This window comes from Arachis hypogaea, chromosome 2 (assembly GCF_003086295.3).
Source record: "Arachis hypogaea cultivar Tifrunner chromosome 2, arahy.Tifrunner.gnm2.J5K5, whole genome shotgun sequence".
NCBI classification, from domain to species: Eukaryota; Viridiplantae; Streptophyta; class Magnoliopsida; order Fabales; family Fabaceae; genus Arachis; species Arachis hypogaea.
Genome location: NC_092037.1, coordinates 10371881 through 10443969, shown reverse-complemented (window position 1 = coordinate 10443969; position 72089 = coordinate 10371881). Strand labels below are relative to the sequence as shown.

At 35.7% G+C, this 72089-nt stretch overlaps 2 long non-coding RNA genes and 1 other non-coding gene across 3 annotated transcripts in view; 2 read left to right on the top strand and 1 right to left on the bottom strand.

Annotated features, from left to right (window-relative positions):
* LOC140177816 (uncharacterized) overlaps nucleotides 1–223 on the bottom strand; it is a 1361-nt gene extending 1138 nt beyond the window's left edge. The window contains exon 1 of the long non-coding RNA XR_011869292.1: nucleotides 1–223. This exon is cut by the window's left edge and continues 235 nt beyond it. This is a non-coding gene — a long non-coding RNA (uncharacterized lncRNA).
* A 15272-nt stretch (nucleotides 224–15495) lies between these two features.
* LOC140177815 (uncharacterized) lies at nucleotides 15496–16430 on the top strand. The gene is made up of 2 exons (XR_011869291.1): nucleotides 15496–15685; nucleotides 15855–16430. It is a non-coding gene; the product is annotated as an uncharacterized lncRNA (long non-coding RNA).
* A 26146-nt stretch (nucleotides 16431–42576) lies between these two features.
* Nucleotides 42577–42684, top strand: LOC112766280 (small nucleolar RNA R71). The gene has a single exon (XR_003184245.1). It is a non-coding gene; the product is annotated as a small nucleolar RNA R71 (small nucleolar RNA).
* The last annotated feature ends 29405 nt before the right edge of the window (nucleotides 42685–72089 follow it).

The following is a 72089-nucleotide window of genomic DNA, read 5'->3' as shown; positions in this document are numbered from 1 at the left end:
GAGGTTTCCAGTGGTTATCTAGTTATGAGATGAAAGCATATAATTACTGTCTTTGAAAATTAGTTATATTACCTGCCATTGTCATCATATCTCACCAATGAATAAACTAATTCTTTTTTTTTTTAATTTTAACTAACAATTTACATATGCATAATCTTTACACTCACATGACTTACCTTGTACCGTTACCCTAATTAATCAACAAGTTTTAACTTTAATTACTCACATAAACCTATCACTAAAACAAAATTGATGTTGTGTTCTTAAAGTCATGTGATTCAGGTAATATACAATATAAGAATTCTGCAGAAACTGATGCTGTGTTCTTAAATAAATAAGATGTTTGCATATATGTGAAAACTTGTGTTTCTCTTAGTCTAAGGAATTTGTGAATCAATATCATTTTTTTTAATCACTATGACATTAGCATACAAATAGTTAGATAGATAATAGATATGTGAAGAAGCACAGTGTACCACCTTACCACACAGAACTTTACGATTAAGTCATAAAACAGAGGTGGTATAATATTACGACCTCTAAAATAAAATATATAAAGAATTATATTGAAAAGGATACAGTACGAGGAGCCTTGGAAAAACGGATAAAGCAAAATCCCAAAAATAAAAAGCGCAATGCTCAGGAAAATTAGATTACTTGCATGCTAAGAAATCTAAGGTTCGTAAGCATAGCTAAATAGAAAGTAGAAATAGAGGAACAAGAATACAAAATAACAAGCTCCTAACTCAGTCTGCAAAGCTAAGGCTGGCCGGACGATAATTACGTGCATATATACATAGCCCGAAGCCCAAAAATACATACATATAATCCTGTTTCTCCATAAACCTCTAAGAGGTACAAAAAGTAGTAATATACACAAGAGCAGAGTCTAATACATATACATATCAAAATATCATAAATAAGCTCCAAAATGAAACCACTTCGCGGTAGAACTCCAGACGCCTACCGAGATGCCCCTCGACCTGCATCTGAAAACAACAACATAGTATGGGATGAGAACTGGGGGTTCTCAGCATGGTAAAAGTGTCACGCATATAATATATAAGGTTGTGAGAATGCCAGAGGTAATCTTAGAGCTCCGATATTCAGATTATAAAACTTCAAGAGTTAAAACTAAAACCATAAACAGGGTGGCTCTATAAGGCTTTCTAAACTTTAAATGAAACTCTACTCAAAACCCTCAAGTCTCCGCCTTCCTCCAATCCTCCAAACTCCGGTAGAACCACAGAAACAAACCAAGCAGACAAAGCAGGCATAAATAGAATATAGATACAGCAAATAGAACATATAGCATATTATAATCACTTAGACATTCCCAATTAATGCACAAGCAAGTAATTCAAACAATATGCACATGCTGCATGCATGTCCTATGGCTGTTGATATCAACTGTCAGTTACTTAGCCAGCCTGGGTCTTGGTAGCTAACCGTGGACAGAACTCCACAACACGGGAAAGGTATTACTCGTCCACCCATGCCGGTGTTTCACTGAAACTGGGGTAGGCATTACTCGTCCACCCAAACAGGTGCCACATCCTTAACCTGAATAGGGATTACTCGTCTATGCACAGGCTAGGACTCGAATAGGAATTACTCATCTATTCTTGGATAGGAATTGCTCGTCTACCCTCGACGTTACACATCGGATAGGAATTACTCGTCTATACTTACAAATGTAGCTCGGATAGGAATTACTCGTGCATCCTAACAATCACAACTCATCACTATCGCTTTAATCACTGTCACACTTTAAGGTCATCATCATTTTCAACCCATCTTTCACTCAATTGAAATTCATTATTATCTTTTTTATACTTATATAAGTTTAGTTAATACTTCTCAAGCTTAAAATCCCCTGCTTTACAATCATTAGTTCACTATTCCAAATTTTGCTTCACTCCCAAGTTACTACCTTTTCCTAATTACATCTCATCATTAAGTATCCAACTAAGGTTTAGGGGCTGAAAGAATAAAAATAGAGGTTTAGAGGTTCGAAACTAGGCTGTTAAATCATAAAATTAAGTTTGCTGAAACAGGGGTCACACGTACACATGGGAGTTCATTTGGCCTATTTTGCGTACGCATAGTCTTGTCCGTGTACGCATGTACGTAAGGCAGAATCAACCCTTCGCGAATGAAGGCTATGCGTACGCATACAATGCAGTTTGGCCAGAAATGGCTAAGTCTGCAGATTTCAGCTTCACCTTCTGAACTTCCGACGCACATAACTTTTTTGTTTTAAAATATTTTTCATCCGTTCCTCGAACGACATAATTTCACAGACCCATTTTTTATATAAAACATTTTTGAATTCATTTGGGGATCCGGAAGCCAAGTTATGCCTTGCCGAAGTTTGGCCAAAAACCAACCTTACACAAAACCTCAATTTTCTTTAAAACCCAACTCAAACTCAACATGCTATACACCAAACTCATCTACACAATAAATAATATATATATATATATATATATCCTTTCCATCATCACAACAACCTTCACACCCTACCATTCCTCAATCTTAACAATTATTTTCAACAATTTCCCGAATACAACACCAAGATTATCATTCACCAATTCAATATACACATACACATGCATTCATATCATTATCTCAATTATCATCAACCCATCAGTAAACATTCCATCATAAAAAATAGCCAACAACATCAACGGTACTAATCATTAAATATACGCATACGTTCCAACCTATCATATTGTCATCTAACCTAAGTTTTCACAGAATATTATATATTAAATATGAGAAACCTAAACCATACCTTGGCCGATTTTCTTGTATCACCCAAGACAACCCACTAGGCAAGATTGCAAGCCCTTACACAAAAAATCCAGCAACCAATACCAATTTTCAAGCCTCCAACTTTCACAATATGCTTCAATTCTTAAACATATATCACCTAATACATAACATCACATATCCATATACAAAATTCAATACCTAACACATGTAATCAAGGAATTGACTAGGGTTAATAATTATTACTTTATATGTGCCTCAATTTAGCAAAAGCCCACTAATCCCTCAAGTCAATTTGATCCTAAAACATCAAATTAACCAAAATCTCAACACCCCAAAAACTATAAAATTTTCGAATTTGAGAAGAGAGAATTAAAACTGAGAATGTAGTTTCCTTACCTTGTGATATACTGGCCTTTGTAGAGCTCGTCACTGCAGACGCATGGCCGCAAACGGTGCGGCAATCGGAGCTCGGAGCGAGAAGTTGTGTGGAATCAAAGATTGAGTGGGGTTTTGAAATGGAAATGTTCTTCCTCCCCTTGCTGAAATGTTTCAGTGTTTCAGAGTTCCTTGCATGTATGGGGACGGAGAATGGGATGTGCTTACCTAATTAAGTGGGGTAGAATTGGGCTTGGGCCCAATACGGGCCCGGTTCGACTGGTTCGGTCCAATCTTGGGCTAAATTCTATGAAATTAGTGTCAAAATTCTTGTTTTAATTAGTTCTATATTATTTTACTATAAAATTCATATTTCTAATTTATTTTAATAAAATTTAATTTATTGGCTAATTAATCGTTAATTTTACGGGATTTACACACAAACTTCAATGTAGAAGATAGAGGCATAAAGAACATTGGCCTGAGTAGTTTAATCAAGAAAAGAAAAGGATCTGAATTCTGATCTCACTCACAGTTTCATTATATATATATATATATATATATATATATATATATATATATATATATATATATATATTAATAACTATTGGTATGCGACGTCCCTGTCACTAACACACACAAAAATAATAAATTGATACCAAATCAAGAAGAAAAGGATTAATGTGGACCAATTTAAATTCTGAATCCAAAAGGAAAACATAACAAAATTGAAAGAGGGGTTTTGTACATACCAGTAATCTAAACGAAAAAGCTGATCGAAGCACGATGCAGCTGGTACTGACGATCAGAAAGGAACGACAGCAAGGATTTGCATGCGGAGGTGTGTTTCGTGCCTTTGCCATTTTTTGTTTGCGCGAGGAAGATAACAAACTATGAATCTGATTCTTGACTGTATATACCCAAATCAAGAAGAACAAGATCGATCTGAGCCAAATTGAAAAGTAAAACAAAAAAAAAACTCAACCAAATTGAAAGAGGGCTTAGCAAATCTAAGTTTCTGACCACTGTTAGAGGGAGGAGGAGTGGCTCAGTGATGGACACAGCAATGAGAAGGAGAAGACTACTAGAATTGATAGAGGGGAGCACCATGGCGGGGAGGATTTTTAGAGGAGTGGTTCACATCCTGGCACAATTGACTTTGCGTGAAAAAAGGATTCTATGAACATGCTATGTTAATTTTGCCAACAAATACTCAAACGGAAGGCATAAACATCAACAAAAATTCCAAGGGGTCATCTAGATAGACAACATTCAAAATACATTATCAATCAAAAAATAAACTTAATCAGTGTGGGGAGTCATTTAATTTCTTATAAAATGCTTCTTCATCGGACAAATAAACAAATTTTATTACATAACATACAAAGGCACCTTTCCAACAACATCTAATTTAAAGTATGGAATTCTTTTCCTGAAGAAGTTAAAGAACATATATATATAATTGTCCCTTCTTACAATGGTTACCACAATTTCCATGATTCTAGTATATATTGCTAAGAGATTAAGAACAATAAGTTCAAAGCATTGAATGAGGAAACAATTACTTTTAGAATGTTCATTTAGTCTATTTCATTTATCTGATGAAACACCAACTTCAAGGCACTGCTCATTGTGTCTATCATTGCATTAGCCTTCTCAAGATGACAATCTTTATTCCCACGGCCTTTGATGTTTGACTATTGCATTTCATGTTCATCTAACAAAAATTTGCGTCTCATAAGAAGCCTCTCAAGAACATACAAAATAACCCATCTAATATAGTTGTATTTTGACTTTAAAAAACCACACATTAGTAAAACATGTTGGTTAACATGGAAATAAACTTACTGTGAACTAATTCTTCCCAAGAGTTCTCCATGTTGGTTCTTATAAGATCTTTTGTAACCTAAATGCATACTTTGATGTGAGAAACCTTTTTTTAGGGAAGGAAAAAAGTGAGCAATTAAATTAACCAGGCACATCATGCTTAAAGATACAACATATATCAATAATTGATCTGGAATGGTAAAGAACACCTACTTAAATACCAAATATAAAAGACGAGCAGGATTCCAAATGCCATTGAATAATCCATGCCATAAGTGATCAAACTATAGAGCTTAGACAAGAATATAGCACAATACATAAATGTCACTATCAAGAATAATGTTGTGTCTTAACGCTTAAAACCAAAGTTTTACATTTGTCTTAACCTTTTAATAATAGAAAAATTATCCATGAAACTAACTAAAGAATAACATCAAGAAAAAAATTAGGCTCTTGATATTTCATGTCCTTCCATCACAAAATAATTCTATGCTCACAAAAATGCTAAATAATCATACTAGTTAACTAATTCAATAAATGTTAGGAGCTAAATTGACTTTAAAACTTATACTAAGAAATATCTCAAATCAAGGACTTTCTGCCTCCATAATATTTTCATCCTACAAAGACTAAGCACTACGTATGCATGTTATTCCATCACAACCAAGCTCATATATGCAATTCCTCTTTTATGGATTTTATGTTAAAAAATAAAAAAAAAGCTAACATGTCTAGTGAGACAAACATATATGCACAATATAGATGTAATAAGAAAAATAAATCCCCAAAGGATGGGAAAAAAGCATACCATTATTGAATCCATAAAATGCACTTGTAGTGGCACCAATAGCAGTAATATGTGCAACATTAAAATCCAAGAACAAATATTATAACTTCAAAAAATGACACCTCTTGCAGGGGATTGCATCCTATACTACACTCAATTGCATCCTTCACTACACTCAATTTCAATGACACCTCTTGAAAGGGGAGCTATGTAGTGAAGATTATTGGGTATAAAAAAAGAGAAAAATCAAACCAAAAAGAAAACACCAGAAGTAATGAGCAAATCAGAAGGAAGGAGGCACCAACAACGAGTAGAAGCTAGAACAAAGGCGAGGAGTCTGAATCTGCAGTGTTCCAAGGACAGATCTAAACCTGCGATGGATGGTGCGTCGATGAAGGTTGCAGGCGACGGAGGCATGAATCTATATAGCTAGAGAAGATTCAAACCACGCAGGCACGCAAAATGTAGGAGGAGATGGCAAACAAATATGGCATACAAGACAAAAAAGAGAGCCCAATGTCATCATCTTCTTTTGAACAAATAGAAATATCACCAATGGTACCTCGAGGAAGAAGGTTAGGGTTAGCAGGGTTTGGGAATATTTTTTCAAAGAGAGGAAAGAGGAAAAAGAGTGCCTCTGATAGGTTGGTAGCATCAAAGTAGTAACAAACTGAATCAAATAGCTGCTCTTTTAGGATTCACTGCTAACACCGCCAAAAAATTAGCAGATAATGGCGGTCAGTAAAACAGCCACTGATTATCCACCACTATCTTCCGTTTGTGGTAGTATATGTATTTTATACAAATAATTAATTTATTAATCGATTTTATATTTGCGTCACATAGTTAATTATAACATGTCGATCAAGTTCTTAATTAACACAATAATCAATTTAAAATTAAAAAATATTATTTCTACCAAAAAGTTTTCACTCCATAAAATTAAAACATCATATTACAAAACTGTAAATAATTGGAATCAAATAGACATACATTAAGATGATTATGACGATGACGATGAATACTTTAATTGATGGCCGCGTAATATGAATACTTAAGGCGAAATACCATATTAATATCTTTACTAAAATATACATATAATTTAGCAAAAACAAAAAATATTTTTTTATTTAATTTTACAAAAAGACTTAAATATCATTTTTTTATGTTGGACAAAAATTATTCCTTTAAATTAATCAAATTTTAAAATTCAACTAACTTTAATCTTATATTTTTAAATTTTAAATAATTTAAAAATAAAACAAAACTCATCTGATTATTCATCTACACTAAAAGATATTTTTTCAATCTTGTTGATGTTCCCCATAACCCTAATCTCTCATAGTCATTTATACCGAAAATTCTCTCTCATTGCAACTAGCCCACTAGATCTAGAGTCTCGTCTCAATCACACTTATCGGCGTCTCGTTGTTTGTCTCATCTCGTCGTCGGCATCTCAATGTCTCGCAGCCTTCTTTGGGATCGTCATCGCCGACAACAAAAGCAACTCGTCGGGTCGTCGTCGCTCGCCGTCTTCTAGTTTCTGGTCCTCGCTATCGCCGTGGATCGTGGTCTGTTGGTAACTCCCTGTATCGTCGATTTTCCTATTCTGTTTTTTTTTTCAAATTTTTATTTTCCTTGTATTTTGAGATGATGTTGAATTTCTAATCAATTGATTTACTTTTTTACTGATCCAAATGTTGTTGTAAATCATGAATGAAGTAGGATTTGCTAAATTTGTTGCTGTAAACTGAATTTGATGCTGAAAATATGAGATAACTTTTGGGTTGATAAAAATCATTACTGAGTTGAATTTGTTACTGATTGTCATCACTGAATTTTGAAATTGTTGCTATCTTACTGAAATAATCACCTAGCTAAATTTTTTGTTGATGAAAATTATCAATGAGTTGAATTTATTTCTGTAAGAATAGATTTTATGTTTAGTATTGGTTGATTTGATTCTTACATAAGAAGTATTAGTCAAGTTTCAAATTTGTTTGACAAAGATATAAATACCGACTTTGAGATCACGCTTTGGACTAGATTTACTTATTATTGTTACGTTTTGCTGTAAGTTTTTGTATCTGTTTTATCTTTTTATCATACATTAGTTAATCTTTAAAATTATATTTTTAAAATTTATATTATTAATTATAATTTAAACGATTCAATTTGTGACTTACTAGTTGAACTAGTAAACTAGTGAATCAGTAGTTTGACCGATTCGATCACCAGTTCAGTTCTGATAATTATGATCCTAACTAAGCAACCACCGACCAACCTCGACTGACTACCAACTGATCTACTCCAGTCGACCTTCGACCAATCTCCCCCGAACGGCTCCGCTCACCAACCCACTACCCTTACCCCAGTCGAAAAAGCCTTTGGAAAGCACAATCACAGTTTAAACTTGTTATGCATAATTTTAGCAAATCTTGGTTGGTTCAATATCTAAATTCTGGGAGTGAAACCTACTCCTCTTTACGAGTACCAGTTTTCAAACGTGCAGTGCATCAAAGATCTCATTTTCGGACGAATAAAGAAGGAAAATATTTGGAACGTAAAATAAGATTAAATTGCTTTTTTTGAAAATACAGAAAGTGTAGTAAATGACTTTAAATTTAAAAGAAAGCCATAAAATGCCTCCAACACAGTCGAAGGACTTGACTTCAAAAGACAATGCAGAAATTTAAAAGAAGAGAAAAGATTAGTAAAGGAAAAGTAAATTACGCGAAAGGATAGTTACAAGGAATTTAAAAAAATGTAAAGAAAATGAAAGAAATCCTACAAAAAAGAAAGCTCATGACAGACTAAGAAAGCTAAGTCGCTTGGGATAGAAGTGTACGAGAGTGCTTTTTGAAACTAAATTCCAACCGTTGCTCCTTCTAAGCCTTGTGTAAAACCCGGTTAATTTAAGGCTAATTAACCCATAAATTAAAAATATATTCTAGAAAGTGAGAAATGAAGTTTTTATGGTTTAATGTGGTAGAGAAATTTGAAACAAGAATTTTGACACCAATTTTAAAGAAATCGGCTCAAGATTGGGCCGAACGGGCCAAACCGGGCCAACCGGACCCAAGTTGGGCTCATGGCCCAGCCAAGCTTCATTTAATTAAATGAAGCTCAGCTCTCTCCCTCCCTCAAGAACACATTCACGCTGAGATTGAGAGGGGAAAGGGGGAGGAAAACACAAACCCTTGCTCCAACTTCAATTGATCATATCTTTTGATTCGGAGCTCCGATTGACGCACCGTTTGCGGCCACGCGACTGCAGCGTCGAGATCTACAAAACCCATCCAAGAAATCTTGAGGTAAGTCACAGAATCTTCTTCGTATTCTCAGCCCTCATTTTCGAAAATTTGTGGGTAAAGTGTTGAGATTTTTGAGTTTGGATGTTGTAGGCTCAAATTAACTTGAAGGGAAGGCTTTCTCTAGCTCCCTTGGTCTTTGGGTAAGGTGATATTCTCAACTCTAAGCTAGAGACTTGAGATTTTGTGATTTAGTGATTGAGTTATTGTGTTTTTATGTGATATTATGGCTTAGGCATTGTATATATGTATTTTGGAGCTTGATTGGTGGTTTTGGAAAGCTTTGGTGTGGAATCCCAAGCTTGGAAATCTATTGGTGAAGCTTTGAAAACCTTGGAAGTTGATTTGAGAGTGTTCTGGGTGGAACGGGAATCAGCCAAGGTATCGTTTCGATTTCCTGTATCCAAAATGTAATGTGGTGTGAAAACATAGGCTAGAGACCATAAGATAGGAGTTGAATCATTAATGTTGAGGATGAATTGAAATGAATTGTGTTGTTGTATATGAATTTAGTGAATTATGAAATATTGATGTAATTGTTTGGATGATTTGAATTGAGTGAAAAATATGAGTAATGGTGATAATGGTTGGTAAAGTATGTGATGTTGTATGGATATATGGATTGATGTGTTTATGTGATGAAAAGGTTGAAGCTCTTGTTGATGAGCATGTTTTTGGAGTATGATATTGATCTGTGAAAATATATGGTGATTGATGAAATTGATTGTTGTTTTGGAAATTGAGAGAGGAAAGGATGAATATTGAATTGAGTTATGGAATGTTGATTATGATATGAGATTTGGCTAAATATGGTGGAATTGGTAGGTCGATGATTAAAAAGGGGTTTGGAAATGATTGATGTTGGAATAGTTGAGTTTGTATGGATTGGCAAATGTATGTTTTGAAAATGGGGAGTTTACAAGTTTTGAAAATGAAAATGGAAATTTGGATGAACTTCAACGGATCATATCTTGAACAATTATTTTTGGAATTTGATGATTTTTATATTAATTTAAATATAATTTCATAATCTTTAAAATGGTTTAAATTTGGTTGAAATCTGAACTTTGTAGAAGAAGATATGATCGTTGGATGTTCGGGCCAAAAATCTGAATTCTGCAACTTCTGCAGAATTTGTGATTTCTCGTTTGTGTGCACACGCACAGCCCTGTGCGCACGCACACTCGGTGAGAATTTGGTCCTGTGTGCATGCACAGCCTTGTGCGTATGCACACGTGGAGTCAAGGCTGCTGGTGGCAGCGTTAGCACGCCCTGTGCGCACGCGCAACCAGCGAAGGATTGCGAGCTGTGCGCACGCACACGTTGGGAATGTCACACTAGTGGCAGCACTAGCACAAGTTGTGTGCACGCCCCCACCCTGAAGAGTTTTCTTTCTGTGCAAACGCACAGACCTGTGCGTACGCACATGTTTAAAAATATTTCTGGTCGTGCGCACGCACACCCCCTATGCGTACGCATGCGACCCAATTCTTTTTAAAAACTTTGTTTTCAAGATTTTTCACATTCCCAACAAGATCATAACCTTCTGAGACGTTATTTCACACTTATAAACCCCCAATTTCATCTCCTAAATCTTAATTTGATGTACAATGCCTAGTGAATGAAAGCAGGCTAGTGAAGAGGGTAACTTGTGGAGGAAGAAAGGGGATGTTGTGCTGAGTTATGATGAGTACAATGAATGATGATGGTATGAGTTGTCGATGAAGATGGTGAAGTATTGTACATGTCGTGAGCCGAATGGCTGTGTATGTTATGAGCCGAATGACTGATTGTGAATCATGAACTTAAGCCGGATGGCTGAGATGAATGTTGAGTCATGGCTGAGGATAAATGCATGTATAATTCATGGATGGATGTAGTAAATGAATATTGAATGAAAAGATTGGATGTGAGTATGTTTGTTTGCTTTCTCTCTGGTTGTAAGGGTGACAGGGCACCGATACCCTCTAATGGTAAATGGGTGACAGGGCACAGATACCCTCTAATGGCGACAGGGCGCATATACCCTCTAAGGGTAAAGTGGCGATAGGGCGCGTATACCCTCTAATGGTAAAATGGCGACAGGGCACAGATACCCTCTAATGGCGACAGGGCGCATATACCCTCTAATGATATTAAAGCGCAACAGAGAGGCTATGCCCGGGTTAGCTACCGGACACATCGAGTTGGCTAGATAACCGACAGATGAGACTCATCAGCCACTAGGACAGGCATGCATCATATACATTATATGTGGTTTGTTTGGATTGCCTAATTGATTGCATCATTACTTGCTAATTGCCTAATTGCCTTATATGCTTCCTACTTGTGCATTCCTTGCTTGATATACTTGTGTTTGCTTTTCCATTACTGTTGGCGGTTAGGGGTTTGCAGGATTTGGAAAGGGGATATATAGTTAGACCGAAGATCCTTAAGTTAGTCGCCTACTTACATTTGTTATGGTTTAGTTATGTCTATACGTTTTGATCATAATTTGGAAGTTCTAGGATTTCCTTCGGCTTTCCCAGGACATTACATGTTAGATATTTGGACATTGTTACCATGCTGAGAACCTCCGGTTCTCACCCATGCAGATTTTGTGGTTTTCAGATGCAGGACGTGATGCTCCTCGCGGAGGCATGCTGGAGACTTCCTTTTGGTGGAGATCCTTGGTCTGCTAGAATTTTATTTTGGTTTATATACTTGTCTTTTGGGCTGTCTTTTGGGAAATTCCTTTATTTATGTATGTATACTATTATGCTCTAACCGGTTATCTTCGCAAACCGAGTTCTGAGCCTTGATATATGTATTGTTGACACTCTTCTGTATATCTCTTCGTGTTAGCTTACTCCTTATATGTTCGTTTGCGTTATCGATCGGAGTGTTGTGCTTCTCGACTTATCGGTTTTGATTTACCCACTTTTCTTCAAAGGCTCCTAGTTATAAACATTTTTGCAATACTATACGTACTAAATTTTATTTTTAGAGGTCGTAATATCTCGCCACCTTTGTCTTATGACTTAAGCATAAGACTTTGTGTGGTAGGGTGTTACACCTTGCCTATTTATAGACCAGTTTGACCAATCTTGTGCTGCTAAATGTCATGTAACACCCTAATATTCAAATCCTTATGCTCGAGTCATAAGTCAATGATATTACGGTGGTACGACTCTCAGGTGGATTTTTAATATATAAATATAGGTAATTTCGAAAGGAGTATTAATCGAGAAGCCTGAAAAGAGTAGAAATAAAATTGCGAAGACGTATCACTCACGTTTCGACAACAAAAAGATAAAACATGAAGCCGAAAGCGATATACGGACAAGGCATAAAGGAGATTAAGAGATAGATAACAGATAACCATTTTTACCCATTTCAAACAAATGGCTAAATTACAAACACATCAACATGTCATACATCCTTCCTCATCCCAATTTCCAACAATACTATTTCCAATCAACCATTATTATACATAATCAATGTCATACTCACTATCACGTGGTTTCGCCCACAAATCAACCTTAATCATTCCTCAAGCATATATCACAACATACATATCTCTTATGCATTATCATACCATCAAGACATCAATAATCATAATCACATATATGACCACATAATATTTCTCATCCAAAACCAAACATACCTCATCTACATAATTTCACCCAAAATTACCGAATTCCACACTTCAACTCCTCAAACCTTATTATTCAATAACCAACCCAATCATTCACATATTCATTATCTGAAATTCATCCAATCACTTGTGTCATCATACAATGCACACATCAACTTACCTTCCTTACTTCTTTCTGGCCTCCGGCCCAAAATTTACGGCCTCCGGCCCAATTTCACAATTTAAATGCATAAACCACAAATCAATACTCATTACCCAATACATCAAATTTTCAATACACCAAGCATACAAGGCCACACAATTTTCAACCCAATCATTAATTCACATTACATACCAACTATGCATATTAGCACCAACTATTTACACAATCCACACTTAATCCTAGGGGCATCTAGCCTAGGAATTCTCATCACACCACACGGTACTTAAATGAAACTTAAACCGTACCTCTTGTAGCCAAATCAATTGAGCCTCTTCTTTAGAAGTCTCCACCAACCTTAGCCCCAAGCCTCACCAAAGCTCCTCAAGCAACACCAATCTCCCAATTGTGCACCAAGATCATCAGATACACTAACATAACCAATATCACATACATACATCAACCTAGGGCTCATAAAAATGACAAATCACAAGGGTTTGAGCACTTCTTATCTCAGCCCATATGAAGTAGGGATAGAACCCACTTGGAATCCATGTTGGAGTATCCCTAAACACCCAAAATCACAAGATTTCAACACTAACTACCCAAAAACGTGTAACAGTGGGAATTTCGAAAACTGGGCAGAGATAAATGGAATACTCACCATAAAATTTAGATAGAATTATAGAGGATGAGAAGAGTGACGCGTGGCCACAAACGGCTCGTCAATCGGAGCTCCGTAGCTCAAGTTATGGTGGTTTGAAGATCAAAGAGAGTTAGGTTTTCTCTCTTCTCTTCTCTCTTCTCAATTCAGCGCCCAACACCCCTTCTTTAGGGCAAAATGAGCTGAAATGCTCATAACTAATGTTTATATATGTTAGGTCTTGGGCTCACTTAGGCCCGGTTCACATTTTTGTCCGTTGGCCCAATTTTGAACCAAAATCTTTAAGATTAGCGCTTTAAATCGCACTTCAAATATTTCTACCTCCCCTAGCTATAATTCCTCATTTCTTAATCTTATTTACTCATAATCAATTTTCTCAGCTGCAGTACCAGATAGGTCTCAACCGGTACTGCCGGTCAAAATTCCACTACGCGCTTTTACGCAGAAAACTGTCTTCCGACTCGGAAAAATTCACTGAATCCAAATATTATATTTAAATCATCAAATTTCAATTGCCAAATCTTCCAACTATATTCGCTCATTCTTAACTTATTATTCAATTAATTTCGGTTAGACCAGGTATTACATGTCATCTCTAAACAATCGCATAGCTTGTCTTCGATCTTGATATATCGATCTGTAGATTTTAGCCTTCGACAATTTCGAGTGAATTGAAACCCTAGATGTCGATTTCTTTCTTCTCGATTCAACCTCTTTATCAATCTAACTGGTCGAAATATTCGACCAACAAAACTAAAATAATCGTAAAAAAGAACTACAAGGGCAACGTAACAATGTAGTAAAATGTGCACTTATCTTAAAGTGTAATGCTTAGTGAAGGAAGCAATGAGTTTAATTTGGTAATGAATGAATTACGAAGGAGCTTTGACCCGAAATATGCCATGGAGGGTAATAAAAACATGTAATAAGGGTGCCTCCATAATTGCGACACTTGACTCTAGCACAACCTAATAAAGTAGTTGCACCCCATATAATCTGAGCGTAATAAATACAATTAAGGGTACCATCAATGCAAGTGTTAAATTTATAGTCATAGTTTGTTTTCAGCGTCAGCCATGCGTTCACAGCATCAACACCTGATCTGGATCCTAGATGATATGCATTGCTTTGGCCATATTTATTACCAGCAAAGGTCGTATCAAAAATCCCCTTCTTGCAGTCAAAAATGTGTTTCTTCACAAACTTGCGAGCAAGCGATGCAAGCTGCGGGTCCCACTTCAATGGCTTAGCCCCAACTTTTACACGTTCATCGTTGTGAGCTTTAAGATAATCTTTTGGAAAGTTTTGAGCTATTAAGAATAATGGAACTACACTTATAAAACTTATTATTACTATCCAAATCTTCAATAAAATTTCCATTATCTAACTTTTTTAAAAAAGTTTTTTGACAATTGAAAAAATTAAATATCAAAAGTATTCAGTGTTAAGTATTATGTATAAATATAAAACATGATTACAATTAGATGTACTTGAATATATATAGATACAGGTATATTGATTTATGAGAGGAATGATAAGCCAACGAAAAGTAAAAATAATAATAAAAAAAATTATTTAATTTATAGTTTAAAATTAATTTCTTTATTTATTTTTTATTTTTCTTTTATTCATGTTACTTCATTGAAATGAATGGCTAAAATTTTTCTACGGAATTCAAAAATTGACTCCATAAAATATATGTAAAAAATATATATAGTAATATAATATCAATCACAAGACCAACGGAATAATGATCGAGCCAAGAGCCTGTTCAAGTAATGCTAATAACAACCTTTGGTTGCGCTCATCGATTGGGTCACTGGCTTTATTTGAATATAATTAAATTCATGGTTCAATTATTTATTCGTTGCTCTAATAATTAACACTATGTTCATTTCACTTGGTACTGACTTCTTTATTGTATATATATTTAACTTCAATAATAATTTGCATATAAAATAAATACACATTATTCAACTATTCAAGATTTCAAGTACATCAAATGTCAATTGCGGTATTTAATTTATTAATAAAAGTTGTTAATTTTATTCAAAAGGCGTGGGATCTCCACTGTTACTTCTTCTCCTCTCTTCTTGTCGTGGCTGCCAAGATACCTTCGCATAGCACATCAAACAAGTCATGAATTTATCACCGCTTATGCTTTTGTGTAATGATGCCTTTTAATGTTTTATTTTGAGATTAAAAATTCTAAAACAAAAATGCCGAGCGTATATTATTTAACTAATTTTTAATGTATATTTTATATTTTAATATATATTTTATGTTAGTAACTAATTTAATAATTAATTTTGGTGTTCAATGGTAGATATTTATAGGATTTGGCGCGAGACCGCTTCTAAACTTCACAAGAACTGCCGCTCTGGATTGGGGTCGTTCTTCGTTAATGGCCTCCGTTCTTTTGCGTTGGCAGCTTCCTCTACCATTGCCACCAGCCCTGCCGATTCCTAAAAAATTGTCTACTTGAGGAAGGAGGTGCAAAAGCTGACACAAGAACTTCACCAGCAAGTAGAGCAGTTTGAGCAGAGATACAACGACCTTCTTCCACATGTGGGAGGAGCTGTTGTAATCAGCTTGAACCTGACGGGGAAACTGGAGCAGTTAAATCGGTTGCGAAAGCAAATGAAGGCGTACAACCAACAAATGGTGCTGGAGGCGGCAGCACTGCTGGTTCTAGCGACAACGCTATTGGTGGGGCATCGACGGCAGTACCTACTTTGCCGCCTCAACATACAGGGGGACCCCAACAACGATGACGACAATTACCGGGATCTGTTGGGGTTAGGGTTTTATTTTTTATTTGTTTATTTCATTGTATTCTACTTTTGTGATATTTTATTGTATTCAGACTATTTATTTTTAATAAAATAATTTGTTAATTCCTGCTAACAAAACTCCCTGAAAAAATTAGACAGAACCTTCCCTAAAATTAGACATATGTCCATCTTTACGGTTCTCAAAAATCCAACCAGATAACAACACAACAGATTTTACCTTAAATGTTGGAGACATCCAACATAAAATCATAATATATATTCCATTTGTTTCCAAAATCCAATTTCTTCCCAAATTATTTTTATTGACATGAAAATAACTCTATTTCCAAACTCCAATCTCTTAATATGATCAGATGGTAAGCAAGTATGTGAATGACACTATCCTACCAACATATGATTTCGCACATAAAAAGCTAAAATGAAAAACTAAATTCATGCCAAAATAACAAGCCATATTTACCTTGCATAATTTTCCACAATGAAGTCATAGACTTTTATATACACGATAATATTTGCTTTAATCTAAGTTATTCCTCTATGATCATTTTGCAAGAGATTAATTGTAGCTTTCGCGATGAGTTCTCATCCATAAGAATTACCTTAACAATCAAATGTGCTTTTCCTTTTTAAATGAACAATCTGATTTGTTAGATATCTCTTATGCAAAAATAAGAATAAAAATAGACATAAAAGTCATAGGTAGCTTGAAATGTTGATTTTTAAGAGTGGAAATAAGAAAATGACACAACCTCTTTTAGTAAGAAAATTAATTCAGTCTAATTGATATCACTGTAATCAGTAATCAGTAGCATAACTAAATCAATAATTAGCAAACTTTTCGTTTAACAAATTTTACTGAGTCACAAGACATTAAAATAGTACATTTGAATCTCTACTATGCACAGGTTAATAGCCAAGTTGAAGCAATTAATAAAATTTTGATAAGTTTGATAAAGAAGCATATAGAGAAGCAGCCTTAAAACTGGCACAGTATACTAAGTCAGGTATTATGGGCTTACAAGTGTTTTCTAAGAGAATCAATTAAATTGACACCTTATGAGTTAGTGTATGGCCATAAAGTTGTATTGCCACTTGAAATAAATTTGCGAAACATAAAAGTGGCAAGGTAGAATGATTCGCTAGTCGGACAATATTATCGAGTATGATTGATGAATTAGATGATTTAGACCACGTTCGACTCATGGCGCTAGACAGAATGATAAAGCAAAAAGAGATTATATCTAAGTCATACAATCGAAAAGTAAAAGGTAAAAATTTATAATTGGTGACTTAGTATTGAAATTAGTACTTCCGACTGAGCAAGTCAAAGGTAAATGGTCTCCTTTATGGGAATAGCCCTTTTAAATAGAAAAAGTTTCCGATGGCAATTCGTATAAAATAAGAGATACAAATAGCAGTCGAATCATGCATGTAAATGATAAGTATCTCAAATAATATCATTGTCACTAAAACGAAGTCAATCGAGAATGCTAAACAAAATAAGTGCAAAAGAGAGCAAGAATAAGCTCTTAAGCATGAGTTTCAGATCCACTTGAGGAGGACTCTTGCACTGTTTCTTGGACATTGATGACTTGAGTGTTTGCTTTGACTAAAGCACTTCGACTTGAAAGTTTAGAAGCATAAGCCTTTTCAATCTTTTGTATTCGAAGAGAGAGAACAACATTGGTTGATGCAATTATGTTTCTCCCAGATTTCAGTTCAGCCAATTCTTTCCCTAAGACTGTAATCTTCAATACCATTTGGCGTTCGTTTGTCCGACCCTCCGACAAAACCTCAGTGACTTGAAACTTAGCCGTGTTATGTTTTTTTAGTTGAGTATCACAGTCGGCCAAAGCCTCAAGGGACTTGTTCAGTTCTTGGTCAGCATCGTGAATATTGGAAAGATGGGAGGAGATGTCCTTAATAAATGAGATAAGAGCTAAATGTATGTCAGAGAAAATATGTTGATTAAGAAAAGCAAGCACATTGGTAAGTTGAGCCTTTAGGACATCATTGTCATTGATATCCTCAACAGAATGAAATCAAGGACAATGTTGATCCTATTGACAACTTGGGAATCTTAACCCATGGGCACAGGGGAAGTAGCTTCTTCTATAACTTCTTCTTTGGTCGACGCTGCCTGAGTCGGCTTCTCAGCTTTAGGGATAATAGTGCTCAAATCTAGACAAAAAGACAGCCCCAGAGTTCCTTCAAAAGAATGAACCTGTGGAACTTCAGACAGGATATGTTCCAAGTCAAAGTCAATGTCATCGAAATCTCAATCTCCAGCTTCTGGAGAAGGAACATTAAATGGTGGTTCCGCGTCTTAATCGAAAAAATTTCTATGTCGATAGTCTGGGAATAGCCTCTTTGTCGACAAATTTCTATGTCGAAGGTCCAGGAACAATGGTGAAAGTTGCAGCAGTCGACCCAAGTTCATATGTAGGCCCAGATTCTTGGTGAGTTTTAGCACCATTGGGAAGAGGCATTTAATGAATCTAAAAAAGGCAAAGATAAAGGTCATGTGGCAGTAGAAAGGAACTTGGCATTGAAAATCTAAAACAAAAGAAGTACCAGAGGAGAAGATTTTGAAATATGAAATATTGTTGTTGATGATGGATTCTGCTTCAGAGTCGGAACAGGGGTAGTAAGACTAACAGTCTGAGTACTCTGAATTGGTTGAAAGAATTCTATTTCAGCATGAACTGTCTGATCCACTTCTCGATTAGAAGGATCATCAATATCACCAACTTGAGAGGAATTCCCTTTCTAGGATAGCTTCGACTGCAATATATTAGAAAAATAAAAATTGCAAGTACAAGGAGAAAGAAGTTGCGACAGACAGTATTGGGTATATACCTTTGAGGAGGTTGCAGGTTGGACTTTTTGAATCTTTGGTGATCCAGCTTCCGTTAGAATATCAATAGGACCATGCTTTTTTGAGGTAAGGGTTGCACCACTTGGCCTTCCTTTACTTCGACCTTTTCTTTGTTTGGTCTTTGTCTTAGGGGCTGTGTCCTCATTAGTATCATACTTTTCCTTAACTGGTTGTGGGTCAGCACCAACTTTAGGGATGGGTGTCTGTCGAGTAACAAAAGAAATTGAAAGGTAAGGCGAGTCGAGTCGAGTATCAAAATGATGCCTAAAGAAGTACGGAGCACTTGAAAAGAAATTGAAGATTTATTTTATATATTCACCTTTGGTTTTCTTTGATGCTATCGGCGTAGTTGGGAAAATCAGATTCGGGAGGGCTTGATCGACAGATGTACAATGAGCAGAAAAATACTTTGACCCCCATTTATGAAAGCCAAGAGTCGACGAGAAACAACAATTGATATTTAGATACTGGTATTGAGTTGACATCCTTTGGCAGTTCGTCTCTAACATGTCGAATTCTTTTGTCTCCGACATCTCATAGTGAATCATTTAAGTCTTAGGGTCGAGAAATAGGGGAAAAGATAAGGCTTGGGCTAAGCCAAACTGTCGAGCTACATACTAGGGTGAATAAATGACTAATTTCTTTTTAAGAGCCTAGGTTGATTCATGAGGTAAGCCGATAGGGAGGACTTGAGGAGTTAAGATCCTAACCCACATATTATCGACTATTGCTTGATTCTCTGGCTGAAACCTAGTAAAAGAGTTAAGGCGTGAAACAGAATTGGGTCAAAATGAGAATGGGTTTGGGAAATAAGAAATATTATAATCTTATTTAATATCAAACAGAATCCAAACAAAGTGTCGGAAGGCACCAATGGGAGACATGGTCTTTGGTTTCGTCCAAGAAAGTTAGGAAATATGGATACCATCGATTAGAGTGTTGGGAATTGTAGAATCAAAAGCTGAGTCAAGGTTCAAAAACAGCTTTGAGCCATAAATTTACAACTTAGAGGGGACCAAAAGGATTGATCGAAGGATCCCCTTGACAAATTTCTCCAACAATAAAAGAAAGTGTTTATAAAGCTAACTCATAATCAAAGTAGGAAGGTCGATGCTCTTTTTGTGATGAAGCATAATGGCGGGGGAAAGTAGTTATTATTTTGATTTTGGATTGATTTCGAGCAGAAGACAAAAGACTTAAGCCAAAGCAAGAGGAAAGCTATATGTTCACTGTCAGAAACAGGATCTCCATTGGAACTCATGTTGTTTTGAATAAAGCTCGATATGGAGTTTGAGTCAAAGTTAATGTTAAAATCATCTTCAGGATAATCAGTCGACCATGACACAAATTTACCATCAATTGGTAAACCGATCATCGAAATGTCCATCAGAGTCAGACCCATCATTCCATAAGAAAAATGAACGTTGTTAGTGGCACAGCACCAAAAGTACAGACTAGCCCTTAGTAAAGGAGCATTGTAAGAAAGGTCGAAGGTAGCTAATTCTAAGGCATGCACAATATTCAGAGCTTCCCAAATAGGTTTATATATAGGTGCAAGTTGAGACATCTAGGTCAAAAAAGGGGAACCAAATCTCTAGGAGGAGCAGTTCTTAAGACTCGACCAGCAAAGTATGATACATTGGCATTCCTATGGAAAATCAATGTTAAATGCTCTGGGCGTGATGGAACGAAAGAAGAAATAGACTCAATCTGTTCTTAGGTTGCCAAAGGTCCTAAGAAAGAATGCAATACTCCATTAACTGAGAAAGGCGGGAATACTTGGCGGCACCATAGATAAGAGGTCTCTGCATTTGGGTTTGGAACTTTCAAAGCTCCGTCTTCATTGTAGAATTGCGCTACTTTGTCCACTAATGGAGGAGGAGGACCAACTTGAATGTTATCACATTGAGAAGTAGCAGCCATGGTTGTCAAAGAAGAGGAAACGGCAGTGGTAGCCGGCGTAGAGCTCGAATGAGGAATGGATTAGAATCCATGGAAAATGCGTTGGTCAGAGAAAAAGACATTAGGGTTTTCAAAGGATAAAATTTTTGAAAATTGGGGATGATTTGATTTGAGAATTATTATGGAGTGAGGAAATATTCTATTCAAGGAATGGCTCAATAAAGCCCAGGGAACGTCACGTAATCCCAGAAAAGTACGTGTCATTTTAAATAATGTGTAACTATCCTTTCAAATTTTGAGAATTTGAAAAGGTTGCACGTGCCCGACATGAGGAATATTAAAACTTGTATTTTTTAACAAAATAGTAAGTTTTAAAGGGACAATTTTTTGGTACAAAAAATGAATTTTTCTCGACAAAAGGGTGTTTCGACTGCCAATTATTTCGATTATAGAAGCAGAAATAGGCAAGTTGAAGTCGAAGAAAGATGGTACAGAAAATCGGTGAAGTTGAAAGGTAGTTATTACCTTTAGTTGAACATCAAGACTTGCTACTCGACCTTCAAGCTGAGTGGAGAACATGGGCATGGAATTTGAGGACCAAGCTAAAGAAAACGTGGTCCTTGAAAACTGATGAGCGGATAATTTATACGCTTTTTGGCATTGTTTTTAGGTAGTTTTTAGTATGTTTTAGTTACTTTTTATTATATTTTTATTAGTTTTTATGCAAAAATCACATTTCTGGAATTTACCATGAGTTTTTGTGTTTTTCTATAATTTCAGGTATTTTCTGTCTGAAATTGAGGGACCTGAGCAAAAATCTGATTCAGAGGCTGAGAAAGGACTGCAGATGCTGTTGGATTCTGACCTCATTGCACTCAAACGCATTTTTCTGGAGCTACAAAAGTCCAAATGGCGTGTTCTCAATTGGGCTGAAAAGCTAACATCTTGGGCTTTCCAGTAATATGTAATAGTTTATACTTTTCTCGAGATTTGATGGCCCAAACGGGCGTTCAAACGCCAGCCAGAGACCATTTTCTGGCATAAAACGCCGGAACTGGCACCAGAACTGGAGTTAAACACCCAAACTGGCATCCAAGCTGGCGTTTAACTCTAGAAAAGGCCTATGCACGTGTAAAGCTCAATGCTCAGCCCAAGCACACACCAAGTGGGCCCCGGAAGTGGATTTCTGCACTATCTACACTTAGTTACTTATTTTCTGTAATCCCTAGTAACTAGTTTAGTATAAATAGCACTCTTTACTATTGTATTTAATCTTTTTTTTAATCTTTTGGACTTTTATGCCATTTGGGAGCCTGGCCATTTAGCTATTCCTAGACCTTTTTCTCTTATGTGTTTTCCAACAGTGGAGTTTCTACACCTCATAGATTAAGGTGTGGAGCTCTGCTGTTCTTCATGAATTAATGCAAGTACTATTATTTTTCTTTCAATTCACACTTACTTCTTCTCCAAGATATACTCTCGTACTTAATTTAGTTAAGTCAAAATGAAGGGGTGACCCTTGACAATCACCCACTATCTTCGTTACTCGCTTAGCTAAGATCCGCGTGCCTGACAACCACAAGCGGTCTACATGATGTTCAACATAGTTATTGTACGACAGCCGGAGTATAGTCTCTTGGGTCTCTAATCCACGAATTTGATTTGTTTCTCCTGACAACAGAGCATTCGAATCCGTGAGATTAGAACCTTCGTGGTAGAGGCTAGAACCAATTGGCAGCATTCCTGAGATCCGGAAAGTCTAAACCTTGTATGTGGTATTCCGAGTAGGATCTGGGACGGGATGACTGTGACGAGCTTCAAACTCACGAATGTTGGGTGCAGTGACAGTGTGCAAAAGGATAGAGAGATCCTATTCCGACACAAGTGAGAACCGACAGATGATTAGCTGTGCCTGGTATATTTCATCCGAGATGAGAAATCCGACAGTTGATTAGCCGTACAGAAATCGTAGCCTGGACCATTTTCACTGAGAGGACGGATGGTAGCCATTGACAACGGTGATCCACCAACATACAGCTTGCCATGGAAGGGAGCACGCATGATTGGGTGAAGACAATAGGAAAGCAGAGGTTCAGAAGCAACAAAGCATCTCCAAACGCTTATCTGAAACTCCCACCAATGAATTACATAAGTATCTTTATTTTAATTTACATTTTATTTATCTTTCAATTATTAAAACTCATAACCAATTGAATCCGCCTGACTAAGATTTACAGGATGACCATAGCTTGCTTCAAGCCGGCAATCTCCGTGGGATCGACCCTTACTCGCGTAAGGTTTTATTACTTGGACGACCCAGTGCACTTGCTGGTTAGTTGTACCGGAGTTGTGAAAAGTGTGATCACAATTTCGTGCACCAAGTTTTTGGCACCGTTGCCGGGGATTGTTCGAGTTTGGACAACTGACGGTTCATCTTGTTGCTTAGATTGGGTAATTTTATTTTATGTTTAAGCTTTCTTTTATTTTTATTTTCGAAAAAAAATATATTTCATTCTTCAGAATTTTTAAGAATGAATTCCACCTTAGAGTTTCATGATGATATGTTGAAGTCTGGCTGGCTATTAAGCCATGTCTAATCTTTTGGACTGAGGTTTTCACTTATCATTGCAGGAGCTTTTGGATTCTTATTTATTGAATTGTTGTATGTAATGCTATGCTAAAGCTTGGCTGGCCATTTGGCCATGTCTAATCTTTTGCCGAAGCTTTAGACTAACATTACAAGAACCTTGGAATTCTTATTAAAAATTTTTGAATTTCTTATTTCTCTTTTTCCAAAATTAATTTTCAAAAAATACACAAAAAAATTAATAAAATCATAAAACCAAAAAAAAATTTGTGTTTCTTGTTTAGGTCTAGTGTCAAATTTTAAATTTGGTGTCAACTGCATGTTTTTAAGTTTTCTTACATTTTCAAAAATTCATGCATTGTGTTCTTCTTTGATCTTCAAGTTGTTATTGATGATTTTCTTTGTTTAATCTTATTCTTTTCTTGTTTTGTGTTGTGTGTTATTTTTCATATGCATTTTCGAATTCATAGTGTCTAAACATTAAAAAGTTCTTAAGTTTGATGTCTTGCATGTCTTTCTTTTCTTAAAAATTTTCAAAAATATGTTCTTGATGTTCATCATGATCTTCAAAGTGTTCTTGGTGTTCATCTTGACATTCAAAGTGTTCTTGCATACATTATTTGTTTTGATCTTAAATTTTTATGCTTTGTTTCATTTTGTTGTTTTTCTCTCTCCTCATTAAAAATTCAAAAGTAAAAAAAATATCTTTTCCTTATCCTTCTCAAAATTTTCGAAATTTTGAGTTGACTTGGTCAAAAAATTTTAAAATTTAGTTGTTTCTTGTTAGTCAAATCAAAATTTCAATTTAAAAACTTTATCTTTTCAAATCTTTTTCAAAATCAATTGTTTTTCATTTTTTTATTTTCGAATTTCATTCTTAAAATTTTTCAAAATCTTTTTCATTTTTCTTCTAATGTTTTCGAAAATTTTAAAACTAATTTTTCAAAATCTTTTTCTTATTTTTATTTCATATTTTCGAAAACTTTACTAACAATTAATGTTTGATTCAAAAATTTCAAGTTTGTTACTTTCTTGTTAAGAAAGGTTCAATCTTTAAATTCTAGAATCATATCTTTTAGTTTCTTGTTAGTCAAGTCATCAACTTTAATTTTAAAAATCAAATCTTTTTAATTTCTTTTTCAATTCTTTTTCAAAATAAATTTCAATCATATCTTTTTAAAATTTTAATTTCAAAATCTTTTTCTAACTTCTTATCTTTTCAAAATTTATTTTCAAATCTTTTTCAACTAACTACTTGACTTGTTTGTTTTAATTTTAAAAATTTACTATTTCTTATCTTTTTCAAAACCACCTAACTACTTTTTCCCTTCTCATTTTTGAAAACAACTCACCACTTTTTCAAAATTCTCTTTAATTAACTAATTATTTTAAATTCTAATTTTATTTCTTTTTCAAATTTTTGAAACTAACTTAATTAATTAAATAAAAAAATTATTTTTCTTTTCTCTCTTCTTAAAATTCGAATACTCTCTCTCTCTCTCTCTCTCTCTCTCATCTCTTTCTATTTATTTTATTTAATCACTAATACTTCTCTTCTACTCATAATTCGAACCCATCTCTCTTCTATCTGTTCGAATTACTCATCTCCTCTCTCTTCTCATTCTTCTATTTCTTCTATTCTTATACTCACATAAAGGAGTCTCTATACTGTGACATAGAGGATTTCACTACTCCCTTTGTTCTCTTCTTTTTCATATGAGCAGGAACAAGGATAAGGACATTCTTGTTGAAGCTGATCCTGAATCTGAAAGGACTCTGAAGAGGAAGCTAAGAGAAGGTAAAGCACAACACTCTGGAGAGGACCTTACAAAAAATCACGAAAAAGAAGCAGACATGGCAGCCGAACCCAACAACAATGCTAGAGATGCGAGGAAGATGCTTGGTGACTATACTACACCAACTTCCAACTTCTATGGAAGAAGCATCTCAATTCCTACCATTAGAGCAAACAACTTTGAGCTTAAGCCTCAATTAGTTTCTCTAATGCAGCAGAATTGCAAGTTTCATGGACTTCCATCGGAAGATCCTCATCAGTTCTTAGCTGAATTCTTGCAGATCTGTGATACTATTAAGACCAATGGGGTTGATCCTGAGGTCTACAGACTTATGCTTTTCCCATTTGTTGTAAGAGACAGAGCTAGGACATGGTTGGACTCACAACCTAGAGAAAGCATGAACTCTTGGGACAAGTTGGTCACAGCTTTCTTGGCCAAATTCTTCCCACCTCAAAAGCTGAACAAGCTTAGAGTGGACGTCCAAACCTTCAAACAGAAAGAAGGTGAATCCCTCTATGAAGCTTGAGAAAGATACAAGCAATTGACCAGAAGGTGTCCTTCTGATATGCTCTTAGAATGGAGCATCTTGGATATATTCTATGATGGTCTGTCTGAATTGTCCAAGATATCATTGGACCACTCTTCTGGTGGATCTCTTCATCTGAAGAGAACCCCTGCAGAAGCTCAGGAACTCATTGAGGTAGTTGCAAATAACCAGTTCATGTACACTTCTGAAAGAAATCCTGTGAGTAATGGGATGACTCAAAAGAAAGGAGTTCTTGAGATTGATACTCTGAATGCCATATTGGCTCAGAACAAAATATTGACTCAGGAAGTCAATATGATTTCTCAGAATCTGATTGGATTGCAAGCTGCATCTGGCAGTACTAAAGAAGCCTCCTCTGAAGGAGAAGCTTATGACCCTGAGAATCCTGCAATGGAAGAGGTGAATTATATGGGAGAATCCTATGGAAACACCTATAATCCTTCATGGAGAAATCATCCAAATCTTTCATGGAAGGATCAACAGAAGCCTCAACAAGGCTTCAATAACAATAATGGTGGGAGAAATAGGTTTGACAATAGCAAGCCTTTTTCATCATCTTCTCAGCAACAGACACAAAATTCTGAGCAGAGCCTCTCTGGCTTAGCAACCATAGTCTCTGATCTATCTAAAGCCACTCTCATTTTCATGACTGAAACAAGGTCCTTCATCAGAAATTTGGAGACACAAGTGGGTCAGCTGAGTAAAAGAGTTATCGAAACTCTTCCTAGTACTCTCCCAAGCAGTACAGAAGAGAATCCCAAAAGAGAGTGCAAGGTCAAAACTATATCCAAAGTGGCCGAACCTGGAGAGAGTGAAAAGGCAGTGACTCCCAGTGAGGAAGACCTTGTTGGACGTCCACTAACCAAAAAGGAGTTCCCTAATGAGGAACCAAAGGAATCTAAGGCTCATACAGAGACCATAGAGATTCCACTAAACTTTCTATTACCATTCATGAGCTCTGATGAGTATTCTTCCTCTGAAGAGGATGAAGTTATTGATGAAGAGCAAGTTGCTAGGTATCTAGGAGAAATCATGAAGCTGAATGCCAAGTTATTTGGTAATGAGACTTGGGAGGATGAACCTCCATTGCTCATCAATGAACTGAATGCCTTGGTTCATCCGAAGTTACCTCAGAAGAAACCGGATCCCAGAAGGTTCTTAATACCTTACACCAAAGGCACCATGACCTTTGAGAAGGCTCTGTGTGACCTGGGGTCAGGTATCAACCTCATGCAATTCTCTGTAATGAAGAAACTATGGATCTTTGAGGTACAAGCTACCAGAATCTCACTAGAGATGGCAGACAAATCAATGAAACAGGCTTATGGACTTGTAGAGGATATCTTAGTGAAGGTTGAAGGCCTCTACATCCCTACTGACTTTATAATCCTAGACACTGGGAAGGATGAGGATGAATCCATCATTCTTGGAAGACCCTTCCTAGCCACAGCAAGGGCTGTGATTGATGTGGACAGAGGAGAGTTGGTCCTTCAATTGAATAAGGACTACCTTGTGTTTAAGGCTCAAGAATCTTCTTCTGTAAACATGGAGAAGAAGCATGAAAGACTTCATTCAATTCTCTCCAAACAGAGTCAAGCAGAGCCCCCACACTCAAACTCTAAGTTTGGTGTTGGGCGGCTGACGTTAGGATTTTTGCTAGTAAAGAATTTTATAAAGTCGCGTTGTAAGTATAGATTCTGAACCAACAAAAATCTCTTCGTACAAACGTTTTGGTTGTCACAAGTAACAAACCCCTTTAAAATTGATAACCGAGTATTTAAACCTCAGGTCGTCTTCTCAAGGAATTGCAGGGAGGTATGTTCTTATTATTGGCTATGAAAAAGGTAAAATTGGGGGTTTTGGAAATAAGGAGGAAGTATGACAAGTAATTCAAATGGCAATTAAAATAAATAAATACTGTAAAGCAAACTGTTCCGAGGGTTATCTGAAACTGTAGGTCGATCTCGGATGAGATCTTCTGTGTTGGTCGGAGCTGACGTGTCCGGCAGGTGTACGGCGGCCGGAGCTGGTGTGTCCGACTTGTTGGACTTGGTGGTAGTGTTGATCCTTCGTCCCCGGAGGGTGGGGGGTACCTGCAAGGGACTCCGATGCTTAAGTTAGCAAAGGTATTGAGCAAGTATTGAGTAGAATCAGAGTATGAGTTATACCTGGGTGCTCCAGTGTATTTATAATGGTGAGATGTGGCCTCCTGTGGATAAGATAAGTTAGTTATCTTATCTTATCTTTATCTTATCTTTAAGTGAGGTCATCTTATCTTCAAGGGAACCGCCTTTATCTTTCTGGGCTTTAGCTGCCTTTAGATTGGGCTGTGTTCCTTCGCTTTGGGCCTGCTTTGGGCTCCTTTGGCGAGTTGGCCGAGCTCTTTGAGAAGAGGTCGGGCATTTGGCCGAGCTCTTTGAGAAGAGGTTGGATAGTCTGACCTGAAGAGGTCGGTCGGCTTGTCGCTAAATATCCCGGGTCGGACAGCTTGACACAGGGTATGAACAGTGCCCCTGCTTGAGTCTGATCTTTCCATGAGATCATGCTTTTCAGAGCTTCGATCTCTTTGGAAGTCGTGCTCGAGCATCTGTCTGGCTTGTTTCTTCATTGCTTTGCAATCTTTGTATATTTTCTAGAGGTTTGATACTTCACAGTCCAACCTCTTTTAAGTGGTAGCGTGGGTTTTCTACCCTTGCCTTCTGGATCACGCCTTGCTTTAAGTTTGTGTTGACAACCCTCTGCTTTGGCGAAGTTGTCCTTGCAGCTTAATATCCGGACTTTTAGTGATTTGTCCAATGACTTTTTTAGTGTTCTTTTATGTAGAATCTTTTTTAATCTCGGATGACGTTCGTAGCCCTGTTTGAGATTGTGCCTTCTTTGAGTGGAGTTGTATCCCTTTTGGCTGAGCACATTTGAGCGTTAGGTTGTTTTCGAACCTTTATGGCTTGTTCTTTTTTTGAGATCATACTTGCACCTCTTCTTTAGCTGACGTCGACCTGTATGGCCTTGCCCCTGCTTGAGTTCAGACTTTTCTGTGAGACCATGCTTTCAGAGTTTCGATCTCTTTGGGGAAGTCATGCTCAAGCATCCTGACTTTGGTCGATCTTTGAGTAGTTTCGCCTTGTGCGAGTCTAGTATTGCCCCTTTTACTTTGTTGAGGGGACTTTTCAGCCTTCTTCTGACTTGTTTGTCTTTGCTGTTCGGGCTTTTTAGCCATAATCCAACAACTTTTTAGGTAGTGTTCCGATGGGGAACCTCTTTATAGTTTGTTTTGGATGACTTTTTAGCTCCGTCTTTGATTTGTGCTTTTGCCTTTTAAGAAGTGTCTTTTTCCAAGACTTCGTATTTTTTTTTTAGCAAAGCATTTCTGGCCTTCCTCTGGCCGTTGCGAGATGTCTTTGTCCTTTTTTGTGGATCTTTGTAGAGTGTCGGTACTTTATTGTCCGACCTCTTTTGATCACTTCTGGTTTCGTCCACTTTCTGTTTGGTCGAGGTGGTCCTTGGGGCTAACTTTGTCCGACGACTTTTTAGTATTCTCGTAGAATACTTTTTAGTCAGTCTGATCAATTTTGATAGCCTTGTCGTGGAGCCGTGGCTTTTTGGGCGGAGCTATGTCCATTTTAGCGCACGTTTTTTGTTAGTCCGACTTCTTTTTGTCGGTCCAAGCTGTAGCTTTTGTTGGTCCGACTTCTTTTTGTCGGTCCAAGCTGTAGCTTTCGTTTGTCCGACTTCTTCTTGTTGGTCCAAGCAGCAGCTTTCATTGGTCCGACTTCTTCTTGTCGGTCCAAGCGGTAGCTTTTGTTGGTCCGACTTCTTCTCGTCGATCCAATCTGTCGCTTTAATTGGCTCGGGCTGACTTCTTCATGTCGGGCCCTTCTAAGTTATTTTTGTAATCCTCTTTCTTGGACCTTTGTCAGGTCTCTTTCAGGGATTACTTTTATAACTTGTCCGTTGTAGGAGACCGACTTCTTTATGTCGATCTCTTCTAAGTTATTTTGTAATCCTCTTTCTTGGATCTTTGTCAGATCTCTTTCAGGGATTACTTTGATAACTTTTTAGTGGTAGGAGTCCGACTTGGTTATGTCGGTCTCCTTTAAGGTATTTTTTGTAGTCCTCTTTCTTGGATCTTTGTCAGATCTCTTTCAGGGACTACTTGTATAACTTTTTGTTTTGGGCTGACTTTGTTATGTCAGGCCCTTCTAAGTTAAAGTAATCCTCTTTAATAGGGTTGGCCAGACCTCTTTCCAGGGTTTACTTATAACTTGGGTTGACTTGGTTCGACTTCTTAACGTTCGACCAGTCCTTAAGTTATTATTTTAGCGATCCGTAAGACCTCGTCAGGTTCTTTTTTAGATCACTTTCGATAACTTCTTACATTATTCTGTGTTCATCTTTGCCGATTTGTAGAAAGTGGTTGTCATCTCTAGATCATCCTTTGGGTGAATCGCGTTTTCACCTTTATCGGACGGTTGTCTTTATCGTGATCGTGCAGTGAAATTGTTTTTCACTTTCTGCCGATCTGTTGCTTTATAATCGGGCGATGAACTCTGCTTTCACTTTTTTGCCGACCTTGTCGAAATCGGGCGATGAATTCTGGTTTCATCTTTCCCGACTTTTATCATGATCGGGCGGTGAATTTGGTTTTCACCTCGCCGACCTTGTCGTGATCCGGCAGTGAAATTTGCGTTTCAGATTAATGCGTCTTGGTATAGCAGTGAATTTTGTTTTCACTTTGTCGAAATCAAATGATGAATTCGGTTTTCATCGTGGTCGTGCGGTGAAGTTGGTTTTCACCTTGCCGACTTGTCGATTTGTAATCGGATGATGAGTTTGGTTTTCATCTTGCCGACTTTGTCGTGATCGGGCGGTGATTTTGGTGTTTCACCTTGCCGAATTTGTCGTGATCGGGCAGTGATTTTGGTGTTTCACCTTGCCGACCTGCCGTAGTCGGGCGTCTTGGTAGAAAACTTTTTAGGGAATCTGCAATCTTTTAAACAATAATATAAAAATAAGAGTGTGTACATGTTAGTACTTACCTTTCTAGGTCGGGCAATCTTTTTGGATCTCGGCCTGGCGCCCTTTTTAGATTGCAGGCATGCCATGACCTTGGTAGCTCTTGCCCTTCGAGTTCGGACAGTCTGTAGCAACCTTTCCCCAGTTCTTCTAAACAACTGGGTATGGTCCTTTCCAGTTAGCTGCTAGCTTTCCTTCTCCAGGTCGAGTTGTTCTGATATCATTTCGGATTAGGATGAGGTTGTTGTTGGCAAAGCTTCGATGTACTACCTTCTGATTGTATCTTGAGGCCATTCGACGTTTTAACGCCTCTTCCTTGATCGGAGCTCTCTCTCGGACTCTTGGAAGTAGGTCGAGTTCTTTCCTTTGGATTTGGGAGTTGACCTCTTCATTGTAGAAGATCATTCTGGGGGATCCTTCTTTGATCTCTACTGGGATCATTGCCTCCATTCCATAAATCAATCGTAAGGGTGATTCCCCCGTGGTGAAGTGTGGAGTTGTCCGATATGCCCATAGGACTTGTGGGAGCTCTTCAGCCCAAGCTCCCTTTGCGTCCTGTAGTCTTCATTTTAACCTAGCTAGTATGACTTTGTTGGCAGCTTCTGCTTGTCCATTGGCTTTTGGGTGTTCTACGGATGTGAATTGGTGCTTGTAATAATGTTTATGTACAAGAATTTTCTGACTTCTTTGAGCAGTGGTATTAGTTAGGGGCTCTGCCTCAATCCATTTTATGAACACCCCTACAATGAGGAACTTGACTTGTCCCAATCCTTGGGGAAATAGTCCGAGGAGGTCAAGTCCCCTCTTTGCGAACGGCCAAGGTGATGTTACACTGATGAGCTCCTCTGGTGGGGCAATGTGGAAGTTTAGCATGCTTTTTGATGTAAAGCTTTGACTTTGTATTTGGGTTTTTGCTCCATTGTTGCCTCCAAAGGGTGCCCCTGGACCTTCGTGTGAGTCTTGGGGTTTCCCTTTTACTGTTGTATCTGACACCTGATATTTTGCTGTTATTGTTCGAGTTATTGCCCGAGTTGTTTGGTAATAACCCATAGTTGACCTATGTCTTTGAGATGTATACTAAGATCCCGGACGGCATGTCTAATTGGCTGGATTCCATAGTTTTTTAATGCGTGTTACTGTGGCTGACCCTGAGTACATCCCTGAGATTAACTTGTTGTGGTCTTGTGATGTAGCCTGGATGAGGCTTCTGTTATTGCCCCCTGGTTTGGTGTTGGCTAGTTTTGAAAATGCATCAGCTCGGGCATTCTGCTCCCGAGGTATGTGTCAGACTTCATATTCTCCGAAATGTCCGAGCTATTTTCTATTTTTGTCCAGGGTCCCCTGAATTGTCCGAGCTGTTCTCTGGTTTTGTCCAGGGTCCCCCGAATTACCCGAGGTATTTTTTGTGGTGGGATCCTCAACTTGGTTGCTCCCTTCTATTTGTGAGGTGACTACTTGTGAGTCATTGGACATGGTAAGCTCCTACCTTCTTAGCTAGCCTTAAACCAGCCAGTAGTGCCTCGTATTCAGCTTGGTCATTTGGCTTGATTTGGCTTCCCTAATCGCTTTTCTATAATTACACCTGCACCACTCCCGGTTTTGTTTGAAGAGTCATCCATGTAGAGTTTCCATTTTGTAGGAGTTCCTGGGGTGTCAGTGTACTCTGTAATGAAGTCGGCCAAGTACTATGATTTGATGGCTGTCTGAGCTTTATGTCGAAGATTAATTTTGACTGCCCACTGTAGAATTCTTCCTGCTAAGTCTGTTTTCTTGTAGGATGCCTTCGATGGGATGGTTGGTCCGAACTCTGATAGTGTGAGCTTGAAAGTATGGGTGGAGTCATCGAGAGGTGAGTATGGGGGCGTAGGCAAACTTTTCTATCTTTTGATAGTATAGTTCGGCCCCTTGTAGAGCCTTGATGATGAAGTAGATGGGTTGTTGCCCACTTTTGTCTTCTTTAACTAGTGATGAGGCTATTGCCCGACTTCCCACTACGAGGTATAATATGAGCTTTTCACTTTCCCTTGGTTGGGGAAGAATGGGTGGTTGCCCCAAGAACTTTTGAAATCTCGGAAGGCTTGTTTGCACCCCGTTGTCCTATTCAAACCTTTCTCCCTTTCTTAATATACCTCTTTGAGGTGTCCTTTGCGAGATGATTTAGAGATCCCTCCTCCTGCGAATCTTCCATGAACATGTCTCTCAGGGGTGTGAGGTGGACGTTCAACTCGTTCGACCTCTTTGGTGTGAGACGTTCGACTTGTCCGACCTCTTTGGTGTAAGGTTGACCTTCAACATGTCCGACCTCTTTGGTGTGAGGTGGACCTTCAACGCGTCCAACCTCTTTGGTGTGAGGTGGACCTCTAACTCGTCCGACCTCTTTGGTGTGAGGTGGACCTTCAACTTGTCCGACCTCTTTGGTGTGAGGTGGACCTTCAACGCATCCGACCTCTTTGGTGTGAGGTGGACCTTCAACGCGTCCGACCTCTTTTGTTTTTGATTGGGCGAGTTGATGGGATCTTCTCAATGTTGCATATTTCTCGGTAGATATCCACAACAGACACCCGAAGGGGGTGTAATTGTGGTATTTTCTAGGCTTCTCTCCATGTTGATCTTCTTTTTTCTTGGACTCTTTATCCTTATCCCGAGAGGAGTAGGAATGTTTGGTTTTGAGATCTCTCCTAGTCGAGAATTTTCCTCCATGTTGATGTACTTCTCTGCCCGTTCCTGTACCTCATTCTGAGATGTTTGGGTGCTTCTTGGATATTGAGTGGCTAAAAGGTCCTTCTCGTAGACCATTGATGAGACCCCTGATAGCTGCTTCTGTTGGCAGACTTTGTATGTCCAGACATGTTTTGTTGAATCTTTCCATGTAGTTGCGAAGGCTCTCTCGATCTCCTTGCTTGATCCCTAATAGGCTTGATGCGTGTTTGGCTTTGTCCATCTGGATGGAGAATAACGAATTGCATCTGAGGCCTCTGTGAGATACATCCTGCTTCTGAAATTGCTAAGATGATAGCTTGGATCTGATGTGCCGTCGTACGAAGTCATGTTGGGAGCTTTGAAGTCCTTTGGGACCTTTAGCTTTCATGATCTCTTTGGTGAATAGGTCTTGATCTTTGTGGGGGCTATCTTCGTGACTGGATCGAGCCGTCTCGGTTTTGAGATCAGCTTCGAGTTTTAAGAGCTTATCTTTTAACACTCGGCGTCGCCTAGTTTCCCTTCGGAGGTCCTTCTTGACTTCCCGTTGATGCTCGTCTTCTTTTTCGAGTTGTTGGAGGCGGTTTTGTTGAGCTTGTAGTGCTTCCATGATTTCTGTGTTTGTAGGTTACTTATCTCCCCCGTTTTGGGGTGTGCTTTTGGGGGTGGCGTCCGCGTTTTTATGCGGCGTTCTATCCTCTATATCTGAATCGTGGTCGTTGTCATGGTCGTCTTCCATGGTGTTGGGATGACTTCCAGGTTCCCCGGCAACGGCGCCAATGTTCCGAGGGTTACCTGAAACTGTAGGTCGATCTCGGATGAGATCTTCTGTGTTGGTCGGAGCCGACGTGTCCGGCAGGTGTACGGTGGCCGGAGCTGGTGTGTCCGACTTGTTGGACTTGGTGGTGGTGCTGATCCTTCGTCCCCGGAGGGTGGGGGTACCTGCAAGGGACTCCGATGCTTAAGTTAGCAAGGGTATTGAGCAGGTATTGAGTAGAATCAGAGTATGAGTTATACCTGGGTGCTCCAGTGTATTTATAATGGTGAGATGTGGCCTCCTGTGGATAAGATAAGTTAGTTATCTTATCTTATCTTTATCTTATCTTTAAGTGAGGTCATCTTATCTTCAAGGGAACCGCCTTTATCTTTCTGGGCTTTAGCTGCCTTTAGATTGGGCTGTATTCCTTCGCTTTGGGCCTGCTTTGGGCTCCTTTGGCGAGTTGGCCGAGCTCTTTGAGAAGAGGTCGGGCATTTGGCCGAGCTCTTTGAGAAGAGGTTGGATAGTCTGACCTGAAGAGGTCGGTCGGCTTGTCGCTAAATATCCCGGGTCGGACAGCTTGACACAGGGTATGAACACAAATCCTTTGGCAAGGTATGAGAAATTAGAAGTCCAGACTTAGTTATTCTTATCAATAATAATGAAAGTTGAATCTTAATTCCACTTAGTTAACCTTTGCTAAAGCAAAGGAAAGTCAAGGGACTAATTAGTTTGACCTTCGAATCCTATTTATTTCCTAAGAAAAGGTTGGGATTATTGAAGTTTAATTTAATTAGCAAAGATAACAGTTATCAATTATGTTGAGCTAAGATAACTCCTGAGTTACTGATTTCTTAACCAAGACCAAAAGGAAAGGAAATAAATCTACTGGAATAAAAGTGTCTTCAGATTGGGAATAATCAATAACATAAATAAAAGAAAGCAATATTAACTGAAATACCTCAAATGACATTAATTCGAAAGAGTAATCTGTAACATAGAAGAATTCATAAACTAAATTAGGAAAGCAAGTAATGAAAAAGGAATGTTGAACCTGATAAAGAGATAATCCTCAAACCAAATAAAATCCTAAATCTAATTCCTAATCCTAAAGAGAGAGGAGAGAACATCTCTCCAACTAAACCTAAATCATGGAAAGTGACTAAAAATTCGAGACTCTTTTAATGGATGTATTCCCACATTTCATAACCTCTAGTCTATGCCTTCTGGACTTGGATTTGGGCCAAAAAAGGTTTCAGAATCCGCTATGAGCGTTTTCTGCAATTTCTGGTGTGTGGCCTCTATCACGCGTCCGTGTGGGTCACGCGGTCGCGTCGATTGGAGTTTTCCTTGTCGCGCGGTCGCGTTAGTCATGCGGCCGCATCGTATGCGATTGGCTCAAGATGCACGGTCGTGTCAGTCATGCGGCCGCGTCGCTGCTTCTTTGCTCTTGGCACACGGTCGCATCGTCCATGCGGCCGCGTCGCTGCCAGTTTCTCCGAAACTCTGTTTTGTGCTTTGCTTCCATTTTTGTATGTTTCCTTTCCATCCTTTAAGTCATTCCTACCTTAGAAGATCTGAAACTACTCAACACACTAATCACGGCATCGAATGGAAATAAAGGTAATTAAAATAATTAATTTTAAAGCATAGGAAACATGTTTTTCACATACATCACATAATAAGGAAGGGAAAGTAAAACCATGCAATTAATGTGAATAAGTGGGTGAAGGATTGAATAAATCACTCAAACTAAGTACAAAATATATCACAAAATATGGGTTTATCAGCGGCCACAATCATGCTCTGAGTATCTGTGAAGCTCTGAAAAAGCTTATTGTCAATCTATTGACATTAAAGAAGCGCTTATTGGGAGGCAACCCAATTTTATTTATCTATGTTAATTATTTTTCCATTTCAATTTCCATTATTAGTTTTCTTTAGGTTGATGATCATGTGAAGTCACAAAAATAGCTGCAAAAATTAAAGCGGAATAAAAAACAGCATCAAAAACAGCACACTCTAGAGGACAGGCTTATTGGCGTTTAAACGCCAGTAAAGATAGCAAAATGGGCGTTTAACGCCCAATCTGGCAGCATTCTGAGTGTTAAACGCTAGAATTGGCAGACAAACTGGCGTTTAACGCCAGAAAAGGGTCTCTGGTGTCTGGCTGGCGTTTAACGCCAGAATGGGCAGCAGAGATGGCGTTAAACGCCAGAAATGGCACACAGAAGGATCAGTGGATCCCACAGAATCCCCACCTATCCCAACTCACCCTCTCTCCTCTTCACACATTTCTATAACACTCTTCTCCAAACACCATTCACCTATCAAATCCTACCCTCTTCCCCATAATCTTTTCACCACTCCCATCCATCCACTATTCCCCAAAAAACCCATCATAAACCTCACCTACCTCACCATTCAAATTCAAAACATTTCCCTCCCAACCCCACCCACTCTCACACGGATTTCCTCTCTCCCTTACCCTATAAATACCCCCTCTTTACCACCTTCAATTTCACACATCACAAACACTTCATAACTAGTACACAAAATTGTAATCTCTAACAATGGCGCTCAACTTGGTATGCGCATTTATAATCTCATCACTTTCTTCACAACCTCGCATCACTAACCAGCAAGTGTACTGGGTTGTCCAAGTAATAAACCTTACTTGAGTAAGGGTCGATCCCACGGAGATTGTTGGTATGGAGCAAGCTATGGTCATCTTGTAAATCTTAGTCAGGCGGATTCTAATGGTTATAATGGTTTTCGAAAATAAAGATAAATAAAGCATAAAATAAAGATAAAGATACTTATGTAATTCATTGGTGGAAATTTCAGATAAGCGTATGAAGTTACCGTATGGCTCTTTGAACGTCTGTTTTCCGGCTGTCTCCATCCAATCGTGCATATTCCTTTCCATGGCAAGCTGTATGTTTGGGGATCACCGTTGTCAATGGCTACCGTCTGTCCTCTCAGTGAAAATGGTCCAGGTGCTCTGTCACAGCACGACTAATCATCTGTCGGTTCTCGATCATGCTGTAATAGGATTCATTGATCCTTTTGCGTCTGTCACTACGCCCAACACTCGCGAGTTTGAAGCTCGTCACAGTCATTCAATCCCTGAATCCTACTCGAAATACCACAGACAAGGTTTAGACTTTCCGGATTCCCAAGAATGCTGCCAATGGATTCTAGCTTATACCACGATTCTGGTTAAGGAACCTAAGAGATACTCATTCTAGCTTGTTTGCTTGTAGAACAGAAGTGGTTGTCAGGCACGCGTTTATAGGTGAGAATGATGATGAGTGTCACATAATCATCACATTCATCAGGTTCTTAGGCGTGAATGGATATCTTGGAACAGAAATAAATGAGAGTTGAATAGAAAAACAGTAGTACTTTGCATTAATTCTCGAGGTACAGCAGAGCTCCACACCTTAATCTATGGTGTGTAGAAACTCCACCGTTGAAAATACATAAGTGATGGTGGTTCAGGCATGGCCAAATGGCCAGCCCCCAAAATGTGATCAAGAGATCAAAAGATGATCCAAAGATGTAAATACAATAGTAAAAAGTTCTATTTATACTAAACTAGTTACTAGGGTTTGCAGAAATAAGTCTAAGTGCAGAAATCCACTTTCGGGGTCCACTTTGATGTGTGCTTGGGCTGAGCTTGAGTTTTACATGTGTAGAGGCTTCTCTTGAATGAAGTATGAACTATTATATATTTCTGGAAAGCCATGGATGTCTACTTTCCAACGCAATTGGGAGCGCACCATTTGGAGTTCAGTAGCTCCAGAAAATCCATTTCGAGTGCAGGGAGGTCAAAATCCAACAACATCAGCAGTCCTTTTTCAGCCTGAATCAGATTTTTGCTCAGATCCCTCAATTTCAGCCAGAAAATACCTGAAATCACAGAAAAACACACAAACTCATAGTAAAGTCTAGAAATGTGAATTTTGCATAAAAACTAAAAAAATATCCCTAAAAGTAGCTAGATCCTACTAAAAACTACCTAAAAACAATGCCAAAAAGCGTATAAATTATCCGCTCATCACAACACCAAACTTAAATTGTTGCTTGTCCCCAAGCAACTGAAAATCAAATAGGATAAAAAGAAGATAATATACTATAAATCCTAAAATATCAGTGAATATTAGTTCTAATTAGATGAGCGAGACATGTAGCTTTTTGCTTCTGAATAGTTTTGGCATCTCACTTTATCCTTTGAAGTTTAGAATGATTGGCATCCATAGGAACTCAGAGTTCAGATAGTGTTATTGATTCCCCTAGTTAAGTATGTTGATTCTTGAACACAGCTACTTTTATGAGTCTTGGTCGTGGTCCTAAGCACTTTGTTTTCCAGTATTACCACCGGATACATAAATGCCACAGACACATGACCGAGTGAACCTTTTCAGATTGTGACTCAGCTTTGCTAAAGTCCCCAGTTAGAGGTGTCCAGAGCTCTTAAGCACACTCTTTTTGCTTTGGATCACGACTTTAACCACTCAGCCTCAAGCTTTTCACTTGGACCTTCATGACACAAGCACATGGTTAGGGACAGCTTGATTTAGCCGCTTAGGCCTGAATTTTATTTCCTTGGGCCCTCCTATCCATTGATGCTCAAAGCCTTGGATCCTTTTTACCCTTGCTTTTTGGTTTTAAGGGCTATTGGCTTTTTCTGCTTGCTTTTTCTCTTTCTTTTATTATATTTTTTTTCGCAAGTTTCTTTTTTTTCACTGCTTTTTCTTGCTTCAAGAATCAATTTCATGATTTTTCAGATTATCAATAACATTTCTCTTTGTTCATCATTCTTTCAAGAGCCAACAATTTTAACATTCATAAACAACAAGATCAAAAATATGCAATGTTCAAGCATTTATTCAGAAAACAAAAAGTATTGTCACCACATCAATATAATTAAACTAATTTCAAGGATGAATTTGAAACTCATGTACTTCTTGTTCTTTTGTATTTAAGCACATTTTTTATTTAAGAGAGGGGAAGGATTCATGGAATTATTCATAGCTTTAAGACATAGACACTAGACTCTAATGATCATGTAATGAAGACACAAACATAGACAAACATGAAGCTCAAAAATCGAAAACAAAAAATAAATAGACAAGGAGATGAAGGAATGAGTCCACCTTAGTGTGGGTGGCGTCTTCTTCTTGAAGAACCAATGGTGCTCTTGAGCTCCTCTATGTCTCTTCCTTGCCTCTGTTGCTTCATCCCTAGTGATTTTGGTGCTCCTATCCTTAGTTGCTCCCAATAGTTGTGTGGAGGAAAATGTATCCCTTGAGGAATCTCAGAGATTTCTTGATGAGGGAATTCCTCATGCTCTTGTTGAGGTCCATGAATGGACTCTCTTGTTTGCTCCATCCTTTTCTTGGTGATGGGCTTGTCTTCTTCAATGAGGATGTCTCCTTCTATGTCAATCCCAGCTGAATTGTATAAGAATCACCTTTTTCTTGGCCACAACTTCATAGAAGTGGTCTTGATGGGCTTTTGAGATGAATCTCTCCATCTCCCATGACTCAGAGGTGGAAGCAATTGCCTTTCCTTTCCTCTTTCTTGAGGTTTCTCTGGCCTTAGGTGCCATCAATGGTTATGGAAAAACAAAAAAGCTATGCTTTTACCACACCAAACTTATAATGTTGCTCATCCTCGAGCAAAAGAAGAAAGAATAGAAGAAGAAGAAGAAGATATGGAGGAGAGGGAGAGAGGTTTGTGTTGTGTTAAAATGAAGAAGGATGAAGGGGTTTATATAGTGGAGGGAGAGGGGTTGGGTTCGGTCATTTAGGGTGGGTTTGGGTGGGAAAGAGATTTTGAATTTGAAGGTAGGTGGGGTTTATGGGGAAGAGAGGATGGATGTGAGTGGTGAAGAGGTGATGGGGAAGAGTGATTGAGGTGATTGGTGAATGATGTTTGGGGAAGAGTGTTATGAAAAGGTGTGAGAGAGAGGGATGAGGTAGGTGGGGATCCTGTGGGGTCTACAGATCCTGAGGTGTCAAGGATTTCTCATCCCAGCACCCTTTAGGCGTGTAAAATGCCCTCTATATGCAATCCTGGCGTTTAACACTAGACTACAGCTTGTTTCTGGCGTTAAATGCCCAAATGTAGCCTGTTTCTGGCGTTTAACGCCAGCCTGATGCTTGTTTCTGGCGTTAAACGCCAGCTTGGTGCTTGTTTCTGGCGTTAAACGCCAGACAGATGCTTGTTTCTGGCGTTTAAATGCCTGACAGCTCTTCCTCCAGGGTGTGCTTTTTCTTCTGCTATTTTTTATTCTGTTTTTAATTTTTGCAATTGTTTTGTGACTCCACATGATCATAAACCTAATAAAACATAAAAGAACAATAGAAATATTAGATAAATAAAAATTGGGTTGCCTCCCAATAAGCGCTTCTTTAATGTCAATAGCTTAACGGTGAGCTCTCATGGAACTTCACAGATGTTCAGAGCATGATGAGGGCCTCCCAACACCAAACTTAGAGTTTGAATGTGGGGGCTTTGTTTGACTCTGTATTGAGAGAAGCTTATCGTGTCTCTTTTCCATGTTCACAGAAGGATAACCTTGAGCTTTAAACACAAGGTAGTCCCCATTTAAGTGAAGGACTAGTTCTCCTCTGTCAACATCAATCACAGCTCTTGCTGTGGCTAGGAAGGGTCTTCCAAGGATGATGCATTCATCCTCATCCTTCCCAGTGTCTAGGATTATGAAATCAGCAGGGATGTAAAGGCCTTTAACCTTCACTAACACGTCCTCTACCTGTCCATAAGCCTTTTTCATGGATTTGTCTGCCATCTCTAATGAGAATTTAGCAGCATGTACCTCAAAGATTCCCAGTTTCTCCATTACAAAGAGTGGCATAAGATTTATACCTGACCCCAGGTTACACAGAGCCTTCTCAAAGGTCATGGTGCCTATGGTACAGGGTATTAAGAATTTACTAGGATCTTGTTTCTTTTGAGGTAAAGTTTGCTGAACCCATGTATTTAGTTCACTAATGAGCAAGGGAGGTTCATCTTCCCAAGTCTCATTACCAAACAACTTGGCATTCAGCTTCATGATGGCTCCTAGATATTGAGCAACTTGCTCTTCAGTTATATCTTCATCCTCTTCATAGGAAGAATAGTTCTCAGAGCTCATGAATGGCAGAAGGAAGTTTAATGGAATCTCTATCGTCTCAATATGAGCCTTAGATTCCTTTAGGTCCTCAATAGGGAACTCCTTTCTGTCTGGAAGATGTCCCATGAGGTTTTCCTCATTGGGATTCACATCCTCCCCTTCCACCTTGGATTCGGCCATGTTGATTATATCAATGGCCTTGCACTCTCTTTTTGGATTCTCTTCTGTATTGCTTGGGAGAGTACTAGGAGGAGTTTCATTGATTTTCTTACTCAGCTGACCCACTTGTGCCTTCAAATTTCTAATGGAGGACCTTGTTTCATTCATGAAACATAGAGTGGCCTTAGATAGATCAGAGACTATGTTTGCTAAGCTAGAGGGGATCTGCTTAGAATTCTCTGTCTGTTGCTGAGATGATGACGAAAAAGGTTTACTATTGCTAAACATGTTTCTTCCACCATTGTTATTATTGAAGCCTTGCTTCTGTGGATCCTTCGATGAAAAATTTGGATGATTTCTCCATGAAGGGTTATAGGTGTTGCCAAAGGCTTCACCCATGTAATTTACCTCTGCCATTGCAGGGTTCTCAGGATCATAAGCTTCTTCTTCAGAAGATGCTTCTTTAGTACTGTTGGATGCATTTTGCAATCCATTCAGACTCTGAGATATCATATTGACTTGTTGGGTCAATATTTTGTTCTGAGCCAATATGGCATTCAGAGCATCAATTTCAAGAACTCCCTTCCTTTGAGGCGTCCCATTACTCACAGTATTCCTTTCAAAAGTGTACATGAACTGGTTATTTGCAACCATGTCAATGAGTTCCTGAGCTTCTGCAGGCGTTTTCTTTAGGTGAATAGATCCACCTGCAGAATGGTCCAATGACATTTTAGACAATTTAGACAGACCATCATAGAATATATCCAGGATGGTCCATTCTGAAAGCATGTCAAAAGGACACTTTTTGGTTAGTTGCTTATATCTCTCCCAAGCTTCATAGAGGGATTCACCTTCTTTCTGTCTGAAGGTTTGAACATCCACTCTAAGCTTACTCAGCTTTTGAGGAGGAAAGAACTTGGCTAAGAAAGCCGTGACCAGCTTATCCCAAGAGTTCAGGCTGTCTTTAGGTTGAGAGTCCAACCATACTCTAGCTCTGTCTCTTACAGCAAAAGGGAAAAGCATAAGCCTGTAGACCTCGGGATCAACCCCATTGGTCTTGACAGTATCACAGATTTGCAAGAATTCAGTTAGAAACTGAAAAGGATCTTCTGATGGAAGTCCATGAAACTTGCAATTTTGTTGCATCAGAGAAACTAATTGAGGCTTTAGCTCAAAGTTGTTTTCTCCAATGGCAGGGATTGAGATGCTTCTTCCATGAAAGTTGGAATTTGGTGCAGTAAAATCACCAAGCATCTTCCTTGCATTGTTGTTGGGTTCGGCTGCCATATCTTTTTCCTGTTCGAAAATTTCAGTTGGGTCCTCTTCAGAGTGTCGTGCTTTAGCTGCTCTTAGCTTCCTCTTCAAGGTCCTTTCAGGTTCAGGATCAGCTTCAACAAGAATGCCTTTTTCCTTGTTCCTGCTCATATGAGAGAGAAGAAAACAAAGAAAGTATGAAATCCTCTATGTCACAGTATAGAGATTCCTTTATGTGAGTAGAAGAAGAAAAGAATAGGAGAAGGAGAAGAGAAGAATTTGAACATAGAGAAGAAGAGATGGGTTCGAATTTTAAGATGAAGAGAAGTGTTAGTAAATAAATAAATAAATAAAAGGAGACGAGAGAGAGGAGTTTTCGAAAATTAATTTTAAGAAAAGGAAATTATTTTTGTTTTTATTTTAATTATTAGTTAGAATTCGAAAATTAAGAGAAGAAATAAAATTAAAATTAAAATTTAACACAATTAGTTAATTAAAAAGAATTTTGAAAAAGGGTGAGGAATTTTTGAAAATTAGAGAGAGAAAAGTAGTTAGGTGGTTTTGAGAAAGATAAGAAATAGTAAAACAAACAAAAAGTCAATTAGTTAGTTGAAAAAGATTTGAAAATCAATTTTGAAAAGATAAGAAGTTAGAAAAGATTTTGAAATTGAATTTTTGAAAAAGATATGATTTGAAAAAGATTTGATTTTTAAAATTAAAATTGATTACTTGACTAACAAGAAACTAAAAGATATGATTCTAGAATTTAAAGATTGAACCTTTCTTAACAAGAAAGTAATAAACTTCAAATTTTTGAATTAATCACATTAATTGTTAGTAAAGTCTTCAAAATTTTGAAATGAGATTGAGAAAAAGATTTTGAAATCACTTTTAAAAAAAATTTAAAAAATATAAAAGAAAAATGAAAAAAAAATTGATTTTTGAAAAAGATTTAAAAAGATAAGATTTTTAAAATTGAAATCTTGACTTGACTAACAAGAAACAACTAATTTTAAAAAATTTTTGACTAAGTCAACCTAAAGATTTCGAAATTTATGAGAGAAATAAGGAAAAGATGTATTTTTTATTTTTGAATTTTTAATGATGAGAGAGAAAAACACAAAAGTGACTCAATGCATGAAAGTTTTAGATCAAAACACATGATGCATGCAAGAATGCTATGAATGTCAAGATGAACACCAAGAACACTTTGAAGATCAAGATGAACATCAAGACTTATTTTTGAAAAAATTTTTAAGAAAAGAAAAACATGTTAGAGATTTTTCATGTTTAGACACTATGAATGCAAGAATGCATATGAAAAACAACAAAAGACACAAAACAAGAAAATATGAAGATCAAACAAGAAGACTTACCAAGAACAACTTGAAGATCATGAAGAACACCATGCATGAATTTTTCGAAAATTTTGAGAAAAAAATAAAAATATGCAATTGACACCAAACTTAAAAATTGATTCTAGACTCAAACAAGGAACACAAAATATTTTTTATTTTTATGATTTTTTAAAAATTTTGAAAGATTTTTGAAAACTTTTTGAAAAGAAAATTACCTAATCTGAGCAACAAGATGAACCGTCAGTTGTCCAAACTCAAACAATCCCCGGCAACGGCGTCAAAAACTTGGTACACGAAATTGTGATCTCTAACAATGGCGCTCAACTTGGTATGCGCGTTTATAATCTCAGCACTTTCTTCACAACCTCGCATCACTAACTGATAAACCCCATTTGTAGGGTTTATCTTGTGCTTGATTTAGGGGATTTTATAACCTTTTACCCAATTTATCCATTGAAATAGCATGGTTTTATAACTTCTCCTTTAATTGTGCTTAAGAGTGAAAACATGCTTTTTAGGACTTAAAATAGCTAAATCTAATTCTCCTTGATTCCATTAGATGCCTTGATATATTTGCTAAGTGATTTCAGATTTAGGAGGCAAGGATTGGACCAAGGGAATGAAGGAAAAGCATGTAGAAATGGAGAACTCATGAAGAAATAAAGGAATCGCAAAAGCTGTCAAGCCGACCTCTTCGCACTTAATCGACCATAACTTGAGCTACAGAGGTCCAAATGATGCGGTTCCAATTGGGTTGGAAAGCTAACATCCGGGGCTTCGAAACAAGATAAGATTTGCTATGGTTAAACCGCGCATGGTGACGCGTACGTGCATAGTACGCGCACGTACCGTTGCTGCCACCTGGTTCACTTAAAGCAAAACGTGGCCAGCGAATTTTAAAGCCTTGTGGGCCCAATCCAACTCATTTCTGATGCTATTTAACCCAAGGAGTGAAGGGGGAATCAAGAGACTTCACAACATTTAGAAGTTAGTTACCAATTAGTTTTAGTTTAGCTTTTAGTTAGTTTCTAGAGAGAGAAGCTCTCTCTTCTCTCTAGAATTAGGATTAGGTTAGTTCTTAGATCTAGATCTATTTCTTCTTCTTCTCTCTTCCAATTTTTGCTCCTCTCCTCTATTGTAGTTGTAGAATTCTTCTTCTAATGTAATTCCTTTGTTTGTAGTTTGTGAATTCTCTTTTGTTTATCTACATTTCTCCTTCAATGCAATTGGTAAGTTCTTTGTTGTTTCATGATTGATTTGGTTTTCTATTGTGGACCTCTTGCCTTTGTAGTTAGATCTCTCTTTAATTCTTGTAAATTCATGTGTTTACTTGTATTGCACTCTACGTGTTTGATTAAATGTCTCTTATAGCTATTAGTTAGATTTTGTTCCTCTTGGCCTAGGTAGAGTAATTAGTGACACTTGAGTTATCTAATTCCTTTGTTGATTGGTAATTGGAGAGATTGCTAATTGGTTTGGAGTGCACTAAAGCTAGTCTTTCCTTGGGAGTTGGCTAGGACTTGTGGCTCAAGTCAATTCATCCACTTGACTTTCTTTTATTTAGTAAGGGTTAACTAAGTGGTAGCAATGAACAATTCTCATCACAATTGAGAAGGATAACTAGGATAGGACTTCTAATTTTCATACCTTGCCAAGAGCCTTTTTATAGTTGTTAGTTTATTTTCATTGCCATTTACTTTTCATGCTTCTTATCCAAAATCCAAAAACACATTTCTAACCAATAACAAGACACTTTATTGTAATTCCTAGGGAGAACGACCCGAGGTTTGAATACTTCGGTTTATAATTTTAGGGGTTTGTTTTAGTGACAAACAACTTTTTGTATGAAAAGATTATTGTTTGGTTTAGGAACTATACTTGCAACGAGAATTCATTTGTGAAATTCTAAACCATCAAAAATCCAATCATCACTAACCAGCAAGTGTACTGGGTCGTCCAAGTAATAAACCTTACGTGAGTAAGGGTCGATCCCACGGAGATTATTGGTATGGAGCAAGCTATGGTCATCTTGTAAATCTCAGTCAGGCGGATGCTAATGGTTATAATGGTTTCGAAAATAAAGATAAATAAAGTATAAAATAAAGATAAAGATACTTATGTAATTCATTGGTGGGAATTTCAGATAAGCGTATGAAGGTGATGTATGGCTCTTTGAACGTCTGCTTTCCGGCTGTCTCCATCCAATCGTGCATATTCCTTTCCATGGCAAGCTGTATGTTTGGGGATCACCATTGTCAATGGCTACCCTCTGTCCTCTCAGTGAAAATGGTCCAGGTGCTCTGTCACAGCACGACTAATCATCTGTCGGTTCTCGATCATGCTGGAATAGGATTCATTGATCCTTTTGCGTCTGTCACTACGCCCAACACTCGCGAGTTTGAAGCTCGTCACAGTCATTCAATCCCTGAATCCTACTCGAAATACCACAGACAAGGTTTAGACTTTCCGGATTCCCAAGAATGTTGCCAATGGATTCTAGCTTATACCACGATTCTGGTTAAGGAACCTAAGAGATACTCATTCTAGCTTGTTTGCTTGTAGAACAGAAGTGGTTGTCAGGCACGCGTTTATAGGTGAGAATGATGATGAGTGTCACATAATCATCACATTCATCAGGTTCTTAGGCGTGAATGGATATCTTGGAACAGAAATAAATGAGAGTTGAATAGAAAAACAGTAGTACTTTGCATTAATTCTCGAGGTACAGCAGAGCTCCACACCTTAATCTATGGTGTGTAGAAACTCCACCGTTGAAAATACATAAGTGATGGTGGTTCAGGCATGGCCAAATGGCCAGCCCCCAAAATGTGATCAAGAGATCAAAAGATGATCCAAAGATGTAAATACAATAGTAAAAAGTTCTATTTATACTAAACTAGTTACTAGGGTTTGCAGAAATAAGTCTAAGTGCAGAAATCCACTTTCGGGGTCCACTTTGATGTGTGCTTGGGCTGAGCTTGAGTTTTACATGTGTAGAGGCTTCTCTTGGAGTTAAACGCCAAGTTGTAACGTGTTTTGGGCGTTTAACTCTGGTTTGTGATGTGTTTCTGGCGTTTTACTCTAGAATGCAGCGTGGAACAGGCGTTGAATGCCAGTTTGCATCATCTAAACTTGAATGAAGTATGAACTATTATATATTTCTGAAAAGCCATGGATGTCTACTTTCCAATGCAATTGGGAGCGCACCATTTGGAGTTCAGTAGCTCCAAAAAATCCATTTCGAGTGCAGGGAGGTCAAAATCCAACAACATCAGCAGTCCTTTTTCAGCCTGAATCAGATTTTTGCTCAGATCCCTCAATTTCAGCCAGAAAATACCTGAAATCACAGAAAAACACACAAACTCATAGTAAAGTCTAGAAATGTGAATTTTGCATAAAAACTAAAAAAATATCCCTAAAAGTAGCTAGATCATACTAAAAACTACCTAAAAACAATGCCAAAAAGCGTATAAATTATCCGCTCATCAATAACCCCCTTGGCCGAACCATTCATACCCTTCCATATCCTCTATTTCTTCTTCTTCTCCTCCCTTCTTTCTTCTTTTGCTCGAGGACGAGCAAACCTTTTAAGTTTAGTGTGGGAAAAAGGCCAGAGAAACCTCTAGAAAGAGGAAAGGGAAGGCAGTTGCTTCCACCTCTGGGTCATGAGAGATGGAGAGATTCATCTCAAAGGTCCATCAAGACCACTTCTATAAAGTTGTGGCCGAGAAAAAGGTGATCCCAGAGGTCCCCTTCATGCTCAAAAAGAGTGAATATCCGGAGATCCGATGTGAGGTTCAGAGAAGAGGTTGGAAAACTCTCACCAACCCCATCCAACAAGTCAGAATCTTAATGGTTTAAGAGTTCTATGCTAATGCATGGATCACTAAGAACCATGATCAACGTGTGAACCCGAACCCAAAGAATTGGCTCACAATGGTTCGGGGGAAATACTTAGATTTCAGTTCGGAAACTGTGAGGTTAGCATTCAACTTGCCAATAATGAGAGGAGATCCTCATCCTTTCACTAGAAGAGTCAACTTTGATCAAAGGTTGGACCAAGTCCTCATGGACATCTATGTGGAAGGAGCCCAATAGAAGAGAGACTCCAAAGGCATGCCGGTTCAACTGAGAAGGCCTGACCTCAAACCTGTGGCTAGAGGATGGTTGGAGTTCATCCAAAGCTCTATCATTCCTACTAGCAACCGGTCCAAAGTAATTGTGGATCGGGCTATCATAATCCATAGTATCATGATTGGAGAGAAGGTAGAAGTTCATGAGATCATACCTCTAGAACTATACAAGGTGTCTGACAAGCCCTCCAATTTGGCAAGGTTAGCCTTCCCTCATCTCATCTATCACCTATGCAATTCAGCCGGAATTGTCACAAAGGAAGACATCCTCATTGAGGCAAACAAGCTCATAACTAAAAAGAGGATGGAGCAAACTAGAAAGGCCACTCATGGACCTCAACAAGAGCATAAGGAAGTCCCTCATCAAGAAATCCCTGAGATGCCTCAAGGGATGCATTTCCCTCCACACAACTATTGGGAGCAACTCAACACCTCTTTAGGAGAATTGAGTTCCAACGTGGAGCAACTGAGACTGGAGCACCAAGAGCACTCCATTATCCTCCATGAAATCAGAGAAGATCAAAGAGTCATGAGGGAGGAGCAACAAAAGCAAGGAAGAGATATTGAGGAGCTAAAGCACTCCATAGGATCTTCAAGAGGAAGAACTAGCCGCCATAACTAAGGTGGACCCGTTCTTTAATCTCCTTGTTTATTTTCGTCTCTATTTTTGGTTTTTATGCTTTATGTTTTGACTATGTTTGTGTCTTCATTACATGATCATTAGTGTTTAGAGTCTATGTTATAAAGCTATGAATGTTCCATGAATCTTTCACCTTTCTTAAATGAAAAATGTTTCTATTTGCAAAAGAACAAGAAGTACATGAATTTTGAATTCTATCTTGAAAATAGTTTAATTATTTTGATATGGTGGTAATACTTTTTGTTCTCTGAATGAATTCTTGAATAGTGCATATTTTTTACAGTGAAGTTTATGAATGTTAAAATTGTTGGCTCTTGAAAGAATAATGAAAAAAGAGAAATGTTATTGATAATCTGAAAAAAAAAATTGATTCTTGAAGCAAGAAAAAGTAGTGAAAAACACAAGGCTTGCGGAAAAATAATAATAATAATAATAAAGAAAAAGTAAAAGCAAGCAAAAAAAAGTCAATAACCCTTTAAAATAAAATGCAAGGGTAAAAAGGATCCAAGGCTTTGAGCATTAATGGATAGAAGGGCTCAAAGGAATAAAATTCTGGCCTAAGCGGCTAAATCAAGTTGTCCCTAACCATGTGCTTGTGTCATGAAGGTCCAAGTGAAAAGCTTGAGACTAAGTGGTTAAAGTTGTGATCCAAAGCAAAAGAGTGTGCTTAAGAACTTTGGACACCTCTAACTGGGGACTCTAGTAAAGCTGAGTCACAATCTGAAAAGGTTCACCCAGTTATGTGTCTGTGCCATTTATTTATCCAGTGGTAATACTGGAAAACGAAATGCTAAGGGTCACGGCCAAGACTCATAAAGTAGCTGTGTTCAAGAATCAACATACTAAACTAGGAGAATCAATAACACTATCTGAATTCTGAGTTCCTATGGATGCCAATAATTCTGAACTTCAAAGGATGAAGTGAGATGCCAAAACTGTTTAGAAGCAAAAAGCTACTAGTCCCGCTCATCTAATTGAAACTAAGCTTAATTGATGTTTTGAAATTTATTGTGTATTCTCTTCTTTTTATCCTATTTTGTTTTTAGTTGCTTGGGGATAAGCAACAATTTAAGTTTGGTGTTGTGATGAGCGGATAATTTATACACTTTTTAGCATTGTTTTTAGGTAGTTTTTAGTATGTTTTAGTTACTTTTTATTATATTTTTATTAATTTTTATGAAAAAATCACATTTCTGGACTTTACTATGTGTTTGTGTGTTTTTCTGTAATTTTAGGTATTTTCTGGCTGAAATTGAGGGACCTGAGCAAAAATCTGATTCAGGGGCTGAGAAAGAACTGCAGATGCTATTGGATTCTGACCTCTCTGCACTCAAACGCATTTTTCTAGAGCTACAGAAGTCTAATTGGTGTGTTCTTAAGTGGGCTGGAAAGCTAACATCTTGGACTTTCTAGCAATATATAATAGTTCATACTTTGCTCGAGATTTGATGGCCCAAACTGGCGTTCAAACTCCAGCCAGAGACCCTTTTTCTGGCGTAAAACGCCGGAACTGGCACCAGAATTGGAGTTAAACACCCAAACTGGCATCCAAGCTGGTGTTTAACTCTAGAAAAGGCCTATGCACATGTAAAGCTCAATGCTCAGCCCAAACACATACTAAGTGGGCCCCGGAAGTGGATTTCTGCACTATCTACACTTAATTACTTATTTTCTGTAATCTCTAGTAACTAGTTTAGTATAAATAGCACTCTTTACTATTGTATTTAATCTTTTTTTTTAATCTTTTGGACTTTTATGCCATTTGGGAGCCTGGCCATTTGGCCATGCCTAGACCTTTTTCTCTTATGTATTTTCCAACGGTGGAGTTTCTACACCTCATAAATTAAGGTGTGGAGCTCTGCTGTTCTTCATGAATTAATGCAAGTACTATTGTTTTTCTTTCAATTCACGCTTACGTCTTCTCCAAGATATACTCTCGTACTTAATTCAGTTAAGTCAGAATGAAGGGGTGACCTGTGACAATCACCCACTATCTTCGTTACTCGCATAGCCAAGATCCGCGTGCCTGACAACCACAAGCGGTCTACATGATGTTCAACGTAGTCATTGGACGACAGCCGGAGTATAGTCTCTTGGGTCTCTAATCCACGAAGCATTCGAATCCATGAGATTAGAACCTTCATGGTAGAGGCTAGAACCAATTGGCAGCATTCCTGAGATCCGGAAAGTCTAAACCTTGTCTGTGGTATTTCGAGTAAGATCTGGGACGGGATGACTGTGACAAGCTTTAAACTCATGAATGTTGGGTGCAGTGACAGTTTGCAAAAGGATAGAGAGATCCTATTCCGACACAAGTGAGAACCGACAGATGATTAGCCGTGCGGTAGCTGTGCCTGGTATTTTTTATCCGAGACGAGAAATCCGACAGTTGATTAGCCGTACAGAAACCGTAGCCTGGACCATTTTCACTGAGAGGACATATTATAGCCATTGAGAACGGTGATCCACCAACATACAGCTTGCCATGGAAGGGAGCACGCATGATTGGATGAAGACAATAGAAAAGCAGAGCTTCAGAAGCAACAAAGCATCTCCAAACACTTATCTGAAACTCCCACCAATGAACTACATAAGTATCTTTATTTTAATCTACATTTTATTTATCTTTCAATTATCAAAACTCATAACCAATTGAATCCGCCTGACTAAGATTTACAGGATGAGCATAGCTTACTTCAAGCCGGCAATCTCCATGGGATCGACCCTTACTCGCGTAAGGTTTTATTACTTAGACGACCCAGTGCACTTGCTGGTTAGTTGTACCGGAGTTGTGAAAAGTGTGATCACAATTCCGTGCACCAAAAACCAAGGAAGACGTGGGTGTCAAAATTTGGGAGTTAAGGTTATTCATAGTCAAGGTAAGGTCATAGCTGAAAAAAGGAGGAAGTAAGATCATGGGCCAAGATTCTCCATAGCAAGTCTATCTCCATGGTCTATAAATAAGAGAAACTTAGAAGAGTTTTGGGACTTTTTCAAAAATACTAGATCATCACACAAAAGCCTCCACCAAAATTCCTAGTCCTAGCAATGCAACGGATGACCATGGAGTATATGTGCATGGAGTATATGTGCATGTAAGTGTTGGAAGTCTACTTTTACTTGCTTTTCTTTTATTTTCTTTTTCTATTTTATTTCATTATTTGCTTTACGCATTTTATTTTAACTTTTGTTTTTCAAGTATTTTGCTTTCTTTCAATTTCAATTTTAAAGCTTCATCTGTTTTATTGCAATTCATTATTATTTACCACAATTCAAGCATCTCATATATTTTGACATGAACACTAAGTAATTCCAATGTCCAGCTCATTCTTTTTTAGAGTAGTTGTATCTGCTCCTCGATACTTGGGATCTTGATACAAGCTCGATTCGACACCCTGTCGAGGTTACCAAAAATCAAGTGAAATAGTTGCACATTGTAGTTACTTTAGTTTCAGTTATGTTGAGTTGTATTAGTTAATTATACTTTTAGAATAGTTAGTTATCATTGCCAACTGTTACTACCCATTGGTATAAATCGCACTCTTATCAACTCCAACTCACTCTCTCTCTCTCTCTCTCTCTCTCTCTCTCTCTCTCTCTCTCTCTCTCTCTCTTACCTTCATTAATGTTATCTATCATTGTTATTCACCACAATAAGAATATTGAATACCGTCAGATTTAGTGTCGGACATTAGCGACAGATTTGGCAATAAATTCATTGGGTAAAACAATTACTGTCGGATCTGGATTTTCGACAGTAAATTCATCGGTAATAATTGAATGAAAAAAAGAAAAATTGGTGTGATCATTTTCGGAGGATTTACCAACGGATAAAATTTGCCGATAATCTGAATTAGTAGAATGCTGCATTTTGGTCATTCGCAAAGCGTTACCATCGGATTTATCCGCCTGTAAATCCGATTGTAATCTAGCCCTAAATTTGAATTGCGAACCTTCTCCCCCTTATTTTTGAACTACTCTCTCTCTCTCTCTAACTTTCTCCTTTCTTATTCTCCCCCTTCCACCAGCATCGGCCACCACCAACATCGTTCAAAGACTGCATAGACTCTTTGCGTCGCGTTGGTCGCTCTATCACCGCCGTTTTTGTCACTCCCGCCACTGCTGCCATCGTTGTCACCGTTGCTCCCCGTATTGTCGGGGTTACCTCCTCCCTCCCTCTAGGTGTGTTATCCTCCTCCTTGTTCCTACTATTTTTTAATTTATTTATAAAAAACACTAATGCATCCCAGATGGTTGGTCACCGCCGCTGCCACTTCGGCATCTGTGTTGCCACCTTGCTAGAAAAGTCCTCTGCACCGCCAATGTCTCCAAGTAACTCTCCAATTAGTTTTGGGTAGTTAAGACCTAAACCCTAATTTATCTAATTTTAGTTTATTATGTATTAAAAAATTTGCAATTAGGATGTTTGTATTAGCGATTTAACTGTTTTTCAGATTTAGTTTATGGATTAGTTTAGATTCAGGGTTTTTTAATTCTATTTTGATTTTAGATTTTTTGTTAATTCTATTTTGATGATTCTATGTTTAGAATTTTATTTATGATTTTGAATTTTGATATGACGATTCTGTATTATTATTCTGATTTCTGTTTATTATTTTGATTTCTATTTATTGTTCTGCAAGTATAAGATCTCAAATTGCATTGTTCTAATTTCTATTCTGGTGTTATTTGAGTTCTTTTTTCTGAGTTAATTGTTGTTAATTGTCTAAGTTGATATTAACTTGTTTATTTTTTTAGTTAATTATTGACTTATTATTTATTGTTGTTAATTTTCTAAGTTTATTTTGAGTTTATTATTTTTTGAGTTACTCAGTTGATTGTTGTTAATTGTCTAAGTTAATCTTGTTTATTTTCAGAGTTAGTTATTAATTTATTGTTTATTGTTGTCAATTTTCTAAGTTTATTATTATTTGAGTTAATTATTTTTTGAGTTAATCTTGTTTATTTTCTGAGTTAGTTATTAACTTATTGTTTATTGTTGTCAATTTTTTAAGTTAATTATTATTTGAGTTAATTATTTTCTGAGTTAATTAGTTTATTATTATTAATTGTCGGAATTAATTTTAACTTGTTTGTTTTCTGAGTTAATTGTTGATTTATTGTTTGTTGTTGTTATTTTTCTAAGTTTATTATTATTTGAGTTAATTATTTTTTGAGTTAATTAGTTAATTGTTGTTAATTGTCTGAGTTAATCTTAACTTGTTTATTTTTTGAGTTAGTTATTGACTTATTATTTGTTGTTGTCGATTTTATAAGTTTATTATTATCTGAGTTAATTATTTTCTGAGTTAATTAATTTATTGTTATTAATTGTCTGAGTTAATCTTAATTTGTCTATTTTCTGAGTTAATTATTGACTTATTGTTTATTGTTGTTAATTTTCTAAGTTTATTATTATCTAAATTAATTAGTATTGTATTTTTTATTTATTAGTTTAGAAATTATTAAATTTAAATATTTAAAATTATATATTAAATAAAAAAATAAATTTAAGTTTACTGTCAGATTTACCATCTATTAAATCTGCCGTTAGTTATTAATTTAATTATTAATTAATAATATATTATTATCAAATTTACCAGAAAAAAAAATCCGAATATCCGACAGAAAAAATTGCTAGTAAAAATTTTTTCATGGTAATTAATAGCAGATAAAAAATTTCTCAATAAATAATTATCGACAAAATTTATTTTATCAAATTTATCTCGATAGTATTCAGTACTTTTTTTTGTTTGTAATGATTGTTTATATACTTTTTTTAGATTAAAGCATTGTCAAAACACAAAACAAATTGGCAGTTGTTTATTTATTTGAGTAAATTAAAGGTTTTTATTTAGTCCCTAAAATTGTAATGTAATTAATTTTTAGTCTCTGAAATTACATTATGCCAATCATTTTAATTTAATCTATCTTTAACTAGTTGATCAATCGTTAATATTTGTTAATATATTCTGTTAAGTAATAAATTAATACATTTAGTGTTGTGCAGCATCCCACTTGGTACTGACCTATGTTGTGCCACTGCCACATCAAAATATGCATATGAAAATAATTTTAAAGGGTAAATGTTTAAATTATTCCTGAAAAATTATGCCAAAAACTTCAATTTAGGTCTGAGAGATTTAATATTTGAATTTAATAAATGTAAGTCAAGTTACTGTTTTGCTAACGTATCACTATCAAGTGTATGCCACATAGCACATTAAAAACATGACACGTGACAAATTTTACTATAAATAATTATCTTGTTATTATTTGAAAAATTAACAGAAGAATAAACATAACTCGCATTAGTATCTTTGAAGCCAAGTTTTGAGATGTTGAGTTTTTTAGGAGATAAGTTGACTTGTGCATGATTTTTCAAGGACTATTTTAAACAATAGCCCTAAATTTGCATCTCATTAAATATCAATAAAATAAACAAACAAAAAAAATAAAATAAAATAAACCTTAGGATCGGAACAATATAAATGCATAAGAGAGAGTGATAATGATGATGGGGGGGTCCTATGATTGAAACCTTCATAAAGAAGTTGAACCATTGAATGTGGGGAGAATGGGACCAAAACTCAGCTTGTGTTCAATTCAATAATTATTACAAATTATTCATTCATTCATGTGTAGCATTGCTGTGCTTACAAATTAAGCAGGACCTTTTTGGTACGGTTGAGTAGAAGAGTGTCACACAAAGTCCATGAAAGTGTATGCATATCACTAACCAAATATCATAGCCAATCTCGTTTTTAGAAAATGGGTCAATTTTTCCAACCACCCAAAAAATAATAGTCACATAAATAAATCCATGGACCGGATTGAACTCTACTGAAAAGTTTGTGACATATATGATTGTTATAAATTTTGATTTTTTTTTTATAAATTTGAAAATTTTGATTTTAACACATTTAATTTTTTTTTTTAAATTTGCAGACTTGCAGTTACTCTTCACACATATTCTTCAAATTAAAATCCAAAACTATTTCATAAGTTATCAATTTTATTATGAATTTGTGATAGATATTAACGGACAAGATATTACACTTTATTCTGAAAATATTATAAAAAAGTTATTTTTAGTGATAATTTATTTTATTTTTAACAATAATAATAAAAATTAATTAATAATTAAATATTATTTATCTTATACTTAATCGTTAAAATATTTTAGTGATAATTATAATAGTTATTAGTAAAACTGTTTTTAATAGTCATAAAAATTCTATAATGTAATTTTTATAGGCATTTAAAAAGATAAATTTGAATCAAGACACTTTTTTTTTAAATTTAAAACGTGTTACTTAGTTAGCAGAAAATTTTTTCATTTAGTCTCTTCCAACAGAAAAATACTAAAAATGAAAGCGTAGAGAAAGTGAAACTAGCATGTATTTATTAGTTTAACTTTAAAGTGTAATGAGATTTATGTTCGATCTCCACTACAATAATAGCAAAATTTTACTATTCAATCACTAAGATTACAAGCACCGATTTAAAGACTAAGACCAAAAACAAATGAACCAAACTAATTCTACCCCAAGACCAATGAAATTACAATTCCGAATTTTACAAAATCAGGACAAACCAAAATGTTAAGACCAAATAAATATTATTAATGACAAAGACTCAAACTTAATCTCAAAATATTTTGACTTTTCTTCCTAACTCATGCCTTTTTTTTCTATAGACTTTTTTAAAATAATCTCTACCAAAAAATATAAGTCTTTTTTCTTTTGATTTGGAAGACTCAAAAACAAAATTAAAATATTTAAATTGTGATTTAAAGAAGAAGAATTATAATACTCAAAAATGCAGTCTGTGTATTCTGAATTTTCTTTTTTTTTTCTTGTCGAAAATTGATCTTCTTTTTATAATAAAATTGTGGCTTGTCATTCTTATTAGCTGTTGGTGTCAATCATTCCTCATAATTGTCATGATAATTCTTTTTCTATATATTAGCAGTAACAATTTCTTTCGTATATTCTCCTCGTATCTTATTTTTTGTTGTTAATTTTTTCTAATTATTATCGAATCAACATTTAAACCAAATAGCAATTCTAATTTTATTGCACAATCAATCATAATACAAATTAAAATCAATCCTTAATCATTCTAACTAAATATTTATTATCACAATAAATAATAAAATATTTCTAAACTCAACATATAATTTATTATTATAAGATAAAATAACAATGAAAAATATATATTATTAAAAAATTAAATTAAATAAAAGATATAATGACCATAATATTATTCTTATTAAAATTAAAATAATGTTATATATCTAAATTTTTTTTATTAATTAAATTTAATTAAGTTATTAATTTAATATAACAAAAATTAGTTATGATGACTAATATTATTTCAGATCTTATTGTTTAATTTAATTAAATTTGGTTCATAAAAAAATTTAGATGTATAGTATTATTCTAAAATTTTTTTACTAAAACTAAAAATTTCAATTGGAAAAAGAGCTGCTGCCTACATATTTATATTATAAATAAATCATCCAGCTAGTAAGCAATATATAGATTAGAGTTGTATTTGAGATCTCATAATTTTTTCTTATGTAGATAGATAGATACTGGATGAGATATATAATATAGTATCCTTGATGTGGAGAGACATATACACTACTTAATTAAAGAAAAGAACTTGATTCAACTTCACAGTTTTCATTTATATATGTAGGGAGAAGTTAAACATTACTTTATATTTTTTTAATATAGTTAACATTCAACTAGAACATTACTTTAGTTCAACTTAAACTCATAATATTCTTTTATATATATACATATGTATGGGAATACTTGATCATCAGGCAGGATCAGGATCTGTATAGATCTTTTAATTATTTTTAAGAACCTCAAGTTTGAAATACTTTTTTTTTTTTAATGGCACTTGATAATATCTAATTAGAACATTGATTTGGTTAAACTCTTTATGATAACGTTTAATTTTTTTTAATATTTTAAATATGTTTCAATTATAATTTTAGCAATTAATATTGTTAACAGACGTGATAACTGTATACTGAAGTGTTATTTACACATATCAAGTGACGGATTTAAAATTTTTTTTATAGTGGAAACAAAATATATATAAATAATAATAATTTTTATAATAAATATATTATGTATATATAAAAATTAGTTATTAAATTTTTTTTAATTATTATGTATTCGTGTATAAATATATATATTATTTAATTTATTTTTAATGTGTATTTTGTATTTTAATATATATTTTATATAGGTGATTATTTTTTATGTATATATAACATGATTATTATTATAATTATATTTTATTATTATAAAATATAATTAGTCTTTAAAATATCTAATTTACAAATTAAAATACTAAAATAGTAATTTAAATAATAACATATAATTTAGAATTTTATTATTTAGGTTTCATATTTAAAAAAATTGAGTAATTTTTTTCTTAACAATACGATCGAAATATCTCTCTTTATATATATTAATAAATAATTATTTAAAAATTTACTTCTCATACAATTATTAGAAACCAACTCTTATTGATATTCATAGTCGAAAAAGTTTTTTCAATATGCAGTTGCTATGAGAAAAATTAAAGCTAATATAAAGTTAATAATTATAAAATTTTTAAACATTTTTTTCATTTTTTGTTTTTATTCTTCTTTTAGTTATTAACTTTATTTATTTTATTTTACAATTTCGTATATATGCTCAAATTATGTGACTTATTTTTTAAAATAAAGATGATTTTATTGACAAATATTATTTTGAACAATTTTATTGAAGTTAAAAATTAAAAAAAATAGAAAACAAATTATACTAAAATTTGACTATTTTTTATTTGTATTTTATTTTTTAATTATTATTTTTTGGTTAATTTTAATGAATTTTATTTTTCAAAAAAAAAAAAGAAAAAAGAGTTAAGCGGGCTAGCCCGCCAACCCGCCAATCTGCCATAAAGCGGAGCGGGCTAGCATTTTGAACCCATTTTAGTTGGCGGGACGGGTCGGTCCGCCCCGTTTATGAGGCGGGCTAGGCGGGGCGGGACGGGTTGGAGCGGGCCAGCCCGCTTTGCCACCCCTAGTTCCTATAATAGTAACTCTAGACGATTGATATGTCAACATAGAATTATCACATTATATATATGTTATGTACCTCAGAATTATAATTGAAACATATATTGAAACATCATGATAAAATTAAAATTAAATATTAAAGAAAAAATTGAAATAATATATAAACGTTTAGAACAAAAGACCCAATCCAAACATACGAAACAGGATAGAACAAGACAATTCGATCTGAAATCTCATTCTTAATATAAGATTAATTTAGTTCAACTTAGTTATTATGGGGATATATGCTAGATCATCAAGATATGTATAGATCTTTTTACTATTAAGAACCTCAAGTTTCAAATACTTTATTATTTCTTTAATGACAGTTAATAATATCTAGTTAGAACATTATTATAAGGTGAGTTCTATCTAACTCTCTCTAAATTAATATATAAAAATTATTTTCTATAACGTGGCATATTTTAATTAGATATTTAGTTTTAATTTGAGTTAATTTAACCCAATAAAAATTAATATCTTAACTAAAGTAAGATCATTTTGTAATTAAATATTTTTTTAAGATGGATAATTATATAATTTTTGTAAATATTAAAAAATAAATTTATATATTTTTTACCAAATCGGTATTAATTTGATTCATTCCACCCTTCCATTGAAGAACACCTCCCTTAACGAGTGAAGAACATTTTCTCTCTTCTATTGTTTCTTCCTACTCAAATTCGTTCTTGCTAAGCTTCGTCTTTGCCTTTTTAATTTTTTTTATTTTATTTATTTTAGAAAATTTATACATATATTTGACTGGAGCGTAATTTATGCACCTTTAATGGTAGATTTTTGGTTAAACAAGTTTTATGGGACAGAATTAGATATTTGGGCTCTATACGGTGCAAAGACTCGCATCTTTTTAGAGGACTTTTCTGCTTAGATATATTGTGAGATTGAAAGGCTATGATTCACTGGTTGCTTTTTCTTTTCTCTTTATTTTTTTTCTTTTGTAAGACAGGTCTGTTATCCTCCCATCTTATGTCATTTTCTCCATATTAATGATATATTTCTTTTCAAATCTGATATAATTTCTTATCATAAATGCTTACAGTTTTGGAATATGACAATTGACAAACCAATAGTGGATCAAGAAGTTGAAATTTACGAACCTTGATTGGTAGGATTTATTGAAACTAGACATCAAATATTCACTCATTGAAAGTAGAGCAGGTTCTTAAGTTGGTCATGCTTCCACTGCATCAACTAATGCTTTTCCTGAAATTAGGGTTCTCTGGAAGCATGATTTGAGAAAGAAGCAAATATTCAGTTTTTAATATTTTAGTAAATTATACAATTATCCATTTTAGACTATAATTTAATTTTAAAATAACTTAATTATAGTTAACATAACAACTAATTAAAAAATAATATATCACAGAAAATAATTTACATTATATTATAAGAAAAGTACAGTAGAATTTACCTCGTTGTTATATTTATGTAGTTAGAAAAAAAAGTCTTATATATGTTTAATTAAACAAAAAATAAAGAGGATGAGTTATTATTAACACGCATGCTAAGGGAAAATTCATATATTAACTTTTCCTTTGTCTTTCGGAAAAAAAAATTTCAGGTCTGTTATATTGAGGTAGCATTTGTTTTAAAATATTAGAACAAAGTCTGAAAGACTGAAATTTAGTATCATATAATTAATATTAAAATTTTAGTTTATACTATCAAAATTTCAGTATTTTAGTATCAAAAAAGTAAAGACACAGGAGATTAAAATTTTTAGAGACAGAAACTTAAATTTTAATAATATTTTATATCTAAAATATCTCTTTTCAATAACTTAATTTCAACTTTATTTTTTGTATAAATTAAATTAAAACTTTATTCTTATTTCAATTTCTATCTTTTACTTTATATCAAACACAATACTAAAATTTATTTTAATTTTTATTTTTCAATTTTTATCTTTTAATTTTAGTCTCTCATCTGTCCCTCTTTCAAACACTACCGGTTTGACACTGTTCCTAACACATAATTTTGCTGCTTTAATATTAAGCAATAAAATACTAATGAAACTGAAACTGTATGTGTATATATAATGACTAATTTCCGTGAATGATATATGCCACCATAGTCAAATTTGATGTTCCCTATAAGAAAGGAAAAAAAAAATTACGTGTTTTTTTGAGAAAGTTATTCTTGTTGATGTGATTTATAGATAAGTGGAGTTTATCATGATTATAATTATAGCGATTATGGTAGTTATATAATTTCGACCATACTTAAAAGATATTACTAAAAATAAGTTTATAATTTTTTATATTTTAGAAACATACACTTTATAAGTGTTTGCAAAAAATACATAACTATCATAGTTACAGTAATGATAGTCACTATAATATACATCTTACAAATATGATTTCTTTAATTTGTGACATTAACGAATTTTATACAGATTCAATATAAAAGTAAAATTTATATTATAATAAAATTAACTTTAAGAAATTATTGTGTTATTTTATGTAAAAGAATTACATTATGAATCAATCAATTAATTTTATTAACATGTGAGTGAGAAATTTGAAGTAATAATTAATATTATTAATTATGAAATTCAAATAACAAAGTAGACATGATTGGATAATTATATAATTATTAATAAGAGTATAGTACTACTTTATTAGGTTTATTAATACACGTGTATGTAGGTATGAACTTGGAAAGTGGAGTTTGATACAAGAAGAAGATCATTTGGCAATTTAATTAGTTTGTTGTTGGTCGGCAACATCAAAGAAAAGTAGTCCTAATTTTCAAGAAAAAGTACTATTATTTCTTATATGTGCATATATGCACTTGCGTTATCATATGGATCTATTATCAATCAAATACTAATTTTGAAAAGTTTGATTATCGTAATTATACTTTATCATGTTGATACTGATTTGTGTTTTCTATTCTTGTGTGTCAATTTTAGATAAAGGTTCGAGTAATACGGGAAAAACTGGAATCTTGATGCAATGTCAAAGGGTCTTATTATAGATAAGGCGATAGTGTAGGGGAGAATTTGTTTTCTTCTTGTAAGGGAGTTAAATAAATTATAAAATTATATATATTTAATTATAACTATACTAAGAATATATTAAAATTAGTTATTGGTATAAAATATATATTAAAATAATATATATATATAATATTAAAAATAAATTAAATTATATATGTATTTATACAAAAATATATAATAATTAAATTTTATTGTGTATATAGTATTTTTTATTTACATAATAATTAAATTTTTTAATAATTTTATAATATAGAATCAACATCCCCTTTTTTTAAGATTTGGAGCGTGAATTTTGTATATATTATTTTTTATTATTTATTTATTTTATATTAAATTTCTTTCTTAGCTTTTAAAAACAATAAGAATTAAATTCTAACTATTTTGGTCATTTTATAAGTTTATTTATTTTAAAATTTTAACTGTTTGAATAAGTGATTTTAGAAAAAAAAATTATGAGAGAAAAATCAAATTTCTTTACATATTTCACTATATATGTTTAATTTTAGGGATATATACAGAAGAAATAAAAGTATCAATATGAAAGCTTATTTGATTTCATGTGATATGCTACTCTTACCATTTTTAATATATATATATATATATATATATATATATATATATATATATATATATATATATATATTAACAAATCTAAAAAATTTTATTAGTGAAGATAAAATATGTATAATATGATGATAATAATTTTATAATTATATTTTATTATTATAAAATATAATGCTAACTATTTAATTAATAAATTAAAACACTTATATAATAATTTAAATAATAATATATAATTTAAAATTTTATTTTTTTAAGTTTTATATTTTGAAAAGATTGAATAATACTTTTATTATTAATATAATTAAATGTCTTTTTTTATATATATCATTAAATAGCTAGCCATAAAAATTCATCTCTAGTAAGATTACAAAATCGACTCTTTATAATATTTATAATTGATTTTTTTTCAATTGATGCCATTATTATCGGTAAAACTATAGTTAATATAAAAAAATACCAATCAATATTTATATATTTGGATATTATTTTTCATTTCAACTATTTTTTGTTGCTAGTTAATACTAATGAATCTTATTATTTAATAACTATTAATTATGTAATAAAAATACAATAATATAACTACAAAATAAATACAAAATAATTGAATAAATTAAAAAATATAAAAAGATAAAAATAAATTTTTAATTAAATAAAAAAATTAAAGAATAAAATTAAAGAATCTTATCAACAGATAGAAAATTAAGAATGAGCAACAAAAAAAGAGAATTAGAGTTTTAAAAAGCATAAAAGAAGATAACGCTTTTGATATGATATTTAAATTTAAATTATTGACTTGTTTATAATTATATCTTTTATTATTATTTAATTATTTTTCATTAAATAATTAATATAATATCATTATAAAATAATGGAATTTTCTTTTTATATATTATGGAGACGGAAATAGATTTAAAAAAAATTCAAATTGGGTCAAATTTATTTATTGAGTGAAGACAACTAAATTTGTATCCCACATATTACATAAAATTCTATAAAATTTAAAAATATATATATATATATATTAAATAAATTTGGGGGAGAATTTCTCACAAGTATCATATTATTTATCTTTATAAGTAATATTTTCTATTTAATAAATAATGACTATGAAATTGGGTGGTTGTAAAATTGAGTAATAATATGTAAATAATAAATATTTATATTTTTATATAAAGTGATAAATATGTAATTTTTTATTTATTTTAAAAAACCTACATATATGATATTTGGGACACTATAAGAAATATGTTGAATGTCGTTGGAATTATCATTGACATTAGCAGCAATCATTACTAATGGATTTAGCGGTATTTTTTGTATTGGATACGAACAAGATTAAGTTCAAAAAATTAGTTATTGTCGAATTTTATGTTCCAATACTAAATCTGATGGTAATTAGTGACGCAAATTCTTATTTCAATAATGCCAACTTTACCCATGAATTGTCTGTTAGATTCAAACTCCGATATATCGGTTTAGTGAAAAGCCGTGTTTAGGCAATTTATTGGCAAAAGTTTTTGCCAGTAAATTCGACGGTAGAATTGGGATAAAATTCAAATATGAAACCCCTCCCCCTCACTTTTGCGAACTTACTCTCTCTCTTTACTCCCTCTCTTCTCTTCTTCTTTCGTCAATGTTGAAGCTGCCGCCATAGCCACCACTATCTGGAGCTGTCAGTCATTGCTGGAGCTGCCAGGAATACTGCCGCTGTCGTGTTCGTGGCCGTTGGTGGTGGTCACATTGTCGCCATTACTGCCGTCTCCTGTCACCACCATGCCTCCACCATTCTGCAGCGACTATCAGAAGTAATTTTGGTATAGTTTTTTTTTTTAGATTTCTTGGTAAATTTAGGATTTTGTTAGGTAGTTTATCAACTTATTGATTAAATTAGAGTAATAAAATTTGTGATTAGAATTTGGTATAGTATTTTTTTTTTAGATTTTTTGTAAGTTTAGAATTTTGTTAAGTATTTTATCAAATTATTGATTAAATTAGTATAATGAAGTTTGCTATTAGGATTTGGTATAGTTTTTTATTTTTTCAGATTTTTTTTAGTTTAGGATTTTGTTAGGTATTTTATCAAATTATTGATCAAATTAGTGTAATAAAGTTTGTGATTAGGATTTGTTATATTAATTTAATGTAAATAGAAATTAAATTAAGTTAAGGTAGGTTAAGTAGAGTGAGATTAAGAGTGCTCGAGCTGTTGGAAGACTTTGTTTAGTTTGTTGAATTAGCTTCACCTTATGAATTTAATAAGTTGTCTTTTTTAATTAGGACGGTGCTATTTCTCTGAGATCAATTGGAGTTTGCTTCTTCCGTATTCTATGCATCCGTATTTTAGGTAGATTTTCTATCTCTAAACATAATCAATTGTTTAACTTTTATATCGGACTTACTTTTCCTAGGATAGCATTTTAGGAGAAGGTCGTGTAGAGGCGTCTTCTCAAAACCCTTGTTTGCTAGAAAATTGTGGAGTTATAAGGGGTTACGCACTAGAATGGTTAGGATTTGATGTGTTATTGAATTCGTGTTTGTTCTAATTTATGCCTGCAACTATTTGCTCTGTGAAAACTATTGAATTTATTTGGTGGTTGTCTCTGAATTAAGGAAAAATTTTGCCAAAATTTTGTTTAAATTGTTTAAAATATGTTTGGTTTGTGAGAAAATGATAATCGAATTAGGTTAGAGATTCTAGTTATAGGAGACACCTTGCCGAATTGGTATCCTTTGTGCTTTGGACTGTAACTAATGAACACACAAGGGGAGAACCGAAAATCGAGCTTATGCTTATTGTAAGGCCTTAGATGAGGGAAGCATAGAAGACATCCAAAGACCTTGAAGTGCTGATATTGAGGCTGAGAGCCAAAAGCTTTCTCATAGGGTGACACATTCTCTAGGATAGGAGTAAAAAGTGCATTAATGATTCTGATTACTGAGATAAATGCTTCCCCTCAGTACTTAAAAGGCATGACAGCTGCTATCAAAAGAGTTAAACTTGTCTCTACTATATATCTATGCTTTCTTTCTGCATTGCCATTTTGCTGGTGCACACATAAACAACTGAATTTACGCTTGATTCCTTTTTTTGAAGATCTTTGGACAAGTTTAAGTACTTTGCATCATTATCATTTTGAAAGGTCTTTAGTTTCTTATTAAAGTACAATTCAATCAGTAAGAAAGTGATGAAAAATTTATTTGAGTTGACTTTTTACTCGTATTAGATATAACCAAGTAAACTTAGTATAAATATCAACAAAATTTACAAAGTATCTATTTTCATTAGTACTAGGAATGGGAGAGGGACCCCGTATATCAGAATAGACTAGCTCTAAAGGCTCATGGTAAACTATGGAAGAAATAGTGAACGAAAGTTGATGTGATTTTCTAATGCATCAAGCATCACACAACTCTATTTACAAAAAAAAATGAAATATTACAAGACCTCAAAACAGCGGCTACTACATTGCTATTTACATGTCCTAATTGTGCATGCCATAACAAGAATTTATCCTCATTCATAGCAGAAACTAAAGTTTTAGAATTCATATTAGCAGTCGACATATTTAAAAATTTATAGAGACTATTTTTCACCTTTTCTTGAACAAGCAACTCACCGATTTCTTGTGATTTTACACAGCATCCATTAGCATAAAACTCAAAAATACACTATTATCACAGTAAAATTGATACGCACTCAACATGTAAAACCCGGTTAATTAACGGCTAATTAACCCATAAATGAGAATTTATTCTAGAAAGCCCAAAATGTGATTTTTTATGGCTAAATGTGATAGAGGAGATTGAGACGAGAATTTCGGTACAAATTTTATAGAATTCGGACCAAGATTGGACCGAACGGGCCAAACCGGGCCAACCGGACCCAAAGTGGGCCCTTGGCTCAACATAACTAAACCAAAACCCTAGTTTTCAGCACTCTCTCTCCTCACAACACTCAAACTCACGCTGAAAATTGAAGAGAGGGGAGGAAGAACACTCTCTCAAGTTCTTTCTCTCACTTGATCTTCAAACCACCATAACTTTTGATCTAGAGCTCCGATTGCCGCTCCGTTTGCGGCCACGCGTTCACCGCGGAGAGCTCTACAAAGCCCATACAATCAATCTTGAGTTAAGCCACGCGTTGCTGTTCGAAATTCCAGCCCTTATTTTCGAGTTTCATGGGTGAAATGTTGAGATTTTGGGTTCTTTGATGTTATAGGACCCAACTCTCTTGAAGGAGAAGGTTAATCTTGTCTCCTTGGACCTTGGGTGTGGTAAGATTCTCAACCCTAGTATAATTTGTTGTTCTATGATGTTTGGGTATTGAGATGTGTGTATGGGTATGATGATTGTGGCTTAGGTTGTGTATATGTGAATATTGGAGCTTGATTGGTGATTTTGAAAAGCTTAAAAAAGGGATTTGGTGGTGAAAAATCTGTTCTTGGAGGTATTGAGGCCTTGAGAGCTTGTGGATAAGTGGTTTGGAAGTGCTCCGGTTGAGCTTGGGAAATCGGCTAAGGTATGGTTTCGGTTTCCCGTATCTAATATGTAATGTGGTAGGAAATACTTAGGCTAGAGGCCCTAAGATAGGCATTGAATGGTTGATGTTGTTAAATTGTTGATATATATGATGTGGTCATATATGTGATGATGATTAATGATGCCTTGATGGTATGATGTATGAGAAATATGCATGTTGTGATATATGCTTGATGATTGGTTATGGTTGAATTGTGGGTTGAACCATGTTGATGGTGAGTATGATATTGATTGTGTAAAATAATGATTTAGTGGAATTGGTGTTGTTGAGAATTGGCATGAGGAAGAGTATATGATATGTCAATATGTTGAGTTTGAGCCACTTGGGTGAAGTGGGTTAAAATGATGAGATAGTAATTTTGATAAATTACGGTAAAATGTCAATGTGTGAATTGAGGAGGCTTGATGTTGAAATTGATATATTTGGATTGATTTCAAAGAAAAGGGATGAAAATGGCATGTTTTGATTGATTTTGAAAAGAGTTGGAAATGGCTTGCTTGCAAATGGCACTTTATGGTTTTTATGAAAAACATGATTTTTGGGCATACTTTGACGGGACATAACTTGGACTACAGATCTCTGTTTTATGCCAAATCTATTTAGAAATGAAATTGGATCCGGGATGTCCATGCCGTTCGAAGAACGGGTGAAAAACGATTTAAAATGAGAAAGTTATGTCCGTTGGAAGATTGGGGTTTAAATTGGTGAATTCTGCAGCTTTTAACTTAGAAAATTTTTAGCAGAATGACCCCTTGCGCGTGGGCGCACTTGGCGCCTGCGCGCCGTTCTTCCCGAAAATGCCATCCACGCGTGCACGTGATGTGCGCGGGCGCGCCGATGGTGCTGCACCCAATGCCCAGCCATTTTCCAGAAAGTTATGCCAGAACTGTACCAGTTTTGTGCCTGGGGCACGAGAGTACCCACGCGTACGCGTGGTTGACGCGTACGCGTCGATTGGAAAATTTTTAATCCACGCGTTAGCGTGCATGACGCTTGCGCGTCGATGAAGTTTTTGAGGCCATCCACGCGTGCGCGTGGAGTGCGCGTACGCGTGGACCTATTTTCATCCCAAAGTTGACTTTTGAGTTTTAAAAGCCAAATTTCATACTTCTAAGCCTCCGATCTCACCACTTATATCTTAAATCAATATGACATGCCTAGCTATTAAAAAGGGGCTAGTGAATGAGGTAACTTGCGAGTGAAGCAAGGGAAAAATGAATGATCATTGAGGATCAAGCATGATTATGTGAGATGCGGAGGATGGTGGTGGAAGTGCTGGTTATACCATTGGCCGAAGGGCCGTAATTGTTTATATATTGGCTGGTTCTGGATTGAACCGTGAGCCGGAATAGCTGTGTATGCTATGAATATTGGCTGGTTATGGATTTAACCGTGAGCCGGAATGGCTGATATGGATGTTGATCCATGGATGAGAATTCATGCATGTTTATGCTAAATTGTTGATGATTGTGATTTGCACTTCCACTATCGGAGATACGAGTTTTCCTGGGTAGTAGCAGTGGCTAGCCACCACGTGCTCCAGGTTGAGACTTGATACTCTTTTGACCCTATGTCATAAGTGTGGCCGGGCACTGTGAAAGACCCGGATGAGCTCGCCCCCGTAAATATTCACCAGTGAGGGTGATGGATATAGATTATGATTATGATCAAGTTTATGACGAGTATAACTCGAGTTGGGGATGCGTGGTAGAGGGACAGTCCAATGGTTAGCTACCAGGACTCGTCAGGTTGGCTCTATAACCGACAGATGATATCATCAGCCACTAGGGACAGGCATTCATCATATGCATACTATATGAATTGTTTGAGATTGCCTATTTGACTGCATATTACTTGCTAATTGTCTAAATGCCTTACTTGTTCCTAATTGTATATCTCTTGTCTGATATAACTGTGTTTGTTACATTATACTCTTGCTGGTGGTTGGGAGGTTTGAAGGAATTGGAAAGGGAAGTATTAGTTAGACTGAAGTATCTTTAGTCAGATGCCCTTTTATGGTTTAGCCTGTTTATAAGCTTTGATATTATCTGGAGGAAGTTCTAGGATTGCCTTCGGCTTTCCTCTATTATTATGTATTATATATGTGGAAGCTGTTACCATGCTGGGGACCTCTGGTTCTCACCCATGCGGATTTTGTGGTTTTCAGATGCAGGACGTGAGGTTTCCCGCTGATGCATGCTGGAGAGTTCTAGATTTGCGAAGATCCTTTGTTCTCGGGGTTATGTTTTGGTTTATATGTTTTTCTTAGATACTTTTATCTCCATTAAATACTACAAACTGTGATGACTCCTCTTATGGGAGATTTTGGAGAATAGGTTTTATGTATCTGTGTCCCTTTGGGTTTCCTTTGGGGTTTTCCTTATTTTATCATATGTATATATTGCTATGCTCGGACCGGTTATCTTCGCAGCCGGATTTTGAGTCTTGATATTCCTGTTTTTGACACTCCTTTGTATATATATAATCACGCGTTGGTTACCCTTGTTCGCCACGTTATCGATCGAAGTGTTGCGCTTTAGAGTTGCGACGGTTTTTGTTTACCCCTTTTTCTACAAAGGCTCCTAGTTATATTCAATCATTCATACTACTATACGTATTAAATTTTTATTTTAGAGGTCGTAATACCTTGCCATCTCTGAATTATGACTTAAGCATAAGACTCTGTATGGTGGGGTGTTACATTATGGTATCAGAGCAGTTCATTCCTGTAGAGCCTGAGGGATGGACTGACTATGCTTCTGTGCATTCTCTGTGTGTGTGTTATGTGCTATTAGTATATCTGCTTGATATAATTGGCATAAACGTTCATGAGCATGCATTTGGGACTTTGAAGTACTAGACTTCCGATATTGAGACTGATCAACTTAATATCGATTGTTTGGTATGTATAGGAACCAGATGGCGCCTCATGGACGCGGTAGAGGTAGTGCGAGAGGTCGTACGAATGCTCGTGCATCGGAGAATAACCCTAATGACCCAGTGAACTTTATGACTGCGTTGGAGAACATGGCTGCTGCTATGCAAGCCACTGCTGAGGCCCTTGGTCAACAGATGAACAACCATGGTAATGATGGAGGTGGAGTTCAGGGCCCGATGACACTAGCAAACTTTTTGAAGGTCCGCCTAAGTTCAAGGGAACTACTAGTCCGACTGAGGCTGATACATGGTTTCAAGCTATAGAGCGAGCACTGCAAGTACAAGTGGTACCTGAAGGGCAGCGTGTCGAGTTTGCTACCTATATGCTCACAGGTGAAGCGTCGCATTGGTGGCAAGGTATCCGACGTCTTCTGCAGCAGGGTGATGACTATATCACTTGGAATGTCTTCCAAGAGGAGTTCTATAAGAAGTACTTTCCGACTTCTGCTAGGACGGCTAAGGAACTTGAATTGTTACAGCTGAAGCAGGGTACTATGTCCATATCAGAGTATACTGACAAGTTTGAGGAGCTGTTCAGGTTCTCTCGTATGTGCCAAGGTACTCCGGTGGAATATGAAGAATGGAAGTGTGTTAAGTATGAAGGAGGACTCCGGAGTGATATTTTTAGTTCAGTGGGACCAATGGAGATTAGGACCTTCTCCGAGTTGGTAAACAAGTGTAGGGTTGCTGAAGAGTGTGTGAAAAGGGCAACCGCTGAGAAAGGGAGTCACAAAGGATCATTCCCACAGAACCGAAGGAAGAGCTTTGCACCTAGAGGTCCGTCTTTCAAGAGAGGAAGCTCTTTTAGGAGGCCCAACAACAACAACAACTCCCAAGGGAGGAAGTTTGGGAAGCAGCCTCAAAATGATCAAGCTTGTACTAGATGTGGGAGTCACCATCCGGGAGCACCATGCAAGGCCGGATGGGGTTTGTGCTACACTTGTGGAAAGGCGGGGCATAAAGCCGCAAATTATCCTGAGAGGCAGAAACAAGGTGCTGGGAAAGCACAACAGACTGGTCGGGTGTTCACCACTTCAGCTGTAGGAGCTGAGGGATCTGAGACACTCATTAGAGGTAACTGTGAACTGGCTGGTCAAACTTTAAATGCTTTATTTGATTCGGGAGCATCACATTCATTCATTGTATTTGAGAAAGCCCATGAGTTAGGACTGAAGATTGTAACTTTAGGTTATGATCTAAGAGTGTACAATGCTACCCATGAAGCCATGGTAACTAGGCTAGGATGCCTGGAAGTTTCCTTTAGGTTCAAGCAGCGTGATTTTGTTCATAATTTAGTCTACTTGCCAATGATCGGTCTTGATCTTATTTTGGGATTGGATTGGTTATCTAAGAACCATGTTCTGCTAGATTGTTCTACAAAGTCGGTGTACTTTATGCCGGAAGATACTGAAAGGCCGGTCGTGGTGAATAATTATTACTTGAATTCGATGATGGTGAACTGTTCCGGAACCGAATGTCAGGGTATCATGTTGTTAACCGCGGGCGTTTCGGGTGATGATCAAAGGTTGGAACAGATTCCGGTTGTGTGTGAGTTTCCGGAAGTGTTTCCCGATGATATTGATGAGTTTTCACCTAACCGAGAGGTTGAGTTTGCTATTGAATTGGTGCCCGGGGCGGGACCAATCTCAAGTGCTCCTTATAGGATGTCACCGTTAGAGATGAACGAGCTAAAGTCTCAGTTAGAAGATTTGTTGGGAA